The 72,089-nt window shown below is 34.9% G+C and overlaps 1 protein-coding gene across 2 annotated transcripts; it reads right to left on the bottom strand.

Annotated features, from left to right (window-relative positions):
- Nucleotides 1-19,963: 19,963 nt before the first annotated feature.
- LOC122299222 (probable alkaline/neutral invertase D) lies at nucleotides 19,964-36,360 on the bottom strand. Of its 2 annotated transcripts, none has more exons than XM_043109309.1 (5): nucleotides 36,202-36,360; nucleotides 35,493-35,900; nucleotides 28,756-29,187; nucleotides 26,588-27,146; nucleotides 19,964-20,658 (listed from the first exon to the last, which is right to left on the bottom strand). In XM_043109309.1, exons 2-5 carry the CDS (start codon nucleotides 35,868-35,870, stop codon nucleotides 20,363-20,365), a joined length of 1,665 nt encoding a protein of 554 aa, XP_042965243.1. In that variant the 5' UTR covers nucleotides 35,871-35,900; nucleotides 36,202-36,360; the 3' UTR covers nucleotides 19,964-20,362. The 2 variants fall into 2 exon arrangements, with proteins under 2 accessions (XP_042965243.1, XP_042965244.1); XM_043109310.1 differs by having other exon boundaries at nucleotides 35,493-35,934; nucleotides 36,202-36,339.
- Between the last annotated feature and the right edge of the window lie 35,729 nt (nucleotides 36,361-72,089).

Raw genomic sequence — 72,089 nt, forward strand, 5'->3', positions numbered from 1 at the left:
TTGGCAATAGGATGTGTGACCCGTGTTCTCATTATCCCGACGCCTCAATTTCTATGTGTCCGTACGTTGGAGTTGGGGGCGTCACAAATTATTTAACTACACCAATGAACTAACTTTTAAAATGGAGTCTTACATACACTATGTTTTAGTTTTTAAGATAGTGAACGTACAAGCAAAAAGCCTCTTCTCTGTCTCTACAATTTTCTAGGGTAACCATCTCTTAGGGCATTAATTTTGAAGTGTGACATTATTTGGGAGACTCCAATAACCTCTTAAGTGACATAGAAGTGCAAGCACAACAATTTGACATAAGTTATAATATGAGCAAATACGCAGGTTCATAATAATTTTGCTCTGCTTGAGGTAATTTGGATTAATCTTATCTTCTTGCGTGGTAGAAATGCCACTATACTCGAGGAAAACAATATTAATGCTATTTTGATGTTCATTTAAATAAGTTAACCAACAACTTCTTACCGAGCAACTCCACAACCCACTTTAGACTGAAAAAATTATAAATAACTTTAGACTTAAAAAAATTCTTCACTTTTTTCCTGTGTTGAAAATGACAAAGTGATAAAAAGTGTCACAGGTTACACTTGTCTGAAGGGTAATTTGGTCAGTTTAGCCACTTGGCTTCAAAACAATCTAATTTTAAGCTATGTGGCCTTTTCCTTATTGGATAGGCAGATTTTCTAGCATATGGATCAATTCATATTCATTCCTTGCATAGGGTTTTAAAAACAATGCATAGGTTAATTCCTGATACGCATAAATAGGGCTGTAAAATGAACAAGGCTACTCAATAGACTGCTTGAACTCGACTCCATTAAGCTTGAATTTGATTCGAATCAAATATTAAATGGGTCATTCGCAAATAAAGAATTAAACTTGATTATTAAACGATACAAACTCATATAAAGTTCTACTTACTCAATTAATATTAATGAACAAACTCGTATGAAGCTCAACTTGTATATATTTATATATATTATATATGTATTATAAGTTTTAGTCTTATAGACTATAGTACACTACATATACTAATACTATATATATAATATGTCACAGATATATAGGACTAGAAGTTATGATGAATGGATATATAATTATATTATGAATATATGATGAATACAATATTAGCTATAACTTATCTTATCAAAGATTCAAATTTCATAAAAATTTATGTTTACAGCTTACATATAGATAGTGTAATAGACTCACAGTTGTGTATAGACTGCAGTGGTATAATAGTATTACCTATTTACTATAGTTATAACTTATCACTTATAATTATATTTATATCTTTTATGAAGCACTATTACAGTATTACTAGTTATTAATCTTATAACTTTATATAAGTAAAATACTTAGTACTTTATAATGATATATGTTGGGAAAATCTAGACCTAGTCCGGTCTGAACGCCAACACCACACACCTTTGTTGCCCATATGACTAACACAAGAGGGAGGTGAATTGAGTTGTATTAAAAAATAACAATTATAAATCAAATATACAATATAAAATATAAATAAAATACGAAATAGCAATAAATATAAAGAGTAAGGGTAAGAGAGAAGCAAAGTCAGTATGTTAACGAGGTTCGGCGCCACTGCCTACGTCCTCGCCTCAAGCTACCCCTTGAGGATTCTCAAATTCACTATTCAACCTCCTTCAGGTGGAGATAGAAACTTATTACACCTTTGAACAACACCGCTACAAAGGATCCGTGTAGAACACCCTCTACACTTACAATCACCTTACACGTGGTGATTCAACTATTCCCTGTGTAGAACACTTTCTACACACACAAGGGTTATACACACCTTTTTACTGATACAAGAGCTGGTAGTGGGTAGGTTATCAGAAAACACTCCTCAATGAGTGGAATAAGAACAATACAGCACAAACTGTATCTCTCAAAATGAACAAGAATTAAGGTTCAATGTTTAGATAAGAGAGAATGAAAGTTTTGAATGAATGTTGTATGCTCTGGATGTTGTGAATATGAAGCTCTCAAATGATCTATTTATAGGCATACGAGACTTCATATTCAAATTAAAAAAGATTCACATGTCAAAGACAACATCATTCACTTTTTCAAAAAATTCAAATAAAAGGTTCTTCTTTTTCAATTGTCAAAGACAACATCATTCATTTTTCAAAAACTTCAAACCTAATAATCTTTTACTTTTGGCATATGACAAAAGGAGCACACTTTTCTTTTCAAACAAATCAAACCTAATCTTTTACTTTTTGCATATGATAAAAGGAGCACACTTTACTTTTCAAATATTTCAAACAAAATCATCTACCTTTTGCATAAGTCAAAAAAAGCATCAATCACTTTTGAAAATATTCAAATAAAACATGCACATGTGAAAGATGACAATCAATCATCTTTAATATTTTCAAAGTTCAACCCTTTAATCAAGGCATGCACATGTAAAAGATGACAATCAATCATCTTTCAAAATTTTAAAATTTAATTTTAAAAAATATTAATGCACATGTGGAAAATGTATTTTAATGCTTTATGATAAATATTAATTTTGAGCCTTAATCCGAATTTCAAATTTCTAAGAGATTTACAACATTACTCTATAATTTTAACGTGAACTTGTTTCCTTCTTACTCATGCTTGTTTCCTTGATATGCTTGACTTCATTGTGTAGACAACTTGAGTTTGAGACTTCTTTATTCTTTGAATTCATTTGTTATCATCAAAATCCATGTGTAGATATATAATTACACAAAGCTTGAAACCTTGGGTTCAACAACCTTGACATGGCGAACTAGTCTAACTACCATGTCACGGTTTTTCACTTACACGGCTTGAAACCCCCCTCCCCCAAAGCAGAAAATCCCCCTAACTCATGTTCTCCTTTGTCTTTCCTTGTTGCACAGCAACCCGAAAATCCCCACACCATTTCTTCTTCATCTTTCTCAACCCCTAACTCCATTTCTCCTTGTCTTTCTCTAAAGCGAAGAAAATCTAGAGGCGGCATTTCATTTTTGTCTTTCTCTAAGAAGTGCACAAACCCTAAAGGGGTATGCAGAGAACCCACGATTGAGTGTCTTCAACTATTCGCCTTCGTCTTTCTCAGAGAAGCTTAGAAACTCTAAAGGGGTATGCAGAGAACCCATGACATTTTTCTCTCTCATCTTCAAGTGTTGCATTTTTGTACCCAATTGGTGTGCGTCTTCCATTCCATGATGGTAAGGTAATCCCTCTATCACTCTGTAGTTCTGGAGTAGACACCATTATTCTGTTTTTATTCTTCCTTCCATGGAATTTTTGCTTGTAGTGTTGGTTGTTTATGCATGGGTTGATTAATTAGATAGGGCAGCCATGCCCTTATGAAATTATTAGCAAGAGATGTGGGTTGATTAATTAGTTGGGTCATGGACATCCATGGATGGTGTTCTGTACCATATGTGCCCAATTAAAGGGACGAATTCGCTTGCACTTGAGGATAATTTCTTTGTGTTTTTCTATGTTATGTTAGATTTGAAAGTTCTTAATTTGTTGATAAATATTATCATGAGAATTGGGTTATGGTTTTTTATTATAAAGAGTTCAATATATATAGACTGTTTTCAAATAATTTTTTATCCCTCTCAATCGATTCTAACAGGACGCCAATCTATATTCTTGTTCATAACTCAACTAAGTAATTGTCTAAGTTTTTTATTCTCTCTTGTTCTGAGTGGCCTCAATTTTTTTAGCTACTAAATGAGATAAGAAACTTTGCCAAAGATGCATGCAAACATCTGGACAAGCTCATGCATAAAGACAAGTACAAGCTCTCCAACCTCACCTTTCCACTGCCCACTTGTGAACTAAAGATATTATAACCTGAGTTATGTTGTATTACTTATGGTTTTAGTTGTTGGTTATTAAAGTGTTGGGTTTGGCTATAAGTGAATATGGAAACCTAAACCTTTAGAAACCAAGGGAAAAAGAACATAAATAAGATGAGAAACTAGTCAAGTTTATCTTGAATACCTAGACTCAAGTATCAGCTTGCATAAAAAAACATTATTTTTCTAAACCATTATTGTATTGCAAATTTGTCCTAACATTGGTTTACTTGTTAGGGTTATAATATTGTTCACTGTTCATTTAGATCACCTATGGCATGAAGTTAATCATCATGTGTAGTTGATGTGTTGCAAATGGAATCACCAACCTGTTGGTGTGGCTTGAAAGCCCCATTAAAGACCTCCCAAACTAACAAAAATCTTGGAAGGAAGTTTTATGCATGCCTGAAGTACTACATAGTAAAACATATTTTTTTTGTCATATTTTGTATTGCTTTTTAACGTGTCATATTTAACGTTTTTCAAATTGACAATTTGTACTGCAGGGAGAAGCAATGTGCCAATTCTTCATATGGGCAAAAATATACTTCAATTGGTAGAGGAGAAAATTCACACAAGAGAGAATGCAATTCAAAAAAAGGAGAACGATTTATTGTTGTGCAAGAATGAAGTTCAAAAAAAGAATGATAAACTAGTTGAGAGAGAATGTTCTTTACAAGCAAGAGGAGAAAATTGGAAAGCAGGTCATAGAGAATAGATGTGCATGTAGATTATTGTGTATGTATTGGGTATTAGCAATTGTAATAATTTTTAGCTGGCTTGGACTATAAATATATTTTGAAGAAGTTAATTGTAAATCGATGGTTTGGATTATAATATATTAATCTATTTTTCTTTTTGTTATGAATGGAGATCTCAAAACCATGGATTAATGTAAACTTTCATTACTCATGTAAGCATGGTTCTTGCATGTTGAAAGATATTGATATTGATTTTGAATACCATATATCTATAATTAATTGAATCCTTGTCTAAAATAGTGTTTCTCATCAAACTTGTGATTATTAGAAACTAAAATAGATGTCATCTCCTTTCCACTTTGAACTAACTAACAAATCAGTACTTCAAACTTAACTTAGATTCTTCTTTGGTTTAACCAAATAACTCACCTGATTTGAACCTGACTAAAATGCTCTTGTAGGCCAACCATTTAGTCAACATGAAAAGTTAGTGATTTTTATTTTCATCATGCAAATTTAGTTAACATGGGAGCAAGCCTCCATGTTATTCTTGCCTTTACACTTGTTATGCTTGTAACAAAAGCTATCACTATCCGATATAAAAAATAGATCCTTTTCATATATGAGGAGCTACACCCATAAATAAGGACACATTTCCAGTTCAGACAAATACCACCAGTATCAATACAGAATTTTCTCCTAGAATTACAAAGTAGAATTACAAAGTAGAAACATCCAAAATACATCAAAATACATCACAACGCCTTCAAAATACTTGCTTGCAACCACTACCTCACATCTCCTCATTGCCAGATGGCATTGATTGTGTGACAGTATTGCACTGTGTTAAAACAACAAAATCATCATTGCATACACTAACTATCTAAAAAAATTGGAAAAAATAAATAAATCCATTAAAAAATATATATGCATGTAGTGAGAAGCAATATAGAATTAAAGCACAAAAAAATTTATTACCCGAACACTTTTCTGGAGCTTCCAATACCTCACCATCTTGTGATGCCTCATCAAATATTTTTCTACAAGTCTAAATAAATTTCAAATAAAAAATACACATCCATTACAAAGAAATATGCATGATGTGAGAACCAATATAGAATTAATACACATAAAATTTTATTACTTATTTCTTCTTTCGCTTTGTCCCAACCTTCTCCACAGGCGAAACCTTCCTTTAGTTAGTAGTCTTCCTTTCCATCGAACACCATACGGGCTTAAGATTTTCTTACCCTTGTCCATGACCATACTCTCTTTTACCTTGGTTGAACCAAACTCGAGTGTTAATCCTTTAAATTGATTCTCAAACTCATCCAAGTGGCTCATAAATGCAGTAACATGATCATCATTTGGGCAAACACGGGTTGCTAATTTTAGACAATGTTTAACCACGAACTCATACCTCTGTGAGCCTGCATTGTGCCGCAAGTCATCGTAGCTGTTTTTTTCCACTATATCTCACCTCTTTAAGTCCTTCCTCCATCAATCCAAGACGTACTTATCCAGTAATGCATGAATCTTATTCATCTAACAAACATTCAATGCATGCATACAAAGAATCCCCCTCATCTTAAACAACGCACATGTGCATTTCACATCAATCTCCTCCTCGTTAAAGTAAACTATGTACTTGATGCTCTTGACATGATCATCATCAGTGGTAATTTCATCCAAAACATCGTAGCTGGAAATGCAACCCTCATTGCTGATAAGTATGTAGTGACATAAAATCAGTCCCCACACCTCTCTTTGGACCTCTTTAATTTTCACATTCGTATAGACCGCTTGAAATTTCTTCTCAATGCGGAATGCAAATGAACATGGGATGGTTTGGGTGAAGGAATTGAAATCAGTTGTCATATCGAACTCCGCTTTCTTCCTAAATGCATTGTCAAATTAATCGACAAATTCTTTCAACATTGTACCAGAATGCACAAACACATCAAAGAAAGCATTCATGCTTTTAGATTGCTATGTTGTGCTCATGCTAGCCCAAAATACTCACTCCTTTAAGGTACGCCGGTACCCAGAACGAACACTCATTGTACATCCCTTGTAGCCATGCATTATCACCAAGGTCATACTTCTGAATAAGTTGCCCCCACTTCTTCTCAAATTCTGCGCATGTTTGTGAATCATATAGGGCGGTCTGGATGGAAGTCTTCAACCCTACATTAAAGGTAGCATGAGATCTTAATTTCTTGGGAATTTTTTGCTTTATATGCCATAGACAATATCTATGGTGAGTGTCTAGGAATACCAACGCAATAGCACTCTTCATTACTCAATCTTGGTCTGTTATGATTGCTTTTGGAGCCTGACCATCCATGCACTCCAACCATGCTCGAAACAACCACACAAAAGTACTTGTGTCCTCGCTTGAAATCAGGCTAGCCCAAAACAGTATAGACTGCCAATGATGAATTATACCAACAAATTGAGGAAATGGCATATCGTATCTATTTGTTAGGTATGTTGTATCAAAGGTGATAACATCTCTGAAATACTCATACATTGCTCTACTACGTGTGTTAGCCCAAAACACATTTCTCAATCTCAACTCCTCATCCACATCAATCACATAAACAAAATTATCATTATGCAACCTCATCCTCTTGAAGTACTCAGTAAGTGCTTTACTACCTCATTTATCCAACCTTAATTGTCTGGCTTTGTTAATAAAATTTTGATAGTCTTTTTCTTGAAAATCAAGATTCTCGAACCCCCCACATCAACAACAAGTGCCCCAAAATTCTTTTTCATTTGAATACCTACTTTGTTGTTCAAATCAAGCATCATTTACTATATTGATCTAAACAATTGTGCAATCTAAAGAATTTAGACTTTTGTGGGTTGATAGTACTATGATTATGGGTAATATCAACAGTGGTCGCCACCCAAGTACCCTTCACCAAGTGAACATTTATCCTTGCCTTACAATCTGTTTTAATAGTTGGTCGTGGCCTCGAGATATTACTATGGCTAGGTTGGCACTTGCCACCTCGCACACACCCAATCGTCAAATACTTTACCCTCCCATCTACCTTTCTATTCATAATTTGTGTTATAATACCAAAACCTTGTTACTTGGCATATCACTTATAATAGGCCATAAGCTCATGATCAGTGGCCAACTACATACTAGGTATGGGCTTCTCCTCAACTCGGTCATTATCATAATTTTCTTCATTTATCTCCTAAGCTTTTGTCTCTATGTCTAGTGAAGTTTCTGAAAATGAAAATGTTCACTAGGATAAGCATTTATATTACCTCCAACAATCACGAGATTTGTATGTATATGGTTAAAAGTGATGTACCTCCAATATTAGTTTCACTTTGAGATATAAATGGCACAATCTCTACAGTCTCCACATTACTTGCAGTCTTTTCAAAGCTTTTCAACTCCTCTTCAGTACTGGACAGAGGGTGATAGAGTGATAATAATGTATTAAATAAGCATAAAGTTGAGGAAGTTTCAGATTAAAAACATATTATATGCTTGTGAAATACACTAAAATAGAAGTAAAAGGGTTGAGGCATGATTAAAATAAAAGAAATGTTTTTAATTGTTTAAGTCACATGAAGGACAAGGCAGCACGTCATATTTCAGAAAATACCCTCAGTGCTTAACTAATGCCCCTCACTCTCTCTCTCTTTTATATTTCAATTATAGCCCTAACCTCAAGCGATAAACAACACAGAATAGGAGGGGATAACCAACCACCCATGGAAGATTTGGGAGTGGAGGTGGAGAGGCACGAGGACAAGGGTAAGAATGGGAATTAGAGAGCAGGAGGGGAAAAGTTTTTCATCTTTTTTACAAAGTCGATTTGGAGATTTATTTTCGTAGGATCTTAGTCTGTCAATGTTTGAGTTCAATTTTCCCCTTTGCTTGAAAGTACACTATGTATGAGTAATTTCTAAAACTTAGGCTCGGGAGTTCTTTGAATGGATTGTGTTTCCTAGGGTTTAAGGATTTTTCATTGTGTTTAGCAAGTCAGTATCCAAAGAAATTATTACCATCTGGTTTTATGATGTTGTTCTTAGGGTTTGCTTACTAATCCTTGATTCATTGTAGACTGAAAGGGCACGGTCGATTCTTGGGTAGGGGTAAGGTTTTGGGTTCTATTGGCACACTTAATGACAGTTTGGTATTAATCTGATGAAGGTATTTAAGATATTACGTTGTGTATGCATGAATCATTTACATCATCCAAACACTTTTTTTCTTAACTGAAATGGTGTCTTAAGGAAATTGAGAAGTCCTACTAATCCTTTGTGGAATCAATCTGTGAAAAGGGAACCCACAACCTAGGTGTTTGGCAAAACACTTCTTAGACTTTCAAAATTTGTTTTAAAGTTCTTTCTAAAAATCAGCAAACTTAGGTACCTTTGAAAGTACCATGAAAAATTCAACAGAGTAGACACATTGTCCCAATTGAAAGAAAAGCAACCTGATTCATATCATCTTACATACTTGTGCATACTGAATCACATTTGATGGTCGGGGGTTGTGTTGTTTCAATCCATGACTCCTTTTTCACCATCATTCTTTCCAAGTTTTTAACCAAAAAAAAAAAAAAAGAAATCCTCATCTTGTCTTGGTTCAGTTCTTTAAAACTTTGATCCCTATGAATTCAACCTTAGGACTCTCCCTAGAAACAACCTCACACCTTTGACACTTGGGAGGCATTTTAATTGGAGAGACAGAGGTCATGACATTGATGGGGGTTGTAATCAAGTACGATGTTAGAATGGATAACAATGCATGTAAGGAAAAAAAAAATAAAAGGTTAGAAAGCAATCTGCCTGGCTTGTTTGTTGAACATGGCTCAACTCCTCCACATTAGTCGACGGAGGGTAGATGAACGTTGTTGGAATAAGTGGCATTGGTGGAGGCTATAATTAGGCATGATATTAGAATAGGTAATAGCATAAGGAAAAAAAAAGGTTAGAAAAATTTCTACCTAGCTCTTTTGTTGAAGACGGCCCGACTCCTCTGCATTACTCGACGAAGGTTAGATGAACGTTGTTGAAAATGGCAGCATTGGTGGAGGCTGTAATCAGGCAAGGTATTAGAATGGGTAACAATGCACTTAAGGAAAAAAATGAAAGGTTAGATAGGAATCTACCCTAATTGTTTGTTGAAAACGGCCTGAACCCTTTGCATTACTCGATGGAGGGTAGATAATGTTGTTGGAAAAGGTGGCATTAGTGGGGGTTGCAATCAAGCACAATATTAGAACAGGTAACAATGCATGTAAGGGAAAAAATAAAAGGTTAAGGAATCTACTTAGCTCGCTTGTTGAATACTACCTGACTCTTCCACATTACTCGATGGAGGATAGATGAATGTTGTTGGAAAATGTGCATTGGTGAGGGCTATAATTAGGCATGATGTTAGAATGAGTAGTAAACAACTTAAGGAAAAAAAATTAAAAGTTTAGAAAGCTATGTACCTGTATCGTTTGTTGAAGACGGCCCGGCTCCTCCCCATTACTCAACGGAGGGTAGATGAATGTTGTCTGAAAAATTGGTATTGGTGGGGGCTATAATCAGGTGCGGTGTTAGAACATGTAACAATGAACTTAAGGAAAAAAAATGAAAGTTTAGAAAGGAATGTACTTGGCTACCCCATGCGTATGTATATGAGTTTGAATATGCATATAAATGCATCATAAATGGCAGGTAGTAAGCATTTCCTGGACTATAATATCCCTACAATACACAAATAAAAATACATTAACTAGTTGGAATCGAGATACCTTCCTTTTATGAATGACCAATGTATCATGCCTAAGTCGGTGGAATTGGTGTAGAAGGCCTAGGTGGCCTTTTATCTTCCTCTTTGTCCATTATCTTATTTCAACTAAGTCTTTAGATCGACATTACAAGGAAAAAAAAAAAACATTCCTCAATTTTTTCAAGTCCTACTCCTACTTAATATTCTAGTTAAAAAACGTGTTGAAACTTGATGTGTTCTCCCAAGGTCCTCTTTCTTGTGCCTCCCAAATGGCCCATGGGAGAACGTAAAAATCCAGATAATTAATAGAAGAATGAAATTGGTCTTAAAGCCAAGTTTGAAAATCTCAGCAGTCCAAAAAACCAAAAAAAAATAGAAGGAGGCAAAGTTCAACATTAATTATCATAATATTGAATCGATCAAGATTGACAGCAAAAAACTCTAAGAATATATAAGTTAGACATTTGCATATATATAAGGGGTGAGCGTGATAAGTTAGACATTTTACAGCAAAAAAGTAGGGGTGAATGTGATAGCCTGGTGGTGCAAGTTCTTCATTTGAATAAATAAGTTAGACATTGCAATGCCACAAGTGAGTAGAGCTTAGTTCTCATCACTATCAATTACACAAACAATGCACAATAATTGAGCTAAGAAACGAAACAGGGCAACAATAAATCATCTTTACAAAACCGTACCCAACATGAAGATAACTGCCCAAAATCACAGCATGTATTACAAAGCAGCATGTTGTCTGGCCCAATAAATTTATTTATAATATGACAATGATTGGATAGAGTAAGTTCATAATTTTTAACCCCACAATATCAACACATTGAGAATCATATAAAATATAACCATGAAAAAAATATCAAATAAATAGCCATATCCATGATTCATTTATAATGCACCCTTCGGACTTTGGTGCCTTAAAAAATATAGAGTAAAGTATGGACCTTTAAGAGGTTTCAAAAGCTGAGTAATACTGTATATGACTGCTGCTACAATTGATATTGGACTCCTGGAATTTGGGAAAAAGAAACCATAAATATAAACAAATATGGACTAACCTAGAAATCCCCATTCTAAACCCCAACCCAGAAGAAATACCCACACTGGAAATGGGTGACCTTGCAGGAACAGCACAACAGAGGCTAGACGGCAAACAACATGCAAAAGATAGCAAAAGAGTGGCGGGAACTGAGCCGGAGGGGTGAAGTTGGAGGGAGACCAAATTCAAATAGACTGATTTAGGAAAATTCAAGTCAGGAATAGATTTCTATTGAGTAAAATGCATGTGTTTTACTGTAGAAATAAAAAATAAAAAAAGCCACATAGGCAGTGTGTGATGTTGGCAATATAGGAGGCTTATGTTACAACGTAGTGTTCTACCGTCCTGGTTCCTTGCGCTAGGTCAATAAACTGTCTAGCTTTTGCCTCCCAGAGTGCTAGGGAAAAGAATTGATCCAAAAATACCCTTTTGAAGTAATCCCAAGTGATAGGTACCCCCTCGCCAAGTTTGAGCTACAATAGTTCCCATGCGGAAGTCTACCAGTCATCTATCTACCACACCTACCAGCACGTAAGTGTCATACTCCACTTTTTGCTCATTAGTACAGAAAAGAGGATATTCTCCATTCGCTTAATTCAGCTTTGTGTCGAGTGCTTTTGCCTTGCTGTCAAAATTCAAAGGATGCTATTGTGTAAAATGGTTTAGGGTGCAACTGACCCTGGGAATCGTGGCTCCTAAGTCTTGATCATTCGCAAAATATTGAAGAAGTTTGGTAGCAGCAACAGCCAACACATCCGGCTCATTCAGTGGTGGTTCAGTGGAACCTTCATGTTGTTCATTACGCCTAGTAGCCGGTGCCATTCTAACAACACCTTTCATGCAATGAGCATATAATAATACAATCGTTCATCAATCATGCAATCAACCAAACATGGAAATAAATAAAACCTAATCGTAAATAACCTCTTGAACTTCAAGTTGGCTAGGAGTCATTCTAGGTATTTTGCTATCCTAGAATCATTTCTTTTGGAAGTCTACAGAATCTCTCAACTTGGCTCTATACCAATTGTAACGCCCCAATGGAAAGTACAAAACACATGGCTTATACTCCAAAAGGACTAGTCAATGATATAATTAGAACCTCATTGGAACCTTATAAAGAGCAAGAACTTTTCCTTCTCAAACAATGTGGGATTCCATACACTACCTACATTTATCCTTATCATATGAGGGTATCACAAGATCGAGAGAGTTATAGGGAGCATTTTCTAGAGCGACACGGGAGAGTTAGATGGAGCAGTAGCAATAACTGGGCAACATGGTGGTCGAACTGAGGAGGTTGGCTGCGGCTTTTTGGGTCACGTGGTGCATGCTTGCTGCTCTATTTTGGGGGCTTGAATCAAAGGTCCTTGGTGGCTGAGACATGGAGAATCGAGGGTGGCTTAGGGTCTTTCCTATGGCAACGTGGCTCTCAACCTTCTAGTGGCAGTGTTGTGTTGTGGGTGAAGGTTGCGATGTGGTGGCTGAAGTCGACAGTGGTGCTTGGTGCATTAGGTGTTTTGTTTCGGTGAGGAGAAACAGGGCTTCCATGCATCGATTGGGGCCGTGTACAGTGGTTTCCATTTGGTGTTGGGTGAGGGTGGTTGGGCACTGCTGGGGTGGTGAACGTGGGGTTGAAGAAAAAAAAGGGTACTGCAGTGTTTGTTTAGGGGCTTAATGGAGGAACTCCTTGTGTAACTACACATATATGCCATGAATATATATGTGGTACCCTAGGACAGAGAAAGAAACTTGCCGTGTGATCTTGTGTTTGAGAGGAAGGGAAAGTGGGCATGAACATATGTGTATATATATATAATGTTGTTGTGAACCCTAGTGGAAGGCGATGTGCATCGTGGGAAATTAAAAAAATAATAATAAAATAATAAAATAATAAAAAAAGAGCTACATGTTGTGTCTCCCGGTTCAGAGCAAATAGGTGTAGGCCTTGGGGTGATCAAGTAGGGTTCATTTCAAATATTTGGGCCCAAGTATTGGGTAGCGTATGAATATGACAAATGGGTTGGGCCAGTTATAGCAGCTATTTGGTTTGTTCGTATTTTTATGGGTTGAGCATTTAATAAATAAATAAAAAAAGCCTCAGCTCAACTGCTAAAATAGCCCAACTTGTCCCGAAAATTTTTTTGGCCAATTATCAAATAAATAGATCTTTGGTCCATTAAATGATTTTAACCTATTTATCAAGCCCAATGAAAATTCATATTCCACCAAAATAAATTTTGGACATGTAACCTATTTCAGAAATTCTCGGAAAAAATAAATAAATCAAGTGAGCTTCCCACACATTAACCTTAAAAAACCAAAAAAACAAAAAATTATAGAATGTGGCTTGGCATGGGCTTGATGCTGGGGTCGAGTGTTACAATAAGTATAGGACTCTATGTTATTAGTATTGTAGTATCAGATGGTGGTGTATTAGTGGTGTATTAATAAATATATAGTATCATTAGTATTATAAGTTATAGTCTAACATAAACATATAACATTAAAAATTTACAAATTACACCATATGGTTCACATATATATAATATATATATATATGTTATCATAATTTATATAACATGTTAATATACCGTGTAAATATGTAACGTGTAATGTGTTAGGCCTCGTGTAGTGTTGTTGTGTTTGGGAACTTGAGACTTGGGAGAAACATGCTAGCCCTTGGATCTGGAAAAGGTTCAACATTAGTCATTTATTTTTGTTGTCCATTTTGAAGAAACCATGCTTACACGATGTTATCCTTATTTCTCTCTCTTTGACTTGCAGTTGTTTCACTCTTAGAATCTTTGTCCATTTCTAAACCCTAAACTTTCGTGATTTTTAGTTCATGAAACCTTGATTCTTGAAGGCTTGCAGCCATCGGCCCATCAAAACCTAAGATTCTCAAAAGTGAGTCTTGAGAGATTGTTACTGGTTAAGAGAAACCTATAAAATGTAGCCGGCATCCGAGTTTTTAGAGAGCCCTGATTGCAATATTAGTCTCAAAGATGGCAGTCAAGCTTGCTAGATGTGTCATTAATTGCTAACATTTATGAGTCCCAACTAATCGAATCCTTGATTCTCTGGTGTCTGGTGCTCTCGTTTACCAAATCTTCCATCTCTCAGTATCTTTTTTGGTTTATAGACATTTTGTTGGGGACCAGGGAGATTTGGAACCAGCTATCGCCTTTGGTTCTCTCCTAACTCTTTCTAAGTTGTAGTCTTGTAGATGTAATCATCTAATATGAGTACATAGTCCCTATGCTGCCCCACATCAACAGTCACGACTCCTAGCATGCTTTTGTGACTATCTATCACTATGATTGGTATGAAAATTACTTTTTTATTATTATTATTTTGTAATACTAGAAAGTCATCTCATCAGCCCTTGATCTCTCTATTGTTTGCACTATATTTTACTTACACAAGCTTATTATTATTCATACTGAAAATTTTGGGAAAAAACCTTATGAAGAAAGAATTTGCATATCTGTGCTTAAAGCAAAATTTCCAGTCCACAGTGTCGTGAGTTTCACTTATTCCTTCTCCTTGATTTTATCTTTATAATCTTTTACTATATATATATATATATATATTGCTTCTCTAAGTTCTCTCTGTTTTCAGGGGAGCGTAATTTATTAATGGCAATTTCTATGTTGTTAGACCCTAGATTCAAGATGTTGTTATCTAATTTTGTTTCCCTTTAATTTATCAAGAGCCAAAAGCTTCCAAGAATGTTTTATTCATGATTCCATGAGGATGTCATTTGATGTACCATAGCCATAACATATATGAGATTATGAAGGCTTGATGATGTAACTTTATATTTTATTGTTTATTCCTTATATTTTCATGTCTATATTTATTTTATTTTTTATAATTTTATTTGAAATTAAAAAAAAAAAGAGGCACCCATCTCAAGCCAAGTTGAGATGAGAGCTTGGCTCGTTAATAGATAGAACTTTGAGCGAGCTCCAAAATTCTTATCTCATTATTACAACTTTTTCAAATTCTAATATAAAATATAATAAACAATTCAACTTTTTTAAATTTCAAAAAAATAATTATATTAAAAATAATATTTTAAACTTTCATCTAAAACCAAAAATTCTCATCTCACTATCCAAACCTATCCTAAAAATATCTCAGAAAATCTATAAATTGCAGTGAAATAGTTTAAGTTAAGATGTTTTATTAGATTTTAGGAAATAAAAGATAAAAAAAAAATTAACTAAAAATACTATATCCAATGACAAATCTTCGAGTATCCCTATATCATCCCCAATTTGCATCACAAAATGCACTTAGTGGGATTTTGCTATCAGCTGACAACAATATTCCTTGTCCTTGAGACTGTGTAAGATATATCAATATCTAACCATGCACTGCATCTAAGTGTGATGGTCTTGGCTTGTCCATAAATTGGCTCAACACATGCACTCATGAATATGCCAATAAGTTCGACCTGGTGATGTTTAAATAGGTTAGCTTACCAACTAATCCTCGATATGAGGAAGGATCTGTCATGATAAATCTTATATATCTATGAAGATGAATCCAAAAACCAGTAAACAATGGTCGGTTTTTGTTCTACTTGGGTAAGTACCATCTTTAACGTACGTATATGTGTGTGTAAGACTATTCATACAAGCCGAATAAAATCCAGCCCGACTTGGAACCCGGATAACCAGGTGTCCAGTTATGGGTTTCGGCCTGGATTTGATCCGGGCCGAAAACCGCATTTTTAAAACCAGCCTAATCCGGGCCAGTTATGGGTATTACACCGGGTACCGGATTTAAACACCGGTACCCGGTTTTTATATATAAAAAAAAAATCGTCTCTCATTTCTTATCTCTCTCTCTCTCTCTCTCTCTCTCTCTCTCTCTCTCTCTCTCTCTCTCTCTCTCTCTCTCTCTCTCTCTCTCTCTCTCTCTCTCTCTCTCTCTCTCTCTCTCTCTCTCTCTCTCTCTCTCTCTCTCTCGTCCGAGCCCAACGTAACCCTAGCCTTCGCCTTCAAGTTTCGCCGCCGTCTATCTCTCTAGCCGCCACCGCCGCCAGACTTTAGATCGGTAGTCTCTCCTCTCTCTTTCTCTCTCTCAATTGATCAATCGACCGACCCAACAAAGAATGTAGATCTGCTATTTTTTGTTAAACATGGGGTGTTTTTTTTTTCTTGTTTTTTAGATCTCCTATTACGTTAGATCTGCATATATCCTTTCTTTTTTTATGGGTTTTATAGGGTCAAATCTGTGCTAGCCATTTCTGTTCAAGTTCGATCTGAGTTTTCTGTAGTGATGTTTGTATGTAGAAGAGAAACAAAAATAAAACTTTTGACAATTATGAAAAAATAAAAATAAAAATTTTGCTCGATCTGCTCTATGTTAAGTATGGGTTGTTTTTCTTTCTTGGTTCTGTAGCATTTGTGCTGTCTGTGAGGGAGGAGAGAAATAGAGAAATATACCTTTTGTGGAAAATGTAATTTTTTTTGGGATTTTCATTTGGCTTTCTTTTTTTGGGTTTAAATTTCCAGTCATAAGGTTGTATTTTTAATTTGTTAAATTAGAAGAATATACGGAGAGACGGCAGTGAAGATGGGTTTGGGATTGCTGCGAGATTTGCCCACTAATGGGGTTTTCTTTGATTCTCTAAGTGAATGTATGTGAATCATTCAATATTTTGGTTAGTGTTCCTAAAGCAAGTAAGTGATAGCATTCAACTTTGTATGTTTGAGTTCCTCTTTCAAAAGTTATGTGAGACCTGGAAAAGATTTTGCATATGGCCAGCCATGCTATTTATTCATAAGTGAGTTTTTTCTTATTTTATAATCTAGTGAATTTTTTTTTACTAGTGTTACGTGCCTACTTTTCTGTTAATGTTTTGAGTAATCATCTTGAAATACAAATTGTCATAATCCAAAAAGCTTCAATGATGCAGTATGACTGGAAGATTGGAGGAGGTAAATTTGGATTTCCCTTTAGGAATGTGTAAGGTAAATTTGGTCTCAAGCTCGAGGCTGAGAATGACAAAAGCTAATGTGCATGCAAAAACTAATTTGCTTTAATTGCTTGTTTAATGGTGGAGAGGATGCAAACAGATAACAAATTATACCTACTTTTGGCATCCTTTTGGAGAATCTTGCCTCCCACTTCAGTAAAAAGTTAGAGCACTTATCCTATTATACAATCTTAAACTGGTTTAGAGTAAAATACAAATAAAAAAGGCTGATAAAGTTAGAGCACTTATCCTATTATACTTGTTGCTTTCTAATACATTCATATGTCTATGGCTCTGCTTTCCAGGTAATGCTTATCTAATTCAGATTTGCCACAAAATTATTTCTTCTTTTGGTAAAATAAGCGTACCAATAATGCTATTATGCTTACAAAGTTTACCAAAAAGGAGTTCATATCAATTTTACAAAATATCTGTTGAGGAATATCATAGTAGGAATATTTTCGATTATAGGCATTCATATGGGGACTACCAAAACAACTGTAATAAGGAGTTACAGCAATACAAAGACTCTGAGAAACCCAAAGAAGAAAATTGCAATCATGAGTTGGCCCATATTTTAAGAAGGTCATTATCTTTTGTTCTTGTAGGACATGTCATTCCATTTTTGGCCTGGACACTTTCTTTATCTTTACTATTATTATTATTGTTGTTGTTGTTAGTATTATTACTATTATTTCTGCCTGGAACTTTTAACTTTTAGATAAGTCTAGTCCATATGGGTGGGGAAGTTGGAGCATATATTGTAGTCAACAAATTGGACTTGGAGACCGAAAGTGATGGTTATATATCTTTTAAGTAGTGAAGTATACATATAAGTGTTAATGGGGTGGTGAAAATAGACCCATCGCAGAAGATCCAAATGGAGCAATGAAGAAGGAGATCTGGTTCTGGCAGAGTATTGCAGAAGCTCTTCTGATTGAACTGATGATATGATACAATGGCTTGTAATTTTGTATTTTGAAATGTAATTAAATACCAAATAATGTAATATGAAGTGGGTTATAAATATTGAACTTCTATTTTTTAAATGCATTTACTTAAAAAGATAATCAGTTTTCTATATAAAAAAAAAAAATGTTTTTCAAATGTGATAGAATATAGGCTTTAAATTAAAACAAAAATGCTTTACAAGAACAACTTTTTCTGGAAAAAAATTTCATGGTATATAGCCTTTGTAGTGTTTTTTTAAAAAAAAAACAAAACTGGGTAAAGGCCGAAACCCGGATTCATCCAGGTTTCGGCTCGGGTCATAATCGGGGTAGATCCAATCCGAAACCCAATCCGGATTTGGAATCCGGGTTCCGGGCCGGATATACCCGGATACCCGGTCCGAAACCCGGATGAACAGCCCTGTATGTGTGTGTGTGTTTGATGATGATGATGATGCAACGCAGCTTTAGCTTCTTGATTAAGGGTAGTCGTCTACATATAAGTAGTAATCAATCACCTGCATTTCCTTTGGAAGAAAAGTAACCCACCGTTCATTAGTTTCTCATAACCCACAATTTTTTTTTTTTAGACATTGAAGAGACTTGTATGAGTATCGAAACTTATATTTAGCCTTATAATTAACCCAAAGATAGAAATCAATTTCCTACATTGATGGGATAGCGTAATGCAAGGAAGTTGCCTTGCAAGAAACTTCAACTCCTTAATTATCTTTCTTCAACAAACGCGTATCTATATCCTGATGCAACTGGATAAGAAATTTTCACCTTTCAAATCATGGTCAAGGGTAACATATTAGACTTTTTGGACCAATTGATTACTATATTAATCTAAAATATTCATGAATAATTTATTACGTTAGAAAGTCATTTTAATAATTTATTAATTAGTGAAAGAATCGTTTGTAATCTTTTTGGTTGAGGTTTTGTCTATTTTGGCTTTGAGTTGCTTTTTGGGTATCATCATCACGTCCTTTGTACCCATAGGGCTGGGCATGGCATGTTCATTACATTAACTGATTCCCTCATTGCATGATTTGGATATTTCTTAATATATATTAGTAGTTTCGAATGACTATTAGGCCGAGGAAGTTTCTAGTCCGTTCATCGGCATGCATGGTTTGCCTTGTGAAAACTCTTGGTATTTCTTTACTTAAACTCTTAAACTAGTACTTTTTAGCAATTAACTGCTTGCTAGGAAACTACTTGAAAGTCCCAAACCGAATAGTATGTCAGTCAAATCGCCTTTAGAAATGATCTCGATCTTTTTTTTTTTTTTTTAATATCCGTGAATATCCAAACCAGATTGCATGCACCTTAAGTAATCCCACAGAACCCTGAAGTTAATAGCTAGGTAAACTTCCAGTGACTCTAAAGTGACTCTAAAAAGACTGGAACTAATAACTATTAGAGAGCAAACTCAAAACCTGACCAAGAAATGATCTCGATCTATTCAAACCTATTTTTAACTTTTGCAAGTAAAAACTTCTTTATTTTTTTAGATGAAAAAAAATTCAAGAAAAAATATTTTGATATTTAAAAAATGTTTGGACTTGAAAGTTCTAAAACCAAACAAATGAAATGGGCATTGTACACTAAGCTCTGGTGAGCTATGATGTAATGGATGAGAAGACTCTTAAATGATTTTCAGAGTATCTTAAAGAACAATTAGATTTTAAACAAATGTCCACAGAAAATATTTAAAATTATTCACCGTGTGTCTTTCCTGCTAATGCAACGGCTTGACAGCACCATTTTAGTCTGTCGAGAGCTAACAAAGCACCAAAGCATTTTTGCAAAATGCCTCCCAAAGTTTGAAACAGCAACAGAAAAAAGTCCCTTTTATTTGGAAAATCACAACACTTATCTCAGCATATCCTTATGGTACACACAAAACTAAACTTCTGGTGAAAGCTGAAGGGCAGAAACCACCAAAGAATTGCAGTGATATGACATGATCCTTCAGCCCCTGATTTTTTCCATTCTGTTCTGCTAGTTTCTTTTTCTTGCTGAGCTTTTTTCAGAAAGTCCACGAAGACGATCTCTTAAGTACATGCTTCATCTGCTTGTCCTCTTCAAGGGAAATCATCCCCAAGTGCGATGGATCCTCAAGCAACATCTTTGCCACCAAGTATCCGGCAATTGACCAGGTCTGGTACTTTCTTGCCTGCTTACCAATATACCTCCCATTTTTCCCGTCATAATATTCTGGCCAGCTATCCTTCAGTAGACGACTCTCTGCAAGCTCGATTGCCCTTCTAGCAATTTGCGGCCGTCCGGTCTTAATGCAAGCAGCTGTTAGAAGCCATAAAAGAACTGCACTCGAGATAAAGAGGGAAAAAAGGTATCAGCAAAATAGAATGGGTTATGAACATCAAAAGCAGATTTGAACACAAATTGTGAATTGTACATATTAAGGGTATGGGGTTACTACTTTAAAGTCAAAACAAAGTGCTACAAAAGACTTGCCCATTAAAGCAAGGTAACTTCTCACCATTCATAGCACAAGGAATTGAGCTTATATGTTTAGCTGACATGGAAGGAACATAAAAATGCATATGAATGATGTTCGGTGAAAATTAACAACTCACATTTTACTCCTTAATCAATTACATCATCCTCCAGAGAAAGGAAGTGCTAGCAGAAAATCATATGCCTTAATCATGAGAAGTTTCAGAATGCATGCTTCAGATGCTTTTTTGGTGCCTTACAAACAGAAGCATTTGTTGACTTGAATTGGAAAACGAGATCATGGAAAGATATTTTTAGAAGGATTGCTTCCCTCCGACCTTGGAATTCCATATAAGGACTAGTCAATTCAGATTACTAAAGAAATTCGTACTATTCTACCATCAAGGTTCCAGAATGAGAACTACATGATGAGATCTAAGAACAACTAATGTTTTACTCCATGGTGAGTGACACCCTAAATATAGACTTCGGAGTCAATAAAACTCTTGGACAATAAAAGATCAAATGAAAAACAGAAAAGAGTTATTCAGCAAGTATTACATGTAAATGAGCTCATCTTATCAGTTTGAGGTGGCTTTTTTTACATGGATCAATAAAACTTCTTTTACCTATCAAAAAAAAAATCTTATCAGTTTGAGGCTTGGTGCTGACAGGTTTGAGGATAGGGTTAGGAGTTGTAGACTTCTTATCAGTTTGGAACTCCTAGTTTTATCCTTCCAAGTAAACTAAAGGCCTTGAAGAATGATTTAAAGAAGTGGAATGTTGAAATTTTTGGGGATGTTGATAATCAGAAAAACTCCTTTTTGGAGTCGTTGCATGCTCTGAAGGATGGGGAGGAGACTAATGGGGAGGAGACTAAGGCTATGAATGAGGAGGCAATGTTGAGGAAAAAAGAGGTGGTGACTGAACTTGAAAGAATTTTGTTAAGGGATGAGATGTCTTGGAGGCAAAAGTTGAGGGCCCTTTGGATGAAAGAGGGTGACAAATGTACAAAAACTTCTCACAGAATGGCTAACTCGCATAGGCGTAGCAATGTCATTGAGATGCTTTATTCTGATAATAATATGCTTTCATCCCCTTCCAAGATTCAGGATCATATTGTGCAGTTTTATGAAGTTCTATTAACCAAGACGGTTGATTAGAGACCTAATATTGATGGTTTGCTTTTTGACTCATTGGACTCTTTCTGCAAAGCTGGTTGGAGAGACCATTTGAGGAGGGAAAAATCTATTTGCAAGCATAATTGTGCACTAATTTAATGTGATTGGTCAAAAAGTAGATTTTATTGAAAACAATGCTAATTTAACTTTTAAATATGAATGAATCAATATTGGTACGCAGATTAGTACGCAACTTTACTTGTATGTAGCAAAACTCTTTGAGGAGAACGAGGTTTATCAGGTGGTTTGTGGAATGATCAAAGATAGCCCCTGGCCCGGATGGTTTTTCCATGGTTTCAAGCTTGTTGGGCTGTTGTGAAAGTAGATGTGTTACAGGTTTACCAGGAATTTTTCACCTATCATAAGTTTGAAAAGTCTCTTAATGCCACCTTCATTTCTCTTATTCCTAAAATAGTTGGGGCCTCTAAGTTGAAGGATTTTCGCCCTATTAGCCTTGTAAGTGGGTTTATAAGATAGTTTCTAAGGTGCTTGCCAACTGGGTTTATAAGATAGTTTCTAAGGTGCTTGCCAATTGCATGAGTACAGTGATGGAAAAAATTATTTCTAAACCCCAAAATGCTTTTGTTTGGGGTAGGCAAATACTTAATTCTGTGTTGATTGTTAATGAATGTTTAGATAGCCAAATGAGGAAGGGTGTCCCAAGTGTCATTTGTAAATTGGATATGGAAAAGGCTTATCATCATGTGAATTGGGACTTTCTTTTCTATATGCTTGGGAGATGTAGTTTTGGAGAGAGGTGACGTGCGTGGATTAGACATTGCATCACTACTGCTCGGTTTTCATTGTTAGTTAATGGAAATCCTTGTGGTTTTTTCCATAGTTCTCAAGGTTTGAGACAAGGGAATCCATTATCACCTCTCCTCTTTGTCATTATCATTGGAAGCTTTGAGTCGAATGGTGGAGGCTGTTGTTTTGTGTTTTTGTTGTTTTTTTTTTTTTTTTTTTTTGGGGGGGGGTTGAAGATGGTTCCGGTGGGGGAGGTGCAGAATATTAATTGTTTGGCAGAGTTTTTGGGGTGTAAAGTTGCTGCTCTACCAATGAAATATCTTGACCTCCATTGGGTAGAATCAATCTTATTAAAAGTACTCTTTTGAATCTTCCAACTTATTACCTTTCTTTATTTCCTTTGCCTACAGGGGTGGGAAACCGAATTGAAAAATTATTTCATACATTTTGGTGGGGTGGAATGGGTGAGGAGACTAAAATCCACCTTGTCAGTTGGAATAGAGTTTGTTCTTCTATTTCAAATAGTGGTTTGGAGGTTCAAAATTTGAGTTGTTTTAGCAAGGCCTTGTTGGGGAAATGGTTGTGGAGGTATCAATTGGAAGGGGAGTCGTTGTGGAAGGAGGTTATAGATCAGAAATATGGATGCGAGTGTTCTAAGGAGGTAGGGGGACCTATGGTGTGAGTCTTTGGAAATTTATTAGAAAGGAATGGGAGAATTTTGTTAAACATACAAACTTTGTGGTTGGTGAGGGCTTCAAGGATCCGTTTTTGGTTTGATACTTGGTGTGGTGATCGGGCTCTTTTTAGTGTGTTTCCAATTATTTTTTGTATAGCAGCTCATCAGTATGTTTCTGTTTCTGATTTGTTAGTCCATTCTAATGGAACCTTGCAGTGGGATGTTGGTTTTACTAGAGCTGTACAGGATTGGGAACTTGATGAGGTGACTAATTTTTTCAGCTTCCTATATTCCCTGTGGGTTGGGGGTAGTGAGAGGGATAAAATGACATGGAAGCATATGGGTAGCAAAAAGTTCTCGGTACAGTCTCAAGGTATTGACTGTTCAGCTTTGTTCTCCTTTTCCATGGAAGCATATTTGGAGGTCTCGTGTGCCTTCCAAAATTGTGTTTTTCGTATGGACAGCATCGCTTGAAAACATTTTGACAATTGATAATTTGAGAAGCAGGGTTATGGAGTGGTGTTTCATGTGTAAGAAACAAGGGGAATCTGTGGATCATTTACTTATGCACAGTGAGGTGGCAAAGGCATTGTGGGATGGTGTTTTCAGCAGAGTTGGGTTGGTTTGGGTAATGCCGATGAAAGTAGTGGATTTGCTTGCATGCTGGATGGGGCTTCGTAGCTCTAAACAAGTGGCTGCGGTGTGGAAGATGGTCCCTTTGTGTCTCGTGGTGTATTTGGCGGGAAAGGAATGAGCGATGCTTTAATAATAAGGAGCGCACTATGGAGGAAATCTGGAAATCTTTTATATTTTCTTTATTGCATTGGTTTTCTGCCATAGGGCTTGACGGAGCTTCAGCTCATGATATTCTGTTTTCTTTTTCCTCTTTATAGAAAGAAATTAGGTGTTTTCTTTTATATACTTCCTGTGTACATGGACTTTGCCTATTACATTTGTTGAGTAAAATTTCATTTTACTTATAAAAAAAAAAAATGTAATAATTTTACTCCAATTCTGAATTGATGTGTTCCATAATTCCATTTCTACCCGATGAAACTGTGCAATAATTTTGTGGCATCAGAATATGATTTTATAATTCGCTATTCTTTAATATCCATTCTCAATTCAAAGCCTTTATCCATATTAATACTTCATTGCAGGAGATAAGATGTTTCATCAATAGCATGGTTAGATATAGAACCACTTCTTCAAAGGCTAAGACTATAAACCAAGTAACAGACCATTTTGACCCAAGACCAAGTGAACTACCTAACACCTCATTATCTATTATTTTATTTTGTATCAATGTATTTGGTTCTAAAGACTCAAAGGTAGTCATAGAACTCTATAATTACTGAGCCATGGGTTTTATTTCATGAATTTCACGAGTTTATGTCTCTGATGTGTGGACTTTGGTGCAATTCAATTAAGATTGCACTCATTAACCAATGTAGCAGTCTACTCAAAGAATTTAGAGTTGCGATTTCCAACGAACCGCAAGCTTTATCTTGGCTCGCACTAAGGGCTCCAAAGCACTACTTAAAGAAACAGAATGATCAAATCTTCGGCAATGTGAAGCATCCGAACAAGTCTCCATCAGAGGAGTGACAGAGTTTGTATGGTGTAGAAGTGGAGAGAAAGTACAATCTGGAAGAGAAGGAAAAGCCTAGTGAATATTGGTCTAGAAAGGGTCACCTGAGGGAGGATCTGTGTCTAGGAGGGGCAAATCAAGGGACCTGATATTAAGAGGGAGACAAATATATGAAGTTTTCCAGCAAATAGCTAACTCAAATAGGAGAAATAACGCCGTTGAGATCCTCCTGCTTGATCCTTTGGCCTCATTTGATCAAACTGTGATTAAGAATCGCATTGTGTAGTACTATCCATATATTTTTCTGAGCAGAGTGCATGGAGGCCCAAATTTGATGGATTTGCACTCAAGTTTTAAGAGGAAGAGGTGGTCACATGGCTTCAGAGACTATTAGGAGAAAGTGAACTTCATGAAATGGTAAAAAGTACGAGTAGTGACAAAGCACCAGGCCTGGATATTTTTATTGTGACTTTCCTTGTAGCTAGTTAGGATGACATTAAAGACATTATGAGGGTATTCCAAGAGTTCCATACCAACAAAGAATTTAAGAAATGGCTTAAGGCCTTCATAGCCCTTTTTCCTAAAAACATTGGAGCAGTGGATGCTAACGAACCCTCCTCATTCAGCAGAGTTATCACTAATTAACCACAAAATATTATTTTGTTAATACGTAGAGTAGGGTTGCCAAGAAGATTATTTCAAAACCACAAAATGAATTTGGCAGAGTTATCTCTAATGATCGCATAGATAGTATGCAGAGTGATTTCTGTTGGTATAAGTTATAACATCAATGTGCTCTTGTATGTCCGTGTGGGCTATTGCCTATTATTATCCATAAAACTTTGTTCACTGATCAAAAATAAAGTTATAACATCAGTGATGGTTGCAAATTACACTTTTTGAAGCCAAACTCAAGGGAAAATCATGGATTTGATAGATAAAGAAACAAGAGTTTACGAAGGATGGGATTTGGAGTGTATGTCTACAGAAGAATATACTAGCAAATTATAAAATATGGTTGGTTAAATTATGCAAATTCAAAAGTTGGACAGATTGTTAAGAAAGCATTGTCTGGAGCCATATATAAAGGTCCATAGAAAAGTTTGGAAAATTGTTTTATTTCTTCTCCAAATATACTATCTCACCCATCTAGTTCTTCCATTGGGCACAATAACAACTGTCTCTCAATTGTCCACCTCTTTGCAAGTTAGTCTGTGAGAAGAGAAAGAAAGAAGGGAACCCATGAGAGAGCCTCCCTATCAAATATAGCCCGTCAAACATCTTTTGGCACGTGTATGAGATTTTTAAATATAATCATTGGATTCAGGAATAGCTCTTTGCTTCACACTGAATGAGATCCAATTTCACCTACATGGCTAAACCTAACATGCACAGAAAGGGAATGGGTAGCTTGCCATTCAGACATGGCTCTTCCAGATCATATCGTTTTGATTCCTCTTGTGTGCGTGTGAGACAGAGAGGGAGAGAGAAGAGTGAATGGAATGAATGAAAAATCATACCCACTTAACTTGGCCTAACTGGACTTAGCATTCATTAAATATTAACATAGAAAAATTGATGAGAAGAAGAGAGGCAAACCTGGCCAAGATCCTCCATTATGGTAACTCCATCTGGTATTCTTGGGATCACAGCCAGTTACAATTCTCCACTCATGACTTTCTATTGCAGGATAAGCTATTTTCAGAGGCATTTCTCCAACCAACTCTTCCCAGCGAGATTCAATAAGATCCATGATAGCCATTGACTGCTCAGGTGTTGCAAGTGAAGATAAGATTGCAATACAATTGCCTAAAGCAAACCATCGAAAGTCCATCCTTGCAGGACTGACATTTCCAATAAAGTAACCACCCCGTGTCGGCATAAATTCAAACACCCAGTCTGGGATTGAATCAGGAATAACATTAAACTTATTTACTGCAGTGTGTGAATACTCCTCAGTCTTGTAACGGTAAATGTCATTTAGCTGCTGGAAGTCAAGCCAAAAGTAACTCCGCATGTGATAACTCAAAGCATTCAAACGCTTAACAATTCGCTCAATAAATTCTTTTCCTTCTGCATCAGGTTTAAGCATTGCCAAAGAACATCTCAATACCATAAAGAAAAGTGCCTGAATTTCAATTGGATAACCATATATTCCCTGCAACAGAGTTCATGCAGGTATTATATATAAGGAAATACTTTTACACAATTTTATAAGAGTTCATACAGACCTCAAAGATCTTGGTGAAGACAATCAGAAGAGCATTACATTATCAGATGAAGAAACAGAACAAGAGAACAAAAACAGATAACAATTTCATATAAGGTCTTTTGTTGTAAAGGAAACACAAACATTAAAAAAAGAAAGGAATGTAGCAAAAAGATTAAAACTTTTTAATTATGTTTCTTGAATTATGTTTATTTCTGTCGATGATGGGAAAGAAAGAAACTTTAGGATCAAAGCTCCTGATGGAAGGTCAAAAAGAGAACATTTCAAGGAACAAGTAATAAAAACCACATAGCAAAACTAGTAGAATAAGCAGCCTGCAAGATGTAAATAATGTTGACTCAACAGTAGAATAAGCAGTCTACTTGTCAGTGTATTGCTGTCATATATCCAATCGCGTTACTTATGAAAAGAATGGGGAGGAGGGGAGAGGCAAAAAAAACTGGCACTTTGTATTTGTAGCTCTGGTTGCGTGCCCATATCTAGTATTCCTTGTACAGTCTTTCAACAGGCTTGCTATTTAAAAGACTGTACGAGGAATTCGCCATGCTGAGAGAAAAAAATGGCAACTTCGTTTGCTTGCAAGTATCTGAGGTTACAAACCCTATTTAGCATAGAAGTGGAGTGAATGATATAAACAAGCCAGCTTCTTCATTGAACAAAGATATAAAAGGACAGCTAAATTACAATGAGGGATTGACCCCTACAGAGCACAAAAGGAAGATGCAAAAATGTTGGTGGTCATTTAATTAGCAATACTAAACTGGAAATATCCTTGGCATACTTGAGAAATCAAATAAACGTAAATAAATAGAAGAAATTATTTGAATCTCCATGTAACACCCACAAAACTGACTAAAGCACACCAAAAAGTTACGAAAGTATGCACAGAACAAGGAGAATATTGAGTAATCCATTCATAGAAGGCTATAAGCTAATCAACACAGAAAGAAATCTGTCAGGTGCCCTTCCAATTAAGAATTTGTTCAGGGTCCCCTGGTTTCTACAAACAAATGATAACTCTGTTGCAACAACTAGAAAGAAGAATTGCTAATTATGAAAATATCATCTTATGCTTAATAGAATATTTCAAAACACCTAATCTTTGTTTTGCTGTATACCTTTTTTTTTTCTTTTTTCTTTTTTTTTTCTTTTTTGCAGTATATTTCAGCACTGCCAAAGAACATAAATTCAAAGAAATTGAAAGAAAATAGCTGTCATCATTACTAACCATGAAGGAACGACGTAATCTGATGAGGCCACCATATGTAGACCCCATTCCACATAACCCAAAAGATAAATAAATAAAAGACTTAAGTCATCCAGCTAATACTTCACTGGCTCAGTCACTCTGCTTCTAAAAAATATACCCCAAGTGTTGACTAAGACATTTAGTGAGTGAAATTGCTTTCCCTGGAAACTCCTATGATGATAGTAAGTCACGTGATATTTCATACGAATCACCAAAAAGTTTTGTAAACGAACAGCTAATGAACATCAGGATTATATCTGAACAAAAAGTATTATAAAGACAGCTTACCATTCTTCGGTCAATCATACAGCATCCATCTGCACAAAGCAGAGTTGGAAATGTATCAAACCCCTCTGACAGACATAGACTCAAAATAAGCCTCATCCCCTTTTGACAATCTGGCGTTTCTGCAAGTGATAGATCCCCTGTAGACTTTGTATATGCTCGGAGAAGAATAATCCACCAAAATCCAGAGTCAACAGGAGCAACTCTCCCAATAGCACTTTCACCAAAATCTGCAACTAGAGTATCCGCTTTTCGAATAGGATCATGACGAACTTTGAAGCTTGCTGGCATTGCACCTTCCCCAAGTTTAAATCGGTCGACTCTTTTCTCCCATGATTGAAGGCACAGAGTCTTCAAGAGAAAGTTCTTCACTATGTCAGGCTCGCCATTCATCAGGAAAGCAAGGGCACTAGGTACAAAATCTCGTACAAAAACCTGAAAACAAATATCAAATCAGATTCACAAGACATATAGTTGATAATGAGAAACTCAGAGACAGTTCGAGTGCAAAATGTCTTCTACTCAATTAAACCCTGGACCACAGAATGCACCAACAACACACTGATCGGGTAAAAGATTCACAAGACATGAATAGGTCATAACATATAACACAGTCATAGCCTCTCATCATTAACACAAAAGTCTAGCTAATCAATTTTTGAATGATTCCTTTAATGGAGATCAAATTTTCAATTTTATATAATAAATGGATCATCATTTTTTTCTGACAAGTGTATCCAAGACTTCTTTTATGTCAAGGAACGCCAAAGAAAATTTTTTTTACCCAGTTAAACCCTGAACCCACCTAATTTGCCCACATTGCACAGATCAAGTAAATCATTGAGTTTTCAATGTTGGAATGCAGTCCCTAAAAATTGTTTGCACCCTTGGAATTGAACCTTAGACCTAGGAGAGCATACCCCAAAAACCAAGGTCCTTACCACTCGAGCCAACTCTTATGAATTTCCAAGACTATTTTCTCCAACTAAAACCCCTGTGGTGGTCTCAAAAGGATTGTTGCCACAAGTAACTTTTGGAACACTTAGTTCTACCATGCAACGTGTTTTAGGCTTGAATTAGCATTTAAGCTCCCACTTGTGTTGAAAAGATCTCCACTATTGGTTGTGAAATTTTGATCAATTACATCCTTTCCAATCGCAATCAACCTCCCCTAAGTTTATAAGGAGATCTGCATTCTCCAGTACCATTAATCAAACTTTTAAGTGGGTTTTAATACCGAATCCAATGTTTTTAATTTTATAAGTCCTGTGTACATGGGCTAAGCCTATTGAGATGAAGGGTAGTTTCTGGATTGAAGCTAAGTTTTTCGAATTTAGTAGGAAAGGTGGCAACTTTTTTCTGCATCTCTAACAAGAGTAGGAAGTTGATGAAGACTCTTTATCTCAGTGGAGGTATGGTTCTTTGGATGGCTAAGGTCGTGGAGGATTGTTTGAGACATTCAGAAAAAAGAGAACCTTAACAGACTAGAAGAGAAGGAAATAGAGTTTTCTTGGTCCAAAGGTGCAAAAATTCGTATGGTAGGTTTGTGAAGTTGATTGAGTTTGGCACTGGTAAGGGGCAGGGTATCCTTGTGATTCCTAAAGGGTGGAAAGGGAGTAGGTGGGCTGCTTCTGTGAGGAAAATGAGAGAGTTAGTTGATTCAAATTCCTCTGTCTCAGCTTCTTCAGATACGTCTTTTAGAGGTGCTCATTCTTCTCCGGAAGCTTCTTACCAGGCAGAAGTAATGAAAACTGGATTAAGGAATTCTGGTCCTCGACATAAAATGGAGATGATAATATTAGGAAGGATGATCAGGGGTCGGTGGAAAGAAAAGGAAGGAAGGTACAAATGTTGAATTCCAGCAGAATCTACTCGATGGGGGGGACTGATGGTTGGCCTTCTGCAGTGTTGCAGAGGTTCAGAGAAGTTGAAGGGTTGCTTTGGCACGTTTGGGCAAAGCTCATCAGATGGTAACAGAAGGTCAATTCTTTGTTGATGACAGTAGATGGGGGGCTTGGGCTTCTTGATGGGCTTGGGCCAGGATCCATTAGGCATTAAAGAGGAAAAGGAAGTAAGGAGGACGTTGTATGGACCTATGGGAACTAAAGTTAAGGGCAATGGGCTGGGTTGAGGCCCAGTAAATAGATCTTATCAATGGAGGGCTAAGCCTCTTTGTGGGCAGCAGTGTCCCAAAAGCCCAAGAGGAGTGTTTGCTCAGCCCAAGGCTTTCGCAGCTCTAATGTTAGGCCCATCTTCACAGATTGGGTCATCAACGGCGGGCAAATCAACTGGGGGTAATCCAGCACAGAGATTCTCATCGGAATCCCATCATCAACAAAGATTGAGGAACCCAATAACTGTGGTGGTCCAACCCAGATCTCCAATGGCTCAGATGGAAGAATCTTTTACACGGAATGGGTCGATGACAGTAGAGGACCCATCTGAGGGTACTCCAGCAAAGACTGTCTCTCCAGTGAAGGAGGCCAGTCATCTTCCTCAATTCCCATAGTTTTGAAGGATAATTTTCAACAAGAAACTGATCGAGAGGGGTCGAATCAGTCATTGTCTTCTCCTAAACTATGTTTTGGTGGTGCTGTGCAGGTGGCAGAGTGTAAAGAAGTGGAGGAAGTTATAGGTATTATGCAGCTCTCTGGGTCTGCCAAGAAGATTGACCTTGGGGTCCCTTGCGCCCAGTTTAATAATTTAGGTTCTGTTTGGCCACTGAGAATTCTCAAATGAGAATTTTGAGTTTTAAGATTAAATGTTAAAATATTATATTTTAATATTATTATTATTTTGGGATTTGAAAAAATTAAGAAAAAGTTGAATTGTTTATTATATTTTGTATGGGGATTTGGGAAAGTTGTAATGATGAGATGAGAATTTTGTGTTTGAGATGAAAAATTCCAATGGCCAAACAGTACCTTAGAGATGCAATTGGTGCTTTGTGGTGGGGAAAGTTCTGAGGACAATGAATTTGGGGACTTTGTTCCTGATACATTGTGCTCTATCCCTCCAGGAATTGAATGGAATAATAAATTCTCTGATTGGGGGTTAAGAAAGGTGGAAGAAATCAAGGAGTACGTGGGAATTTCTTGCGATGGTTATGAGGAAAAATTTAGAGCTCTCCTTATAGCTATTGAGGCTGGTCAGCCATCATTGGCTAAATCGGCTTCAAAATAGGAGAGGGAATTGAAGCATTTGTCATGCTCTATTAATTATAATGCAAGGGGAGGAAGTGCCTTTAGAGATAAAGGCAAGGAAAGGGCTGCAAACAGTTATTAATGAAACCAAAGATAATCTCTTGGAATGTATGGGAACTTCATGATTATAGAAAACTTATCCAGGTGAAGAATTTGGTCTGCAAGTGGAGAGGTGATGTGATTTGTTCTCATGAAACCAAGTTAAAGTTTGTTAATCCATCAATTGTTAGTAGTTTATGGAGTTGTCATTGTGTGGGGTGGGTGGAATTAGTGTCAGATGGGACATCAGGTGGAATCATTGTTATGTGGGATAGGAGGGTTGTGGAGTTGATAGATAATTATGTGGGAGAATACTTGGTGGCATGTCATTTTAAGAATGAGGATGATGGACTAGAATGGGCTTTTGCAGGAGTTTATGGCCCTAATTTGGAGAATAATAGGAGAAATCTATGGAATGAAATGACGGGCCTTTGCTGCTGTTAGGATATTCCTTGGTGTTTTGGAGGGGATTTCAACATTATGAGATTTCCTAGTGAGAGTAGGGGATTCTCATTTTACTAATGCGATGACTGATTTTCTGATTTTATTTTCGAGTTAGAGTTGATTTATTTACCAATGGCAGGAGGGTATTTTACGTGGTCCAATAGAATGGCATGATCTAGGCTGGATAGATTTCTGGTTTCGGCTTCGTGGGAGGATTGTTTTCCTGACATGAATCAGAAAAGGTTACCAAGAATATGTTCTGACCACTATCCCATTATGTTGGATTGTGGGGATATTAGTGGAGGCCTCAAGTACTTTAAATTTGAAAATATGTGGCTGGAGGATGAGGGTTTTGTGGATAGGGTGAGGCAATGCTGGTCTTCATATACGTTCTCTAGTACTCCGAGTTTTTTATTGGCTGGTAAACTCAAAGCTCTAAAATAAGATTTGAAGAAATTGAACATGGAGGAGTTTGGGAACACGGAAAATAAAAGGAAGCTTCTGTTACAACAGCACTCAAAAATGTCTTCCCTTTACTCTTTAAGATCGCAAGGCACCAAGATGCAACAGTGGCTGATTGCTTTTCTTTTATGAATAATAGTCCTCATTGGAATGTTGATTTTGTGAGAAATGTGCATGATTGGGAAGTGAATGTAATCTCTGATTTTTTTGGTAGATTATATGAGTTTTGAAGATTGTTCGAGGAAGGAAGGATAGCTTGCTATGGATTCATGAAGGAAATTTCAGATTTTCAGTCATTCCTATACAAGGTGTTAACCTGTGAAGGTGTTTGTGACTACCCTTGGAAAAGCATCTGGAAAGTTAAGGTGCCTGGTAAGGTGGCTTTCTTCTATTGGCTGGTGTCTCTTGATAAAATTCTGACCATGGAAAATTTACGTAAGCGTGGACTTGCGTTATAGATTGGTGTTCCATGTGCAAGAAAGATGGTGAATCAGTAAACCACTTCTTTCTTCATTGCGAGGTGACTAAGAGTTTGTGGAACGAGATTTTTGGTAGGATGGGTGTAGCTTGGGTGATGCCTAGGCAGGTGGTGGATCTACTTGCTTGTTGGAGAGGTGTAGAAGGGAGACAACGTGTTGTTGCCATTTGGAAAATGATTCATTTGTGTTTGATGTGGGGTTTATGGCTGGAGAGGAATGGGAGTTATTTTGAAGATAGAGAACGTTCGATGGGAGAAATTAGGGAATTTTTCTTTAATACTTTAGGTTTGTGGGCTAAGGCTATTGTAATGAATGTTGAAGAATTTCTGGATTTACTTTAGTCATTTTTGGTTAGTGTATGTAGGTATTTCCTCTTGTATACATCCTGTATACTTCGGCTATGCCTATTCTTGGTAAATGTATGTAGGTATTTCCTCTTGTATACATCCTGTATACTTGGGCTATGCCTATTCTTGATAAAAAATCTCTTATTAGTTATAAAAATAATAATAATATCCTTGACTAATATAAAAAATATTTCCAATTTCAAGAAATTCTTAATATTTTAATCCTCCCAAAATCTAGCTCCTGCTTCGATGACTCAATTCACTAATAGGGGCAAGAAGGAAAGTAGTGAAAAGAATATGCAGCCTTTACAGATTGCACATGGACAACTCAGCCCTTCTAACTTGGGCTTGGGTCTTCCTAATGACATGTACTGTACTTTAAAAGAGATGCAAAACCAACTGGCTGAGTTGAAGGTAGAGGTTGCCATGTTATCAGCAAAACTAGAAGGGCTAGGTGTGCTAAGAGGTGGTAAAGGTGTTGTAAGGCACAATAAGGGTGGGCTTGGTGTGTTAAGTGATGGGCCGAATGCTATAAAATTAGATAAAGGAAAAAAGAAAGTTGGGTTTGGCCAGTCAGTGCTCTTTTCATCGAATCAATGACACCCACAACGAAACCTGAGGTATTGCCGAGTTGTGGGGGAGTCTCCCCTAACCCCAAACTTCAAACTGCGACCATGTTTCCACCAACCATGTCGGAGGGAACCAGTTCCTTGGTACCTTCTTAGGCACCTTGGGGGTCGACACATAGCCAAGGTGGTGACAGAATTAATGGCGTTGTGGAGGAGATGCGAGAAGATGTTGGTATGGAGGAAGGGATGGGGCTATCATTAGTGCCTTAGGAGGAGGAATCTTTAGGGCCTAGCCTACAGTTTGGAGCAGAGTCGATAGAAGATGTTGATCCCCTAACATCTCTTCCAATGATTAACAATATAGCCGATTCATCATCAACTTGGGTTTTGGACAAGGTAAAAGAGATACAATAGTGTGGGGATGGAAAATGATAGGGTTACAATCCTCCTACTACCCACTTACTACTCTTTTTGTATTTGATTTTTTTTTTTAATTTTTTTTTTTTTTACTTAATGATTAAGGAAGTGATTATTAATAAAATTATATATTTTTTAATTTTTTCTTAATGATTAAGGATATTAAAAAAAACCTTAAAAATGATAAAAAAATAAAAAAAAAAATTCAAATCTTTTATAAGTAGTAAATGGGTAGTGCCGTGTGGGGATTACCTACGAAGGAATTGAGGACCAATACACAGCACTACTCACTGCAATAAAGGCGGGTCATGTACTTGGCACATAATCAAGATCTAAGAGCAAATAGTTAAAGTGTCTTACTTGAGCAATCAACTATGACACTAAGGGAGGTAGTTCTAATCGAGGGATGACCAGAAGGAAGTATGAACCAATTTTATATTTTTAGTAGGCTCATTCAGAGTTTACAAGTATTGAGGAGTGTGTTGGGGAATTTACAGCAGCTTGGTGTATGGGCAAAATCTGGTTTGATGGGTGGGCATTGGTGCATTTGTGGTGATTCGGGGAAGGGGCGTCTTTGGGCTTGGGCTAGGGTTTTGTTAGAATTATTTTCATTGTTTCTATTTCTAAACCCGAACTAGGTGTTTTAACTTGTATCCATTTAATGTACTTGCGATGCCTATTGATATTAATAAATTTTAATTATCAAAAAAAAATCTAGCTGGGTCTTGTGTCTGGTTATCAAAGTTGAACGAATATCATTGTTTGATCTAAAAGTTTTACCTGATCATAGTTAAGAACTTCCTCCGAGGCATGATCGACAGCAGCAATCGTCCCAACCGGTTGACCTCGGAAATACACCAAAGATCGCCGAAGTGCTTCCCAGGCATCAGCAACCATTGGATGGGGCTCAAATGAGTTCCGAGTCGATGAAACCGGGGTATCGAAACCCGACCTGCCACCGGGCGAGTACGTGCTCTCAAAGTTATCCAAGCCACATCTGGTGAGACCGATCGAAAGCTCGCTGAGCGACCTCTCATCAAATGATCGCTGTCTCTCGATGTTAAGCCTAGGCTTACCGAGAAGGCGCGAAAGATCGTAGTCGTCCATTTCTGAGATGGAGCAATGCGAGCTCACGTTTCGAAGTCCCATCCCTTCCATCTCTTCCAATTCTTCAGTACTAAAAAAGACCTAAAAAAATACTCAAAAGATCACACAAAGCAAACTGTAAACAAAATACAAAAGATTGTTACCAATGACAGATCAAGATCAACCAAAATCATATTCAGAATGAATCACAGACAACGACCATTATTTCACAAACAGAAGGGAATTAAAAACTCTGTTTTTAAAGTCCCGCGAAAGAAGCTGAAGAAAATTGGCCAAACCTCACGTAAAGGACCAGATCTAAGCTTCATTGAGAAAGTTCCGCACAGAAATATATACATAAATAAATGACAGGAAGAAAGGGTACCGGAAATCGATAGCAAACCTGAAATAGCGTGGGAAAGGGCGGATGAGATTATACGGCGTAGTTTGCCGGCAATTTTGCCGGGAAGTCGCCCTCGGCGGAGAAACAGTAAAGAAAGAGGGAAGAAGAACAGGAAAAAACCACATGTTGGGCGCAGCTAAATATTTATAGAAGAGATAGAGAGAGAATTTGTAGAGATGCAACAACGAAGTCCCAAACTCCCGAACGCAAAAGACAACACGCGAGGGTTTACCGGAAATGGCCGGTGAAACGGCACGAGGGAAATTGCTACGGTGCGTCCACATGGGCTCAACGACACAGTTTCCAATGGACATTTTTTCACTGGTATTGGTTTTTCCACCGGATAACTTGTTTTACCCGTTTGGGTCAGGAATCCCGCCCGTTAGAGTATTTTTATAAAAAATATGTTGATCGTGATTAAAAAGGTATTGTTTAATAATATTGTAAATTTTAATTTTTTTAAAAATATTTAAAAGTGTTAAAAAAATAATATGAAAAAATTAGAAAACACTTTTAAATATTTTTAAAAAATAAAAAATTTCACAATAATATTTTCTTAATTACTACATAAAAAACTAAAAAAAATAAAAATAAAAAAAAAATTTTATAGTGGGATAAATGAAGGGGGATTCAGCGGGATTGTCATTTTCCGTTTGTATGGTGCCTCTGCAATCCAAGCTGTCATCACCTGTCGGTTTCTCTCTCTCTCTATTGGCTTAGGTGGGGGCTCGCTGTACGTGGATAATTAAATTTGGATGACGGCTATGGCCTACCCGACCTAATCATATTCTCACCCTACGTTCGTTACGTATATTTAAATTTAAAATCGAATTTAATAATTTTTGAAACAGTATTATAATAATTAAACTTTACTTATATCATAATCATGTCTTTTATTTATAATGTATTTTATAAAGATAAATTATATGAATTATGATAGGTTTATTATTCTTCTATCACTTTTTTATTATTTTTTTATTTTTTAAAATTTTTTATTTAATGGTTAAAATAAGTGATTATTAATAAAATTGTATATTTTTTCAATTTTTTCTTAGTTATTAAAGATGTTAAAAAATACTTTAAAAAATAAAATAAAATTCAAGTATTATGTATTTCTTTTAAAAAATATTGAGTCTATTATTAAAAAATTTATTTTCTTATATGTGTTTCATATTTATTTATTTTTTAAAATAATAAAAATATATTATATTTAGATATTTTATATTTGTAAATATCATTTCTTTTAAATTATTTATTTATTTTCAACTAACATTAGCCTCCAAAATTTTACGGAAGTTTAGGGCTTAGCCTATAGCCTCTAAACTTTAAAATATTAATTAAGCCACGTGGATTTCAAAAAAGTCAAATTAAGACAAAGGATCGAAAAACAACCCCACAGAAGATACCGTTGTCATAAAATAAGGCAAGTATTTAAAAACACGCCATATGGCCCCCGAGCATATAAAAGATGAGAAATCAAATTGGGTAATTAAAGCACGTTTTTTTTAACAAAATATTATGCTCCACACTCACTTATGTAATTGTGAAAACGGAAAAAATAAGAACATACTTTATGAGAAGGGTATGTAATACTTGTTTTATGAGAAATGCTTTTAACTAGGCATGTGCAAAAGCATGCAAAAACGTTGTTGACCCGGTCTATATGTGCAACCAAATCCAACGGATAAAAGCGGATTGAACCAACTTGCTGGTCAAATCCGCTAAAAGTCAACCTACGTTTAGAAATCTCATGTTTAGAAATATGACTAACATGTTTTAAAAGTTTAGAAATCTCAAACCCACACTGCTAGCCCTCCCCAAATCTCAAACCCTATCTACCATCCCTCCCCATTTTTGTCTGTCGTCATCGTCGTCGTGGTCGACTCCGTTCGTCATCACTTGTCTATGTTTGTCCATGGTGAAGTCTTCAATTTTTATCATATTTTTCTATAAAAGCTTTGATGGGTAAGTCTAAATTGTTACAGTTTAATAAGTTTGGTTGTGATTTATATAGTCAATTGAGGGGATCAAGCAAAAAGAAAATTCAATTTTTAATTTTTTCTTAGTTATTAAAGATGTTAAAAAATAGTTAAAAAATAAAAGAAAATTCAAGTATTATGTATTTCTTTTCAGAAATAGTTGAGTCTATCGTGTGTATCATATTTATTTATTTTAAAAAAATAAAAATATATTATATTTAGACATTTTATAATTCTAAATATTATTTTTTTAAAATTATTTATTTATTTTAAACTAACATTAACCACCAAAATTTTACAAAAGTTTAGGGCTTAGCCTATAGCCTCTAAAATTTAAAATATTAATTAAGCCACGTGGATTTTTAAAAAGTCAAATTAAGACTAAGGATCGAAAAACAACCCCACAAAAGATACCCTTGTCATAAAATAAGGCAAGTATTTAAAAACACGCCATATCGCCCCCGAGCATATAAAAGATGAGAAATCAAATTTGGTAATTAAAGCACCTTTTTTTAACAAAATATTATGCTCCACACTCTCTTATGTAATTGTGAAAACGGGAAAAATAAGAACGTGCTTTATGAGAAGGGTATGTAATACGTGTTTTATGAGAAATGCTTTAACTAGGCCTTTGCCAAAGTGTGCAAAGAGGTTGCTGACTCGGTCCATCCGTGGAACCTAATCCAATCGATACAGAACCTAATCCAATCGATACAAGCGGGTTGAACCAACTTGTAGGTCAAACCCGCTAAATTTTGATTTTAATCCGACCAATCCATGCTTAGAAATCTTGTGTTTAGAAATTTGACTAACACGTTTTAAAAGCTTAGAAATCTCAAGCCCACACTACCAGCTCGAGGGTGCTGGTGGATCTATGGTGATGAGGTGGAGGTGGCATGGTAGTTGGAGGGCGGTGGATCAAAGCCGAATGGGTGGAGAAACCCATGGTAGAGTGAGAGGGTGTGCAGCGAGGTGGGGACTTGGCTAGGCACTTGGGGAGGTCGCTAGTGAGAGGGAAATCTACTAGTGAGGTTAGGGGCTGGCGTATGGTGGCAATGTTGTGGTTGAAGGGGTGAACCCATGTTGGTTTCGTGTGTGCGTGCATGGGTGATCCCAGGGAGAGAGAGAGGGTTGCAGGAAAGGGGAGCCATGCGGGTGGTCGTCGGTGCAGGGAGGGGCAAATGGTGGTGCTTAGTGACATGTTGGCCGCATACGGTGGCTCAATGAGGAGAGATATGGGTGAAACCCATTTCTGGAAAGAGTGAGGGGGAGAGTGAGAGAGAGAGTTGCCATGGGGGAATGGTGCAGTGGCTGAGTGATCTTCGGCATGAAGGGGAGTCCCAAGTGGTGGCGATGAGGCTGGGTGGTTGTTGGTGGAGCTGGGCTGGAGAGAAGAAGAGATTTGGTGGAGAAAAAGGGGGTTGCTGCCCATGCATGAGTTGAAGGAGAGGGAGGAGAGAGAGGGAAAAAGAGAAAGTGAGGGAGGAAAAACTAGAGACTTAGGTATTTAATTCAAATCCTTCATCTTGGAGTCTTCCAAATGATCTGATGGCGGAGAATTAAAATACTGATTTGAAAATGCGTAAACATTGATTTAACTTAAAACACTAAGAGGAATTAAGATAGAATATTATTTAATTAAACTTTAGTTTATAAAATATAATCTTCATCATTAATTAAATGATGAAGTTTTACTAATTATCTTTAAGAGAATAAAATCATTTAAATAGATTTAGAGTTTTTAACATAATTTAAATCTCATAATATTTTTAAATGACTAAAATCATTTAATTAAAATGATTTTTCACAATTATAATATTTTTTGATCTCTTCAAAAATATTATAATTGTCTTATTTACAATCAGGCTTGGTCCAATAATATTGAAAATATTTCATATATTTTCAGAACATTTAAAAAATTTGAGGGCTTTAAAACACTAGGCTTACTTTAAAATTCGCTTGATATATTTATAAAAATGTCATCAAGGTTTGACACGCAGAACAAGACTCGTAACCATAAAAGAGAGAAAGTGCTGGATATACATGCGCATATGAGTGTATAACCAACCCACCCTTTTGTATAACCTATTCAAAGTAGTGAAGTGACTGGATGCATAAGGGAAGTGCATGTTTGTGAGACTGGTGTAAATGATTAATCTCTTCTATCAATCTTGGTTGCATCTCATTGTGAAAGCAAAATTTACAAGGAAAATTTAACCCAATTGTATTTTGAAAAAAATAAATAAATAAGTTAAAAAAATAAAAAATAAAAACAAGTTGACCCTAACTTGGGTTGGGTTGAGTCGATTTGTGTCATCATTGTCGTCAAGTTGGGCCCAAACCTAATTTAGATTGGTCAGGTTGCAGGCCTAGATTTAACCACATAAAAGTAAATTCACAAACCAACGTAATTTAACGATGTACGTTAGATTATAAATATAGTTTTATTATAAAGTTGATTTAACGTATCATATTAAATTATATCAATTTATGAATTTATTTTTGTAGAACCTTTATATAAATATATATATATATATATATTTGTAGCACTTATCTTGTTTTATTTACAAAGTCTGGAGGTTTAAGAAAAAAAAGGTATAACAAAAATTATATATAATTCTTTTTTAGTTTTTAAATTGATACTATATTGTTGTTCAAACAAAAAGTGATAAAGATTCAATTTTATAATTTATTTTGTTCTTAAATATTTTCAAAAAATTGGGTTTTTTATATATCTGAGATTTGATCCCCCACGCTTATTTGCTTTTACAATTAGGTGTTGTTTGGATAGGGAGTTAGGATGAAATACGTTGAGATAAAAGTTGAAATTTGAATAAAATATTATTATAATATTATTTTTTTAATAATATTATTATTATTTTAGAATTTAAAAAAATAAATTATTTATTGTATATTTTATATAAAATTTTGAAAAAATTATTGACTCATTTGAAATCAATCATAAAGATATATCAAAGTCCTTTAATGATTGCATTCATTCAAATCATGCTTGGACTACATAACTATTGAAATGGTAACATTTTTTTAGTAGAAAACGGGATACTTTCATCTAAATAATCTAAGTCTGGATCTCTAGATTACTTCAATCCATCTCAAATCATTTATTAATAGGATTCACTAGTTTTTGAATTTTTAATAGAAAGTTAAACATGTCTCAATTTACTTCATATATTCAAAGAAATATTTCAACTTATTTACATTTAAACACATCTCAATGGGATCTATAAAACACAACCATTCACAAATCAACTTAAATTATCTAAGACCGCCTCAACATCCAAATGCAATAAGAAACACTCGCATTATATGAACCTTCCACTAAACATAATTGTTATTGTTAGGGAGAAAATGAACCAGACTTAGCCTACTAAGAAAGGATCATAAGAACGGGAAGAGAGAATGAAGGAAGATATAGGAAAGACAAAAGCTGAAGGAAGTGAAACAAGAGAGTAGACATGTAAAGGGGGAAATGTGGAAGGAACATAAAGTTGACAAGAGATCAACTGCTCCAATAATGTCTTGATAAAAGGGAATTTCCAGACAAGTTTCTTGGGTGGTTTCTTCTATGTTCCTCTTTAGGGCTCTATATAGGGCTGTTCATCCGGGTCGGATAAAATCCAGCCTGGACCGGTTTCCTGTTTTCGGACAGGGTCAAATCTAGGTCGACACCCGGATTTAAAAAACTGGATTAATCCGGTTCAGGTACTGGATTTTATAAACTAAAAAAAAAGCCCCCTAATTCTACCTGCCACCCCCCGACCCATCTTCTCTCTCTCTCTCTCTCTCTCTCTCTCTCTCTCTCTCTCTCTCTCTCTCTCTCTCTCTCTCTCTCTCTCTCTCTCTCTCTCTCATCCCTTCAAGCGCTTTCGTTTTGTCCAGAACCCGACGCACGGCTCACCGATCATCTCCTTTTGTCCTCAATCCCTTATCTTGCTGGTGACCTTTCGGTAAGTCTCTCTCTCGATTTGTGAACAATGAATGTAAATGCGGTAGATCTAGTTATTTGGTGAACTGAGTCTCTCTGTGCTTGGATAGAACTAGGTCTTTCGGCTTTGAAGCATTTTTTTAGGGTTTTTTTTTCTTTTATTACTTTATTGATTTGAGGAGTATTTGGGTATATATTTGGGAATATATACGATAATCTTGTCATTATTTTTCACTACTGATCTGCCTAGATCTTGGGTTCCTTTAGTCAAATATCATGCCCCGAAGATCATTTTTGATTTATGACTTTTGTTGGCTAGCCGGCTAGCTATGACTATTTATTTTAGGCCAAAGGGGAAGGGCTCGGTCCCTCTTCTTCAAATAGGATAGCACAAGTCAGTTCTGTATCAGCGTGAATGGGTAGTTTCTTATACCATAACACAGTTGCATTATTCTCAATCTTCGTTACCCTCTATCTTCTCTTTTTCAAGTTCATTCTTTTTCTCTGGACAACTTGTTTCTCAGTTCTCATCTAATGTTGGTGTGTTCTTCGTCTGGGAAATGAAGATAATAGAGAATAGAGAATAAGGAAGAGAGGCTTTGAAAACTTCATTTTTACTATTCTTGATTGTTATTGAATACATTTATTTATGAGCTCAGTAGCTTTGCCATTGTAGTGAGTAGTGAGAATGGTTTTACTTAATGGAGGCAAACTGATAAAAAGCCTACGAAGTGAGGTTGAAATCATTTTGGGTTCTAGTTATGTAAAAGGGAAAAAACCAATAAGAAGAAGAAGAAACTATTGAGTATGAATTAAGCTATGCATAACCATGGCATGATGTTTATGTGCCCACGATCTAGTGCTTGAATCTTTTGGCTCAAAATACACACCAACAGATTTGTGGAACCTTTGCCATAAAGGGGGTGCATCTGAGAGATAAGTTGTCTATGTACTTGTCAAGAAGGTTGCATCCTTAATTTAAAAAAAGAAAATCATTTCATTTCTGCATTTGAATTATTTAGGTAAAGATTGTTGTCATTAATTTAGAAAGAGTTTCTAGACCAAGATCTCCTTAGAATTATGAAAGTGAAGTCAGAGATTTATTTGTATATCCTGTTCTTCAACTTACTATGAGTGCTTACCCTGTTCTTCAACTTACTCTTATGCTTAACTGTTCAGCCTTTTATCCTGATCAATAATGGTAGCCACTATTCTAGAGTGCTATTGTGTATTTAATTCCCTGATATCAACACAACTGTTGACCACAAATATGCTTTAGAATTTCTTTCTTGGCAGCTGGATGAGATTTGTTCAAGAAATTACCTTCAACAATCATGGGAATATACTAGGAATTTAATGTAGCAGTTGTCTTCAGTTTGGGTGGCTACAAAAAATAGACTAGAAGTTGTTATTTGGTGTGATTAAACCACTGATAGAGGACTATGTTATTTATATGTAACTCATATCTTGTAATTTTGTCTTTCGTAATGTAATATATATATAATACAAAATAATGTAATATGTGTAGTGTGCATTGTGTGTTGCATGCATATCATGATCAACATTGGATTTTTTTATTTTTTATATTTTGCGCATACATATTTAGTTAAAAAAGTAACTAGTTATTTCTAGATTTATTTTGTTTTTGACATGAAATTTCGGTTTTCATTTTTAGTGTATTTGTATTATTATAGACAATCTTCAATGTATTAGTATTATGGGTTTCAAGATGACTTCTAGAAAAAAAAAAATTTAATAAAATATAGGCTTTGTAAGAAAACAATTTAGTAGAATATAGGCTTCTACATTAAAAAAAAAAAAAAAAGCTTTTCACTATTATCCTTTTCTTACAAAGATTTAATAATATAGCCTTTGTTAAAAAAAGAAAAAAAAATCGATGCAACCTGGAACCTGAATTTCCAGTATACATCCAGGTTCTAGCCTAAGTTACAACCCTGATATGTCCGGGTCGAAACTCAAACCAGGTTTGAGATCCGGTTCCGGGTCAGATATACTCGAATATCTGATCTGAAACTTGAATGAATATTCCTAGAGCTTCCATAGATATATCTTCTTTCTTTAGAAAAAGGATCTCGAACTTTCATTGTATTACTTTTACTTTTATTGCATAGAGAGAAACATGAAGCCATAAAAGATCGTACAAACAACTATGTATAGTAGATTAGCCCCCAAATACCCTGCAGACAAAGGTTTAATGCCGAAACTATATAAATATGTGTGTTTTGCTCTCATTCCTACCCTTTATTTATTAATTACTTTCATGGATGAACATAAGAGTACCGTATCAATACCTAAGATATTATTGTAGACCGTACAATTGCATCGTTGAGATCAGGTTATACTTAAAAAATTCATCAACAATTTTCATTAAAGGAAAATGCTTATCCCACGTATGCTGGGCACCGATGGCCACTGATTGGTTATTTATTTATTTATTTTTATTTTTCATTTTTTTCAAATAAATATTTTTTAATAAATTTATGATTTTTATTTATTTTTTAAAATTTCTTAATAAGTTTAAAAAATATTTATTAAAAAAGAAACAAAAAAGAGACACAATTTATCTCAATCGCCTCCCAACGTGGGGAATATCACCATCCTTTCATCAAAATATGGAGACAAAAATAAACATTGAGATTATGATTAGACATTTTGACAAGAGTTTTGTTATATACAAGTACAGTCGGGTATTAATCTGTATACTAATACTGATTTATTCATATTTAAAATTTAAATTAATATTATTTTTAATAAAATCTACTTTTTTACCAATCATATCATATTAGTACACAGATTAGTATACAATTATACTTGCAACTATACTTTTCCTTTTGATAATGGAGTCTTGCATCGCGATGAAGATCAAATAGATCCTTTGCATTGAATTGACCTTTATAACCTTAAAAAGTTCAATATTTCAATCTTCATTTGTTGAATACAAGTGTTCATAATTTAAAAGAATAAAAAAAATATAGCACTTGTCTCGTGAAAAGAACAAGACTTAAGAAAGAGACAACTCAATGGCGGTATCCACATCCATAGAGAAAAAGCCACCGCTCAAATTCGTGAAAGAAAAAGATAAGCATTCGTATACGGATAGAATAATGAGCTTCATTGGCTTGATGAAATTGAGAGCAAAAAGAAAAAGAAAAAGAAAATTTTCTTAGATCTCAACAAAATCTGGTTTGATTTTTATCTCATCTTATCTAAATATCTTGTATTAGTCAGATTTGCTTACAAAATAAGGTGTTAAGATAGTTTTGAAATAAAAAATATTTCATCTTATATCATCTTATTATTATAATTTTTTAAATTTTTATACAAAATATATTAATATTAAAAAAATAATATTTTATTTAACTTTTTAACTTCTATCTTATCTCAACTCACTGTCTAAATTTTTTTAATTGAGTCTAGTCTGACTTACATACAAACACGTATTATATTTTATATAAAATATTATATATTTTGCATGAATTATTGAGATGTGATGTCATTTTGCATTTCCTCATTCTTTAATAAGAGGGGGTTCAGTTAAATTAATGTCGTTTGGTTTTAGGTTGAGTTAAAATTTATATGCTTAAATTTTTCATAAGTGTTATAGCTACAAAATAATTTCATAAAAAGTATATTTAAAATTGATATAATTTTATAAGATGCGTTATATTTATTTTATAATAAAAATAATTTTACAATTTAACATATCACGTAAAATTATATCAATTTATAAGTTTAATTATTATCTCAATTTATAGTGTGTTCTGTGTGTTTACGTGTTTGTTTGTGACAGCAACAAAGGGTCTTTTACAAGTAGAAGTTTTCTTGAGATTTTATTTGTAATTGTGATCATCCTAGTTTGGTGATTTCTACCCTATAAAAGTAGCCTTCGTTTCGGGTTTGCTGACTTTTTTACTCCTGATTTGATATCAAAATTATGGTTTTAAGTCATATAAAGATAGGCGGGAAATATGTAAATAGTAACTAAATAGTTTATTAATAATAATTTAAATTAAAAATTTTTTTAGAGTTTTAGGCTGAAAGGTGAAAAATATTAAATATAAATATTATAAAGTTAAAATATTGTTAGAATATAATCTTTTAATATTATTTTTATTTTAAGATTTGAAAAAGTTAAATTATTTTTATATTTTGTTTAGAAGTTTAAAAAAGTAATAATGATTAGATAATTATTAAATAAAAAAGTTAAAAATTTGAAATTAAAAATTATGTATTTAAATGATATTTAAATATTAAGATGAAATGTGATTAGATGGATTGAGAGTCGAGATCATATGTGAAATTAATGTGTGGTTGGGATTCAGAGATGAGTTGAGATGATTTTAGATAAGTTAAATAAAATATTATTATTATTGTTTTAAAACTTGAAAATGTTGAATTGAGATTTAAAAAAATTGAATTATTTATTATATTTTATATAAAAATTAAAAAAATTATAATGATGAAATAAGTTTAGAAGATTTTCGAATCTAAGCAGATTTGGGCGGCCCATATCGTTTCGAATTTGGTCCCTATATTGCGCTTAGGGGTGTCAAATCGTGTTAACGGGTCGGGTCAAAACATGTATATTATACTATATAGGTAAACCCTAACCCGACTCGTTAAGCTTATCGTGTCAAAATCTTAAACCCTAACCCAACCCGTTAACATAACGTGTCGTGTCGTGTCAACCCGTTTTGACCCATTAGTGAATATTACTAAATAAGTTGAGACAAAACAATATGATCCGTTTCAAATTGTTTATGTAAATGGGTTGAATATGCCTGAAATTAACTAGTTTGACTTGATAAAATTTAACATAATTTTCTATAAATGTTAAAATCACAATATCTATAAAAATTATAAAACTAACTATAAGTTCAAAATTACAATCTAAATAATAAAAATATCGAAATTAAAATTCTAACAATTTTACTCTTGGGTAGAAGGGTATAATTATAATTTTAACTTTCTTAACGTGTCATAACGGGTTATAACGGGTCAAAACGGGTTGACTCATTATCCACCTATTAAGCAATCGTGTCTTAACTGGTCAACCCATTTTGACCCGAACCCGTTAAGACTAAACCTTAACCCGCTATTATCGTATCGTGTTCGTGTTAGGTTAACGGGTTGTGTAACATATTGCCATCCCTAATTGCGCTCCTTTATACAATTTATAGTGTTTTTTTAGAACACCAATAATGTGTTGCGGGCACTTTAGAGTTCTTCCGTATTTGCCACTAACCTTCATTCCCCATTTGGAACAGTCCCTACTTTTATAGACATTTCGCAACCCCTTATTCATCCTGTCACCTGAGATGAGCTGAACGCGAATTTTAAATTGAGTAGTGATACCCCTCTTAATGCATAAATTTGCACAGGAGAGAGGAAAGGAGGGGAGAAATATTCCCGGTCCATTACAATGATTTAGGTTTCGATATGATGTTTTTTGTGTTTATCTATAAAATAAATAGTAAATAAATAAATAAAAATAAATAAAGATAGATACAAAAATTTACTTAATTTGACAAAATACTTATGTCTAAGGATTATTTGTGGGCAAAATTTACTATAATAAGTAATTTTATAATCTCTCATAACTTCAAATATCTTAAAATATAATGAATAAATTTAAGGAAGATCATTTAGAGTCGCTAAATGTAATAGAGTTTGGCGTAGGGAGTTTCTATTGAGAGCATGTCAGATTTGTGGAATCTCCTTTTTATTGGAGATTCATTTTCTTGGAGTGATTGAATCCAATTTATTATGTGAAATCTTTTCCTTTTAAAAGTCTAAATCTATTTCCTTTTAGGAGTCCGAGTATCTTTCTTCATCTTTTCTTAACCTTATTTCTTAGCTTGATTTTTGACTTTATCTTGAGGCTAATAATAATAATATTAAAAAAGTAATATTTTATTTATTTTTTAACTTTTATCTCATTTCAACTCACTGTCCAAATTTTTCTGATTCAGTCTAGTCTCACTTACATACAAACACTTACTATATTTTATATAAATATTATATATTTTGCATGAATTATTGAGATGTGATGTCATTTTGCATTTCCTCATTCTTTAATAAGAGGGAGTTCAGTTATTTTAATGTCGTTTGGTATTAGGTTGAATTAAAATTTATATGCTTAATTTTTCCAAAAGTGTTACAGAAATAAAGAAATTTCATAAAAAGTATATTTAAAATTGATATAGTTTTATAAGATATGTTATATTTACTTTATAATAAAAATAATTTTATAATTTGACGTACCATATAAAATCATACCAATTTATAAGTTTAATTATAGTCTCAGTTTGTTGAGTGTTCTTTACCCTTAGTGACATGTTGAAATTTGGTACACTTTATGTTCGGCTGCTCTTTTGATATCTGCTTGTTTTCTATGTGTTTACGTGTTTGTTTGTGAGAACAACAGAGGGTCTTTTACAAGTAGAAGTTTTCAGTTTTCTCGAGATTTTATTTGCAATTGGGATCATCCTAGTTTGGTGATTTCTACTCTATAAAAGTAGCATTCGTTTCGGGTTTGCTGACTTTTTTGCACATGATGTGATATCAAAATTATGGTTTAAGAGATGATAAATATGTAAATAGTAATGAGATAACGTGTTAATAATGGTTTTAATAAAAATATTTTATAGAGTTTTAGGCTGAAATGAGAGAAAATATTGAATACAAAATTATAAAGTTAAAATATTGTTAGAATATAATTTTTAAATATTTTATTTTAAGATTTAAAAAAGTTGAATTGCTTTTATATAGTTTAGAAAAGTAGTAATAATTAGGTAATTATTAAATTAAAAAATTAAAAATTAAAAATTAAAAATTAAAAAATATGTATTTGAATGATATTTAAACATTAAGATGAGATGCGATTAGATGGATTGAGAGTCGAGACTATATATGAAATCAACGTATACTTTGAATTAGAGATGAGATGAGATAATTTTATATGGGTTAAATAAAATATTATTATTATTATTTTAAAATTTAAAATTATTAAATTAAGATTTGAAAAAATTAAATTATTTATTATATTTTATATAAAAATTTTAAAAAATTATAATCTTGACGTAAGTTTAGAATATTTTCGAATCTAAACGGATTAGGTTTGGGCGGCCCATATCGTTTCGAATTTGGTCCCTATATTGCGCTCCTTTATTTGTCAAAATTCCAGCTCCACTCGTGTTAGCGACAACACAATTTATAGTGGTTTTTTAGAACACCACATATGTGTTGCGGGCACTTTAGATTTCGTCCGTATTTGCCACTACCCTTCATTCCCCATTTGGAACAGTCCCTACTTTTATAGACATTTCGCAACCCCTTATTCATTCTGTCGCCTAAGCCAACCGACGTCACGCCTGAGATGAGCCGAACACGAATTTTAAATGGAGTAGTGATATCCCTCTTAATGAATAAATTTGCACAAGAGAGCGGAAATGAGAGAAGAATTATTCCCGATCCTTAATGGTGATTTAGGTTTCGATACGATGTTTTTCGTATTCATCTATAAAATATATAGTAAACAAGTAAATAAAAATAAATAAAGGTAAATACAAAAATTTACTGAGTTCAGCATAATGCTTAAGTATAAGGGTTGCTTGGGAGTAAAATCTATCATAATAAGTAATTTTATAATCTCTCATAACCTCACATATCTTAAAATATAATGAATAAATTAATAGAAGATCATTTAGAATCGCTATATGTAGTGGAGTTTGGCGTAGGGAGCTTCTATCAAGAGCATGTTAGATTTGTGGGATCTGCACTTTATATAGAGGTATATTTTTTTGGAGTGATTGAATCCAACTTACATTGTGAAACCTTTTCCTTTTAGAAGTTTGAATCTCTTTCCTTTTAGGAGTTTGAGTGTCTTTCTTCATCTTTCTTAGCCTTATCTCTTAGCTTGATTTTCGGCTTTATCTCGAGGCTAAATTTTAGGCTATTGATTTAATTCTTATAGATGCCCGCGTTTCTTAAGGTTGATTTTCTCAACAACTTGAGAATCTTCAAGTCATCAATCTGTAGAATAAATTTTGAAAATTGGTCCTTGGTTTCCAGTTTGTTTTGTACTAAGTAATGAAGAGCTTAGCTTGGAGAGATAGGCAGGAGATGTACTTGATCACATTAGGTGTGAGCACAGAGCTCTTTTTTGGAGGGAGGTGCACTCGATCGCATTAGATATAAGTGTGAAGCTCTGCTTGGGTGGGAGATGTACTTGACCATATTAGGTGTGAGCGTGAAGCTCGATTTTGGCTGGAGGTGTAATTGACAGCATTAGGTGCGAGCGTAGAGCTCGGTTTGGGCGTGGAGGTCAAACATCCACACAAATAAACCAATTATGGAAATATGTACTCTTCTTCAACAATAAACAATCTTTCAGGCAAACATCTACACAAATAAATAAACTCAAAACTGAGCTCTCTGCTCACATTATGAAGTCGGGTCCAAAGACTCGTAGTGGAATGCGTGGAGGTCAAAAGATCACACGACTTCTCCTAAAGCACCAAAGTCAAGTCCAAGTACTTGGGGTGGAATGGGCGTAGAGATAAAAAAAAAAAAACCTCGTGCCCCTTGCCATTAAAACAAGTAGGAAAGGTCAAGGACCGCCCAACCTTGCTCATCTCTCGTCGAGGGCCAAAAGGCTGGACAAGTCATCAGACTGCTCAACCTTCCTCGTGATGAGCCAAAAGGCGAGAAAGATCAGGGACCGCTCGACCTCCTAGGTGCCTAATAGGCAGGTAACTCTCTAGACTACTCGAGCTCTCTCACCTAGACAGCAATATAAGCACAACATCTTCTCTAGCAAACGTAGAGTGTTTATGCTTGAGCCACAACCGCCGCCAGCGAGTTACCTTCAAGAGTGAGCCACCGAGCTCTACAACCACATCGCATGGGTTTCCTTCAAGAACAAGTCGACGAGCTTGGCAATCACCTAATGTGGACTCAGCGAGTTGCAAACTTCTTGACCACTTAAGCGGGGGTTACTGCAAACAAATTACAACATCAACCCTAAAATGGGAACATTAAAATAGGAACATCAAATGGCGATTTATGCCAAGGGACAGAAAATCCACTACTACCAGCAATAGCAAAAAGGATTATAGAAATACACACAAAAAATGAATCATGGAAATATGTACTCTTTGCTAACAATAAACAATCTCTCAAGCAAAAATTCACACAAATAAACAAACTCAAAATCGAGCTTCGCGCTTGCCCCTGACACAGTTGAGTACTTTTCCCGCCAAAGCCAAGCTCTACACTCACCACTACAGCGATCGAGTACATCTTCTGCCCAAGCCAAGCTCCGTGCCCACAACTACCATGATTGAGTACATCTCCTGCCCAAGTAAAGCTCCATGCTCACACCTAATGTGGTTAAGTACATCTCCCGTCAAAGTAGAGCTTCGTGCTAGCACCTAATGTGGTTGATTATATCTTCCGCCTATCTTTCCAAGCTGAGTTCTTCACTGCTTAGCGCCAAACAAATAGAAAATCAGGGACCAAAATAGGAAACTAGGGACTAATTTTTAAAATTTATTCAGCAAATTATGGACTTGAAGATTCTCAAGGCCTTCTTGCTGGGCAAATCGATTTTAAGAATCGTAGGCATCTATAGGGTTCAAATCAACAGCTTATAATTTAGCCTTGAGATAAAGTCAAAAATCAAGCTAAGAGATGAGGTTAACAAGTGATAAGTAAAAACACTCAAACACCTAAAAAGAAAGAGACTCAGACTCCTGAAAGAAAATAGACTCAAACTTCTAAAAAGAAAAAGCTTCACAAGACGAGTTGGACTCAATCACTCTAAGGAAATAGACCTCTAAATAAGGAAGAGATCCCCACAAATCTGATGAACTCTCCATATGTGATGCCCCCAGATTCCGCTTGGAATCTAATGGACATCTGAAGCGTCGGTCAATGCAACACAAAGTTACTTGCCCCCGTTCATGACATATAAGATGCAATGTTCCTAATATGCATCTACTATTATATAATATTCATAGCAGATAATTTTTTTTAACAATACTATGTACCAAACTTATAATATCCCAAATAGTTAAATCGTAATCCAAACATACTTAACAAAAATAAACATCCACTATTTCAGTACGAGTCTCAGAAGACTATAATTTCAAAAACATGAGAGGTCAGACTCCATATTTACATTACCAAAATACACTATTGAGGAAGTTCATCGAGTAACTCGTGTAACTCGACTAACGAGGCCAGAATACTGTCCAAAAACTAACTATGGCAGTTGTAAGCTCCGCATCGTGTTTGCAGTGTTTAGTCAACCTCCTTCAGTCTACCAATGTCCGCTCCCTACTCTGATCCTGATACATCGCCTACCATTCGGGGGGAATGGTAGTTGGGACTACCACGGTGAGATTTGAGTACAAATCTCAGTAAGTTAATAGGAAACTCCCACACAGGTTAATGATGCATGCATGACAGTAAAAGCATGAATGTATAATTAAAGTTGTAAGTAAGCATAGCATAACTTGACATATAGCATGGCATAACTAACATAACTTGAACTAAAACGTGAACTAAACTTGACCTGACATGACATGAACTTGAACTTATAATATAACATGAGCTAGCAACATAACATGAACTTTAACTTGAAATGTAACATGGACTTGAATCATAGCATGAAAGTGAACATACATAACATAAACTTGAATTTAACATAAACCTGAGTATAATATGACATAAACGTGAACTTGAGACATAATGTAAACATGAACATAACATAACATGAACGTGAACTTGAACATAACATGTACATGAATATAACATGACATGAACGTGAACTTGAAACATAACGTGAACATGGACATAACATAACATGAACGTGAGCTTGAACATAACATAAACGTGAATATAACATGATATGAATATGAACTTGAAACTTAACGTGAACATAACATGAACTTGATCTGAAACTTATTCTTATCTCATGGGGTAACCATGATTGCTTATTCTTATCTCATGGGGTCACTATGATTACTTATTCTTAACTTCTTGACATGAACTTGGAATCTTATTTAATAGACTTAATTAATAACGTAACCATATGCATGCTACACGGGTCCCCTTAAGCCGTGTGTCTCTACCGATTACCGCATCACAACACATGTATCTACACCAGCTGTGAGTGCGTTAATACGTACTCCACAGTTATTGTGGCCCCACGTATTTTACATGTCACAATTGCTATGTCTCACGTAGTGTATGCTCTACAGTTGTTGTGGCCCCATACTTCATGCTCCACAGTTGTTGTGGCCCCATGAATTGTTTGTGCCACACTTGCTCTGAACACACGTAAAATAAAATATGGCTCCATCGGCGTTAATGCCCGGCGTGCTCCGGTGACCAACTAGTTAGGCCCCATTCGCAACTTGTTGATTGTACTTCGTCAACCCAAGGAATTTCACACCTATTTAGACATTCCAGCGTGAACAAAGGAGTTCCACTAGGATATTACCCCATCCTAACACTTAGGATCGTGATTGACATGAATAACTTACATAAACGTGATCTGAAACTTGACTTAACATAAATTTGATCTGACTTCTTTACTTAATATGATATACTTGCAATGATGAATATTACATGATATGACATACATGTAACATGTGGCACACTTAACATGGCATACTTATAACATATAGTAATACGTGACAGAATAGATTGTGTAACAGATAAATATTCATGATAGAATAAATAATGCATAACAGATAAACATGTAATGACGTGGCATGACATGGCATGGAATATATGATAACATACATACATAAATTGTAGTTCTCTTACTCATCATACATACACAGTAAACTGATAGTAAGTTAGAACTTAACTTACTTCGTTTGTCGCGTTCTATGAAAATAAAGCGCGAAACACGAGGAACTGTAAGAAGATATTCTAAAAGTTAGAAATTTAATTACTAACAATTAGAAATGTGTAAAAGAGACGAAGTAGAGTAAAATGACCATTTTATCCTATACATGTGGAAAAATGACCATTTTACCCTTAACTTAAGGATTTTACATCCTAACTCTAAAAATTTTCAAAATTTACATTCCTCATGTAAATGTCCTAAACTCAAATATCAACTCAGAAAAAATTTAAAACAAATCACAACTATGAAAAACACACTATGGCCGAAACATCCATATGTCATTTATCTTGATTTTTGTTGCAACTCCTTCCAACTTCAAAACTCAGGCTTAAACCAAAATTTTGCAACAATAATATTCCTATCCTAAGTTTAAAACCCAACAAGAATCTTCCTATCCTAAGTTTAAAACCATACTTAAAACATCTATTTAGGAAAAGCTAATAATCAACACCAAACTTTTTTGTAAAAAGATCCAAACCCTTGAATCACAAGCTTTGATCCTAGATTAAAACATCTCCAAGAATTTCAAAAAAATTAAATCTTACTTCTAATATATTCATAACATCATCATAAGATCAACCATGTTTTAAATAATCAAATTAAAGTCACCAAAATCACAAAATAACACTTGGAGTTTTTGGTTTTACACTTAGTCCAAAAACATAAACTTTTTCTTCAACTAGTTTTAATAAATCTTTTGATCAAAGGCTTAAGAAGGTGAGATCTTCGAAATAAAGCATCACATGGTTTAAAAATGTAGAATATCCAACCATCAAACTTAAAATCACATGGCTAAAAATCAATAAAACATGGATCTAATCCAAAAATATCAAATCTTAGGCTTAACCAAAATCCTCTTAAATAGAAAAAATCATATGTTTGAAACTAATACTAAATATCTTCAAAATAACATCCTAACATGAAAATAAGAGACTTAGAATCATCATATAAAAATATCAAACCCTTTAGAGTAAGATCAAACCACGAAATATTCAAACTTTTTCCAAACAAAAATTGTTTTTCCACTTCCAGTTTTCAAGTTTTTAGATCTAAGAATGTCTATAATTAAAAACTTTATTCATGCAAAAAAACCTTAATGAAAACTCATAAACACATGCTAACAACAGTCCATAAAAGTTTCAGACCAAGATATGTCCATTAGCTTGGTCAAAAAAGTTTCAAAATATAACATACTCTCTAGTTTCAAGCCTAGAATGACATTTCTATGCTTAAAAATACTTTTTACCAACCAAATGACCATGGAATGATACAAATAATATATCTACAAAAACTAGATTTAAAGAAGAACAACTTTTATGAAGGAGTCATCATGTGAAAATGCTTATGAAGGGTCGAAAAGCTCCCCACAAAAAGACCCATAAATCTACCTTAGAGAACTCTTTTGACTTTCTCTCTAAGAACGGGGTGGAGAAGTGATTAAAGGAAAATAAGTGTATCTTGTACGATTCTATACTTCTGGAGGGGGAAGATATGAGCTTGAATAAACCTTGATTTGATGTGGCTATGTGAAATAAAGTGGAGAATAGTAAGGGAAAAGGACTGCCTGCAGAAGCTGTGAGATATGGAGGTTGATGAAGTGGGTTTCTCCATCTCATCAAGGCACTATTGGGTGCAGCCAAGGGCAGTGGATGGTTTGCCATGTGGGAGAGGAAATTTCTTTAAGAAGCTTTACCAAGTTGGCAAAATTCGTGGGCCTTGGTGGGCCTCAACTAAGTGGGCTTCAATTTGGGATTTAAAGGGAGTTTGGTTAGGGTTTGAGATGCTATCAAGCCCAAATCTAATTTTTCTTGGCCCAATAAAATTTTCAAGGTTTAAAAGGTTGGATAATGATGTCATAAAAATAATTTGATGAATTAATAGCATGTGAAAGTGATTTAATCAAGTGATTAAACATAATGCTAGAAATCGGATCAAAAAGGGTTTGAATGCCAACTTTAGGGTTTGGGGAAACCGTTTAGAGTTTCGGTTTCAACCAAAATTTTGGGGTTTCAATTGGATTCCAACCATTTAGAGTTTTACTAGGGTTGAAACCCTCTTTGATCTGGCTCAAGTTGGTTGATTAGATAAAAAAAAAAAGTCTTGCTTAGGTGGCATGATCTCACATCTTGATTTCCTTCACAAATCCATCTAATAGTTCCTCTTTATTCCAAGTATCTAATATTATTCACTATGTATGGCTAAGATCTTGCCAAGTGTCCAAATAAAACTTTTCTAGCCTAATTTGGATGTCCACACTGTGATTTTGAAAACTCTACACTTAATACGCTTATTGAGATTACTATTCACTCTGAAAAAAATGTGTAATAAACTTAGTACTGAAATAAAACTTTTCTAACCTAATTTGGACATTTTACACTATGATTTTAAAAACTCTGTACTTTGTACGCTTATCGAGGTTACTATTCACTCCGAAAAAAATGTATAATAAACTTTGTACTGAAAAATCCTAAATATCCATATTAACCTACAGTGAAAATTGTTTACCAAAACTCAACCCTGAAGTGCTCCTAAAAATAAATTCACAGTTTCGAACAGCCATTTCGTCCGAAATTATGAAAATGAGTTATTACGCCCTAAGATCTTAAATATTCAATTGAGTCTAGTAGTGTAGACCATAAAGTATTCTGACACTTCTAACTACCTCAAAACAAAGAAAAGTGCATTTCTGGCACCACAGCGATTGATAACATTGACTATGTTGACAAGCTAAAACCTTTGCGATTAGTCTATTCATGAAAACTTACAGAGTTTTCACGAGATTCCTAAAGTTTATAGAAATTCCACCATTGAATTTTTAGCAGGCTGTTACACTATAGGCTCTAGAAGCTCCATACGTACTAACTCCACCATACATAGTGATTCCAAATGATCTTTCCTAAATTCCTCTATTATGTTGAGATATATGCGAGGCATTGAGAGACTGTAACATCATCCATTATAATGGATTTGGCCCCTCAAACAACTCGTGGACGTAGGTAGTATGCCGAATCACATAAATCCACATGTCTCTCTTTTTATTTTTTATTTATGATTTATTATATAGATGAACGTGAAGAGCATCATATCGAAAGCCCGAATTGCCAACATGGGCTGAGAATCCTTATTTCCTCCCTTTTGGTCTATTGTGCAAATTTATGCATCAACAACCCAACTACAATTTGCACTACACTTCACACAATAGTCCTAATAGAGCAGCTTACCCCGTTTCACTTAAACCCTCTCATCCGTGTAGATAGCCAATCAGAGTGCTGTCGGTCTCTCATTTTGATCACCACCGTCCACACCACCCATGCACACCCATCATTTCGACCCACCACCCAAACCCACACATCATGGGTTTCGAAAATCGCCAGTCTCCACCACAGGCTGACAGTGACCTTTACGCCCAACACACATACATAGACTCTCTCTCATTGTCCAAACTGACCACACCCACTATTCTAGCCACATCATCCAAACCCACAGATTGTGGGTTTCGAAAATCATCAATCACTACCATAGGTCAACGATGACTTGAGAGAGAGAGAGAGAGAGAGAGAGAGAGAGAGAGAGAGAGAGAGAGAGAGAGAGAGAGAGAGAGAGAGAGAGAGAGAAACTTACGTACAACGCTAATGTGGATAGCGGTGCCTGGATTTGGGTTTGAAATTTTGGGGGGAGAAGAGGTGAGGTTTGAAAGGTGGATCAAATTTCAATCCCCACCTCGTGTTAAAAAAAAGAAAAAGGGAAACAAATGGCACGTAGGACAATTGTGTAGGTGTTGTGTATACTGTCGTGGGTATATCAATTTTCTTTCAAATTTCATAGAGGGTTAAGCCCAACATTCCCAAGAAATTGTGTAACGTCTTGAATAGAAGAATTTCTTTAGGTTTTAAAAACATTGTAAAATCCTAGAAGGTGCAAATAAATGCAATAGTAGTGAGTAAACGCCCTATAGCTAACATCCTAATTGGCCTTGATCTTCATGGATCTCATTTCTAAAATAATTGACATTAAAAATTCAGTGTACATGTCCCCGCTAATATAGTACAAGGAAAAATATAGTTGCAAGCACAATTGTGCACTAATTTGTGCATCAATGTGATGTGATTGGTTAAAAAGTAGATTTTATTGAAAACAATGTTAATTTAAATTTTAACTATGAATAAATCAGTATTGGTACACAGATTAGTGCGCGACTGTACTTGTATGTAGCAAAACTCATAGTACAATCCCCCACCACCAAAATAAAGTTATATCACATTAATGTGATGAAAGATCGAACAGTTTTGATTATCGAAAAGTGCACAAATACTACTTGCAAGGTCTACCACATCATGATGTTGCTTTCTATTGATTTCTATGGAATCAAGATTGAGTAGAGTTGGAAGGCGGGAAATATGACATGGAACTGCAGTTTCAAATACAATATGCAAAGATTACAAAAACAAAAACGATATGTAATGAGAAAATGGAAAACAAAAAAATAAAAGATCATAATCTCAGCCAATTACCCAACAAAATCATAAACCGAAAAGCTTTCTTCAAATTTATGCCAAATGGTCTCAATCAAACTATACAATTTTTCAACACTACAAGTGAAATCCAAAAAGTAAGATCAAGTATCCCTCGTGAAAAATCAACCAATTGGACCCACGTTGTGCAAAGATGGTAGAAATTCGAGATTATAAAACTTCTACCCAAGTTGTGCAAAGCTTGGTAGAAAAAACAGCATAACACAAATTTAACGCAGTTTTTGCACTTATGATTTCTTTTTATAATCAAGGAGATCTCTTACACATGAAAATTAGCTTGCTGTTTCTGCAAGATATCATGAAACAAAAGCAAGTCAATGAAGTGCTTTACCAGAATCAAGAAACAAATGCAAAATATATATCAACAACACCTGAAGAGAAGGGCAACTACATCAAAGAATCCCTGAAGAACTGTGGCTAAGATGAGTTAATTTTCATCACCACCTCCAGTCACAAAGAAGTGCATGCCCTACACAAACTTTTAAAGCTATTTGAGGCACGTAAAAATCATAGAGAAAGTAATGCAAGCAAAATAGAATCTAATGCCCTTGAAAGTTTTGAGATATTTTCAAGTTCAACGGGGAAAATGCATGCTGATCAGTATTTAGCCAAGTTTACAAAATAAAAAAACTATTAACTTACATCCTTTGCTTCCAAACTATTCAAAGGGAAAAAATGTAAAAGACCAATGATAGTGTTTAATTTTACAGTTTTAAGGATACAAAGAGCAATTGATCAAATGGACGTGCATGTACTATGTAGCAGACAAACTTGAGTAATTGCAAGATGTTGGGGTTTTGAATTCAGATGCAACATCTTGGGACTAAAAAAGTGACAAGGGTCTTCTACAAAGAAGTATATATTGTAGCAATCTGTCAACTGAGTTTTTTCTAGGTCTCAATATAGCATGGCGAGCATAAATTTACAAGCATATATACACTGATGTTATGTTCGTAAATTGATGTGAGGCAACATTTTTTCTCAGATGGGATTTGAAAACAAAAGAGTGAGGTGCAAATGGGGGAGAGAGAGAAATAGAGAGACACAGACCCGTGGGCGTAAGAAGAAAGGAATAAGGGTCTTTTTTTCTCCTTTTTTTTTTTTTTTTTTTTTTAAATAGTGGCCTCTTGCGATTTAATGTTGTCACAAATAGCTATGTAGTCCCCACTAAAAGAGGTCAGAGTGTACTAAATGGATTCCCGTACCCAGCCCAGTCCAAACAAGAATATCACTTATTTGCAAGGATTTAAATTTTCGTTGGAAAAACTTATTCTTTGCAACGAAATGTAGTTTTGTTGCTAAACAAAAAACTTGTTATTTGCAATGAAATAAAGAGAACCGTTGCAAATAATATACACTTATTTGCAAGGATTTAAGTTTTTGTTGGAAAAACTTGTTATTTGCAAGGAGTTTTGACCTGTTGCAAATTAGAATATATATTTATTACCATTTGTAAGCAATGACCCTTATTTCATTGTAGTTATCCACTTATTTGCAAGAATTTAAGTTTTCATCGGGAAAACTTGTTATTTGCAACTAGTTTTGACCCATTGCAAATAAGAATATATATATGTATGTATGTATTACCATTTGCAAGGACACCTATTTTGTTGCAATCAAACACGTTGGGAAAACAATATATAGCTATTACCATTTGCAATGACACTTATTTCATTGCAATTACACAATTATTTGTAAGGATTTAAGTTTTTGTTGGGAACCTTGTTATTTTCAATGAGCTTTGATTGATCATTGCAAATAAGAATATATATATTATTACCATTTGCAATGAATTGCGTTGGTTGGAATTGTATGTTCGTATTTGCAACAACCATATTCATTGCAATTGTTAAAAATATATATCGATGGAAATAATATTCTACTATTGCCCAGTGGACCATTAATCATGGTTAATACCAATGAGAATTTGTTGTTGTAAAATTTTTATTACGAATGCAACTATTTGCAGTGAAATATTTTTAATCATTGTAAATTATGCATTATTGGTAACGAAAATAATATAATTCAATTTTTTAAAATTTCAAAAATAATAATATTAAAAAATAATATACTAATAATATTTTTTTTAACTTTTAACTTTCATATAAAACCATCTTATTTTATCTCACTATCCAAACTACACCAGTTGGCAAAGATTTTATGAATGACTATAATTGATTGTTATAATTTAAACGTGAGAAATAATGTTCATATACAATCATTCCCTACAATCATAGAAGCAGTTAACCACAGAAATTAACCACAGTTGTGTGCCTCTATGATATCCATGTGCATGGCACCACCTGCTATCTCGGTGTGGATTTTCTATACAAAATACACTATCAAGAACCATCTCATTTGAATATAATTGAATACATTTATCTAAAGAAATGCGGCACCACCTGCTATATCATTTGTTGCATACAATTGAATATATTTTTGCAGAATTATGTCAGGTTCTTCACGTCATGGAATCTACCAATCACCAAAAACGTTTTGGTGTGGTCCCTCCCAAAAAATTTTAGTTTCATTACAAAACTAGCAAACAAAAAAGTGGTTCATCTAAAAAAATCTAGTTTTCATTACAAAACTAGCTCCCAAAAAAGTGGTCCATCCTAGAATCAACCAGCTAGCTTCCAAAAGCACAGCATCTATCAATCACCAAAGTCCTGATGAAGAGCCTCCGCAGTATATCCTTCATCAGTTTTGTCCTATGGGGGCATCCCAAAAATGTTAAAAGTGGCAATGCAATTCACAAAAAATATTAACAAAATAACTTATAAAAAAAATATTACCAAAATATTTTTTTCATAAGTTACCTGTGAGTTATGAGCATCTATCCAATACTTAAATAATTCGTAGCACTCGAAGGAGTTGCAAAAAAATCTGGCGCATGTGTCCAAACTTCACTTTGTTGATCCTAGCGTTAAAAGTATAATTTGGCAATAAATGAAATAAGAAAAAACTAAATGAAATAATTTAGCTTACTGCAATTAGAAAAACGTTACTGAAATTCCCAACGTACCCCTGTAAAACCACGAAATTGTCTACCAATTTCCTTGAATAAATAGGTTAGATCTCAATTATCAAGATTATGAAACGAATCAAGTAATTTAAAATAAATAATCAAACTTGCAAGACACAACGATTGGTTACGAAGGGAAACCCTTTAAAAAACTCTTTAAAGGTAAAACCCTACGGGGCAGCCAAACCCAGGAAAGTCAATCTTATTATTTGAAGAACAATTACAAGTAATAATCAATTACAAAACCTTTGCAATTCGACTCTCTTACTTGCCTAGACAAACGACCCGTTTGTCTTCTACCGCAGTAGCAGCCAGAACCTCTGGCGATCTTCAAATGTTGACCTCCCTTCTGGAACTCCAAAGGCTGAAACACAATCGATGTTGCTTCGCACTCAAAGCACGATCTCACTCAAGAAGATATGAAAAATCCCATGAAAATTCTCAAGTGAATTTTCTCTCATAAACACTCAGGATCTCCTCTGTAAAATTCGTGACTTGAAGTCCTTGAAAAGATGCAAAACCGAATCCCCTTTAAATAGAAGATCTGAAAAGAGTTCTAGTTGCAGTAGGATTCTGCTGACGGTTAGCAACAGACGCGAAAACGCGTCCCGACGGACTGCTAACATTTCGAGATAACTTCTTCTGATATAGACTGAATTCTGTTCCGATTTCTTCTGGATAAGTGTACTGCTAACAGAACTCGATTTTGACTTCAGGAACTTATCTAAACAACACCTAAGACTTCTAGATAGACTCAATATTGTTTAGATATAAATCAATACTTATTTTACATTCATCCAAATTTAATCAAATAATGATAAGATAAACCTTATCATTCATTCAAATTTAATCAAATAATGATAAGATAAATCTTATCATTTAGTCATCTAATCCTAGCCAATTTTTGCCTTTACAATCTCCCCCTTTGGCGGATTGGTGACAAAACCAATTTGATGAATGTCTTGGATATACAATCTTCCCTTTGGCGGATCGGTCACAAAATCAACTTGATGAATGTAGTGTGTACCTAAGATAAAAACAACCAGCAGACCAAGATCTCGTGAAAAATATCTTAATATAGTAATGATAAGAAATGACATAGAACATTCCTTGAAACTAGTCCCAATAATAATCAAAGGTTAGATGCAATGTAAACCTACAAAAAGAAAGTGTTCTAGTCATCATCAATAACCATGTTCAATACTTAATTCTCCCCCTCAATATTCTGCTGCTCCCCTTTTTTTATTTTCAGCAAATTCATTAAACACCCACTTACTCAAACTCCCCCTAAATTTCACAATATCAAGATATTCCAATTTATTTATCTCCCCATTTTTGTCACTAATCTGACAAGACACAAAATAGAATAAATATCTTATGTGAGTCAATATGAAGATACTAAGAAAGACATGGTGAACAACTCACATGTGTCTCAATTTTTCATGGATTAAATGCACTTGATGTATGAGCATGAATGCATGTTTAAACAATGAGCAAATGATTGAGACAACTTAGTTGAGAAAAAAAACAAACACTTGGTGGGCATTCCATGAAAACCGAATGACAAAGGCTAAGGACCCACTCAAAAACCGTCCTCAATACATGCAAACAAAATGCTCAACTGAGCAACCATAGTGATTTCAACGCAACCCAATCACATATAATGAATAGCCCCTCATAAATCGGCTGAAAAACATATCAACCCTAGAAATTTCAGAAGACCGAAAAACATATAAGCCTTACCTTGATTAGGATGCAAAGATGAGTAGAACTGGATGATCTTCAGAATTTCAAAAGTCTAACTAGTGATATGAGTGAATGAAGGATTCGGTTGGGTCTCAAAAGAGGAAGAAATGTGTGAGAGAGCTGGGCGCCGTGCAAAATAAGAGAGAAAGGGGGTGGGAGATCGGCGCATGTATGAGACACAAGAAGGAAAAACATAAGGCACATAAGTGTCGTGTGCCTAGGCACGTGCCCGAGGAAAAAGAGTCCCACTGGGACTACTGCAACACTAGCATAAGTGACCAAAAAAACACAGATTTAGGCTCATATCTCAAACAAACAAAAAAAATTTCATATTTTTATTTCTGTATTTATTTTATAGAAACCAGAAAAAATAGAGATTAGTGAAAATAAAAACAACAAAAAAATTTTATTTTTAATTTTTTATTTTATATAAAGCAATAGGGCAAGTAACATGCCTAAATGCATCTTAGTTCAAACATAGTGTAACTCACAAAACAAATTCAATAAAGTACACCCTTTTATTTGCAACAATCACTATGGATATTCACTCCTCATAAGATCATCAATGTCAAAGTTCATGTGAGTGTGTGAGTGAGTATACTTATAACAAAGCATTTTTATGAACTCCTTTCTTCAATATCCTTTTTTTTTTCTTTTTGATACCTTTATTCATGAAAGATTGCTTCTTATAGATGCTCACAAGAGTTTGTTGCTTCACCTTAAAAGTCAAACTTTATGCTAGGGCCTAGATACATGAGCATCTCCTCCAAACACTAGTTTGCACAATCCCCTTTTTTAAGTCCATTTTTGTTGCTCATCTTTTTCCACAATGATTAGAGCAACGATTCTTTCTATAAGGACTTAAGGAGATAGATCCGTGTAGGGTGTTTGTCTTTTTCCACAATGAATTAATACCGACTTTTTCTATATGGATCACTCTTTGTGTTTGGCAAGAAGAGAGCTCTTTATTGATGTACTAGGTTCAACTAGTATTAGTCAATTCAAGGTAGGAACTCTCTCTTTGATGAGCATCTCATTAAATGATGTGAACTTTAATTATAAAAAACATACATATAAGTTTCTCACTGTGCATTGAAAATGAACTTTGCTAAGATAATCCATAGGGTTAGTATACACAAAGTGAATTGCACAAAGTAGAGAGATGCATAGGTTCAGGAATTTATTAAGTAAGAACACAAATGCTCAAACTTTGACATATCAAGCATGCACTTTCCTTAAAGAAAAGTTATGAACCAAACCAGAATTTTTTTATATTATATTTTTCTTATTTAAAACTGAAAAACAGAAACATAAAACAGAAAAATAAAATGCATGTCCTAGGCTAATGCAATAATATAACGGATGCAAGAACATGCAAGTAATCATATCCATTAATGTGACATGGCATCCTCTTTGACCACCCATTTTGCTTTAAATTTTGGCCTATTCTTTTTGTCAACATCACTTTGTATGATCTTTTCTTTATTTTGAAAGCAAAAATCTGCTATTTCACCAATTTTGAGATTTAAAAATTTGATTTGTTGACTCATATCACAAACTTGATTCTCTAGACTATTTCCTTTCCTTTTTAGATTTCTTTCACATCCATTTTTCTTCACTTTATTCAAGTTAAAGCAATTTGGTCTTATATGACCAACAACACCACAATAATGACAAATAGGAATAAACTTACCTTTGGACTTACCTTGTTTGGGCTTCTTTGTCATTGATCTATCATGTGAGGCTCTTAAAACATGAGTTGTAGACACGGCCTTCTTTGGAGTTTCCTCATCTTGACTTCCTTTAATAAAAATGATATTTTTTGATGAGGTGGCAGCGGATGATGAGTCTTTAAGTTCCATACCTTGAGAAGTCATATACCCCAAACCCGTGCGATCACAACTAGATTTTTGAATACTCAACATCTCTTCTAATTTTTGTGTTGCTGTTTTTTCTTGAACCTTTTCCAACTCTTTTTCTAATGCAATTTTTTGATCCCTTAATCTTGCTATTTCAATATCAGAAATTTTGAATGCCTCAAACAAGTTATTTTTCTCACTCTCCATATTAGTGAATTTCTTGTACAGCTTCTTGTTGAGTTTCTTTAATTTGATCACTTCTTCACACACATCATTGTAAGCTTCTTGTAAACTCAACTTATGATCATCCACAACTAGAGCAACCTCCAAATCACTATTGTCATCATCACTTTCAGATTTTGTTAGCTCAATATCAGAAAAATCATTAACAACAGTAGAAAAAGCCACAAAAGTATTGTCATAATCAGATGATGAACTTGAAGTTTCAGATTCTGAACTATCACTAAGTGTGACATTCAATGCTTTTCCTTTACTTTTCTTGAAATTTGGACATTCAATTCTTATATGACCATAACCAGAACATTCATGACATTTTACTTTATCAGATTTTTCTTTATTCCATTTTTCAAAATAATTTTTCTTTGCAGAAAATTCTCTACCTCCTTTTTCCTTTCCACTATACTTTTTATTAAACATGAATTTTCTGAATTTTCTTACTATAAGATCTATATCCTTATTGTTAAGATCTTCTTCATCAGAAAAATTATCTTGATTTTCTTCTATAGTTTTTAAGGCAATAGACTTACCTTTTCTTGCTTGAGGAAGCGAAGATTCATACGTTTGCAAAGAACCTACCAATTCTTCTACCTTTATTGCATCAAGATCTTTACTTTCTTCAATAGCGGTAACTTTGGGTCGAAATCTTTCAGGTAAAGACCTTAGAATCTTCCTCACGATCCTTGAATCCTCCACCTTCTCGCCGAGATTAAACCTGGAATTCACAATATCATTCAGTTTAGCATAAAAATCATTAAAATTTTCATCTTCCAACATTTTAATCTCTTCAAATTTTGAGGTTAGCATTTGCAATTTCGAATTTTTTACTATTCTTGTGCCTTCATGTGTAACCTCCAAAATATCCCAAACTTCTTTAGCAATCTCACACATGGAGATTCTTTTAAATTCTTCGGAGGATACCGCCATGAAAATAGCGTTAAGTCCTTTGCTATTTAAATTGCAATTGCTAATTTCATCTTTTGTCCAAGCATCTATAGATGTCTCGGGTTTAGTCCATCCTTGTTCAACCAAATGCCATACACGTTCATCCAAAGACTTGAGAAAAGCCCTCATACGAACTTTCCAATAAGCATAGTTTTCCCCATCGAAGTATGGTGGAACGTATAATGACGTCGACATGATCTACAAGGGCACGGATCACACTCGAATGAGTGAACCACGCTCTGATGCCAATTGAAATTCCCAACGTACCCCTGTAAAACCACGAAATTGTCTACCAATTTCCTTGAACAAATAGGTTAGATCTCAATTATCAAGATTATGAAACGAATCAAGTAATTTAAAATAAATAATCAAACTTGCAAGACACAACGATTGGTTACGAAGGGAAACCCTTTAAAAAAATCTTTAAAGGTAAACCCTACGGGGCAGCCAAACCTAGGAAAGTCAATCTTATTATTTGAAGAACAATTACAAGCAATAATCAATTACAAAACCTTTGCAATTCGACTCTCTTACTTGCCTAGACAAACGACCCGTTTGTCTTCTACCGCAGTAGCAGCCAGAACCTCTGGCGATCTTCAAATGTTGACCTCCCTTCTGGAACTCCAAAGGCTGAAACACAATCGATGTTGCTTCGCACTCAAAGCACGATCTCACTCAAGAAGATATGAAAAATCCCATGAAAATTCTCAAGTGAATTTTCTCTCATAAACACTCAGGATCTCCTCTGTAAAATTCGTGACTTGAAGTCCTTGAAAAGATGCAAAACCGAATCCCCTTTAAATAGAAGATCTGAAAAGAGTTCTAGTTGCAGTAGGATTCTGCTGACGGTTAGCAACAGACGCGAAAACGCGTCCCGACGGACTGCTAACATTTCGAGATAACTTCTTCTGATATAGACTGAATTCTGTTCCGATTTCTTCTGGATAAGTGTACTGCTAACAGAACTCGATTTTGACTTCAGGAACTTATCTAAACAACACCTAAGACTTCTAGATAGACTCAATATTGTTTAGATATAAATCAATACTTATTTTACATTCATCCAAATTTAATCAAATAATGATAAGATAAACCTTATCATTCATTCAAATTTAATCAAATAATGATAAGATAAATCTTATCATTTAGTCATCTAATCCTAGCCAATTTTTGCCTTTACAGTTACCTCAGCTTCGTTGTGGTGTAGTCGCCTTTTCGTACTAGATCTCTTAAGACTCTTTTCAACGGGGTGCACTTTTCTCTTAGATAGTGGTCTTCCCTTACTCGGAACGACCAATGGATTAAGAACTCTACCTGTTGTGCCTGCCTTGGAAGTACCTGGATCAACTTCTCCGCTAGTATCAAGATTAGACAGACCAGGGTACTGTGTCTTCAACTGTTCTATCTAGCTAATCAATTTAACACAACTGCTCTTAGCCTTAGAAGCATTGGAACATAGCTCATAGAAGCTATTTTGATTCCTATCATACCTTCGCGCATCGTTGATGCTACTAGTGTCATAACTACCTTTCACGAAGGCGTATTTTCGCTTAACATCCTTCCTCCACCGGTCCAATATGTATTTTTCCGGTACTGTATATTGGCCTATCTGAGTTAAGATACTGTTGGGACTAAACTCTGACTCAAATTAATGAACCAAAAATTTAGTGCAGTTTTACCTGCAAGTATACAGGTGTTGTAGTATCTTACAGGATCGAATCCACAGGGATTGACCTTTGTGATAAAGAAAATAAGTTCAGACTATGAAATGAAGTTATTAAAAGAAACGTACAATCGAATATAAAGATATGGAGAAAGACTAAGGTTTCGAGGATCCGTTTAATAATTTATGATATTGTTTCCGATCGATTTACTTCAATTAAACTAGAATAATGATTCCGTTTAATTGGAAGATTTATCATTTAAGATCAAGAAAAAAAATCGCTTATGATTGAGCGTGAACGATTGATGATTAAAACATTTACAAATCTATTTGAATACCACAGGGATTCCTCAAGCATTTACTGTATTTGAAAATTACAATGAATCAAGACGAGTATATAGATAATCAAAATATCCAATAATAAAATCCTCCAATCGATCAAGCTCGTAGAATAAATTTTACGTGGATCCGGAAACAATATTTAAATCATTAAACTTCACCTCTAACCTTAGTATGAAAATTTAGCCAAACATATTTATTACAAATACTATAGAAATCATATAAATATTCTCCATTAAATAACTAACACAAGAAATATTAAGCAATAACTTAGAAACAACAAAATCTGAAATCCAATTGATACAGAGGAATAAATCAGAGATTAAATTCCATCCGTCTCTTCTAAATGAAAATGAATCAATATAAGAGCTTTATGCCACAAGTAAAAAAAATCCACTCCGAATGAAAAGCAAGAAAACTGAAATAGCACAACACCTCCCTTTCTTCCACTCACAAGTCCCCTACTCTATTCAATTCCAACACATGAATTTATTCCAACCAATAAAGACTAAGAAACCGACTTGCTCTATTCTAGCCATCATGACTTTTCTCTCTTTTTGCTTGCTTAGGACCGACGGATTCAATGGGTATTTACTCTCAGCAAACTCCACCTCACTTACATCAAACCGACTACACACTTTCAAGAGAAAAAAAATTAATTCCAGCCGTCTCCCCTTAACTCTAGCCGATTCCTTCCTTCTACCATCAACCAAGATAAATCTCATCCAATCAACTTATTCCAGCCAATTCCTATCTCAGCCAACATAATTTCCCATGACCTACTCTAATCCCCAACCGACTCAAGTGTACTTGGTTGAAAATTCTGCACCGACACAACCTCCCTCTCTCCAATTCTCTCAACTCCCCACGTAACCTCTACACTTAGCTAATTCCTTTCAACCCTTTCTCTCTTCTCCCCCTATCTCTTCTGAACTTACCTCTTTTTATAGCAAAAAATCAATAGCCGAACAACTCCACCTGCCTCTTGAAGAATCATTTAATTGGTTGTTTTCTCTAATCTTGCACCCACCAGTTGGTCCCTCTCTAATCATGCACTGAATAATTAATCCCAGCCGACTACTCCACTAGCTGCCTCTTGAAGAATCATTTTATTCAATCAATTTCCTCAATTCAAACCAAGCACAGATCCTTTTCTTTATTCAATGAATTTCCACCTTTAATCCCCTTTCTCTTCCACTAACTTTGTTGAAAATTCATATACACTCATCCACTCTCCTATCTTTTTATTCCACCGTTCAGCCTTTCTTCTTTCAACTTTTGCACCCACCGGTTGGTCCCTCATTCTAGCACAAATCCAACAAATCATGCACCGAATCTACACAATCTTGTACCCACCGACTAGTCCCTCTCTCCACACGTCTCTCCAGCTCCAAACTCATGCACCGATTCTCAAGACACTGCTCATTCATCAGTTCCAGCACAACACACACGTCCCCACCTAATAATCAACCGACCTTCACACCTCTCAACTCCAACTCAACTCTTCTCTTCACCTTTCCTTTCCTTTCTTCACCACTCTTCTCTTCACCTTTGTATGACTTTAATGTTGCACCACCAAAATCTCAAGCCTCCGTGAGTTTTGTTCAACCATGAATCACATGCATCTTGAATAATCAAAGGAAGAAAATAACCACTGATTCTTCATTTTGTGTCTTCTTTTTTAGCTGCCAAGCTTCCTCTCAATTAGTATGCATTTTTGATCATAAGTTCCAACCGGATCTCTTTTGAATTTTATTTAAACTGAAAATAAGAAGAAAGAAATAACACTCAAAAATAAATTATCAAAAACAGACTATATATGTGAGGAAATATTGTCTCATTAAATCATAATTATAAAATTAAGCATAAACATGATATCAATCAATTAAAAATCACAACTCGTATTTATGCTTATTAATCATTTTTTCATCTAAAACCAATAATAGTGTCACGAAGAATTTAAAATACATTGGTTTTAAATAACTAAAACATGCAATATTTCAACTCAATCAGATACGAAGGGTGTGCTTGCACAATATACCCCTAAACTCAAATAACTTACAGCTACATTTCACATCAAGGGGATCTTGTTCAACCTTGACAGTAAAGGTTACACGTTTTACAAAGTCATCACCGGCCTAAACCTCATCCATAACTATGAACATATATTGACCACCCTCACATCCCAACAACGAGGTAGTCAAATATAGGAATCCTCGCAATTTTTCTTGTACTTCTTTGAATTTAGCAAGAGTTTATGCTTTTTGAAATTGCTTCTCAAGATGATAGCGACTGATGCAAGGGATGTCTGTGTTAAATGAATTGAAAATAGCAATTTCTTTATTCTCTACCTTCCTTCTAAGGGCCGAATCATGCTGCTCAACAAATTGTTTCAGAGTTGTTCTAGAGTGAACGTAGTCGTCAAACAACGCATTCATTCCTTCACTCCGCTGTGTAGTTGACATTCCTTCCCAGAATGTGTCTCTAACATAGGTCGGCACCCCAAAATGCTGATCATTATACAGTGATTCCAACCATGCATTATCATGCAAACCATAGGTATAAATCATATTACACCAATATTCCTCAAATTCATGTTCACTAAAAGAGTCATAAATGCTGTAACAGCCTACTAGAAATTCAATGGTGGAATTTTTATAGACTTTAGGAATCTCGTGTAAACTTCATAAGTTTTCACAAATCAACTAATCGCAAAGGTTTTAGCCTGTTAACATAGTCAGTTTTATCACTCGCTATGCTGTCAGAAATGCGATTTTAATTGTTTGAGATAGTTAGAAGTGTCAGAATACGTTATAGTCTACGCCACTAGACTCACTTGAATATTTAAGATTTTATGGCACAATAACCCATTTTCATAATTTCAGACAAAATGGCTGTTCGAAGCTGTGAATTTATTTTTAGGGGCACTTCGGGGTTGATTTTTGATAAACGATTTTCACTGTACGTTAATATGGATATTTAGGATTTTTCAGTACTAAAATTATTATGCATTTTTGTGGAGTGAATAATAACCTCGATAAGCGTACTAAGTACAATGTTTTCAAAATCACAGTGTGGAATGTGTAAATTATGTTAGAGAAGTTTTATTTGGACAGTTGATAAGATCTTAGCCACACATAGTGAATAGTATTAGACACTTGGCAGAAAAGAGAAACCATTAGATAGATTTGTGAAGGAAATCAAGGTGTGGGACCTAAGCAAAACCTTTTTTCATCTGATCTATCAAATTGAGTCAGATCAAAGAGGGTTTCAACCCTAGTGAAACTCTAAATGATTGGAATCCAATTGAAACTCCAAAAGCTTGGTTGAAATCGAAACCCTAAATGGTTTCCCCAAATCCTAAAGTTGGCCTTCAAACTGTTTTTGATCCAATTTCTAGCATTGTGTTTAATCGCTTAATTAAATTACTTCCACATGCTATTAATTTAACCAATTCTTTTTATGCCATCATTATCCAACCTTTTAAACCTTGAAAATTTGATTGGGCCAAGAAAAATTGAATTTGGTCTTGATAGCTTCTCAAAACCTAACCAAACACCCTTTAAACCCCAAATTGAAGTCCACTTGGTTGAGACCCACCAAGGCCCACAAATTTGGCCACCTTGGCAAGGCTTCTTGAAGCATTTTCCTCCCCACATGGCAGACCATCCAC

The sequence above is a fragment of the Carya illinoinensis genome, chromosome 16 (assembly GCF_018687715.1).
Source record: "Carya illinoinensis cultivar Pawnee chromosome 16, C.illinoinensisPawnee_v1, whole genome shotgun sequence".
NCBI lineage: Eukaryota > Viridiplantae > Streptophyta > Magnoliopsida > Fagales > Juglandaceae > Carya > Carya illinoinensis.

Bases quoted from the DNA above. Each gene is read 5' to 3' on its own strand.
- LOC122299222 (XM_043109309.1), bottom strand. From the start codon at position 35,870: ATGGAAGGGATGGGACTTCGAAACGTGAGCTCGCATTGCTCCATCTCA. The intron at 27,147-28,755 runs GTAAGCTGTCTT...ACTCTGTTGCAG, and splicing joins GTATGATTGACCGAAGAATG to GGAATATATGGTTATCCAAT. The intron at 20,659-26,587 runs GTTTGCCTCTCT...TCTCGAGTGCAG, and splicing joins TAATGGAGGATCTTGGCCAG to TTCTTTTATGGCTTCTAACA.